This window comes from Leucoraja erinacea, chromosome 11, assembly GCF_028641065.1.
Source record: "Leucoraja erinacea ecotype New England chromosome 11, Leri_hhj_1, whole genome shotgun sequence".
NCBI lineage: Eukaryota > Metazoa > Chordata > Chondrichthyes > Rajiformes > Rajidae > Leucoraja > Leucoraja erinaceus.
Window position 1 is genome coordinate 15,736,967 of NC_073387.1, and position 72,089 is coordinate 15,809,055.

At 44.4% G+C, this 72,089-nt stretch overlaps 1 protein-coding gene across 2 annotated transcripts; it reads right to left on the reverse strand.

Moving 5' to 3' along the window:
- Positions 1–4,294: 4,294 nt before the first annotated feature.
- On the reverse strand, positions 4,295–41,173 carry LOC129701493 (uncharacterized). Of its 2 annotated transcripts, XM_055642718.1 has the most exons (11): positions 39,939–41,173; positions 38,551–39,860; positions 37,538–37,810; positions 28,566–28,892; positions 27,467–27,736; positions 17,207–17,314; positions 16,324–16,422; positions 10,880–10,957; positions 9,078–9,134; positions 8,356–8,384; positions 4,295–8,223 (listed from the first exon to the last, which is right to left on the reverse strand). In XM_055642718.1, exons 2-11 carry the CDS (start codon positions 38,846–38,848, stop codon positions 8,155–8,157), a joined length of 1,608 nt encoding a protein of 535 aa, XP_055498693.1. In that variant the 5' UTR covers positions 38,849–39,860; positions 39,939–41,173; the 3' UTR covers positions 4,295–8,154. The 2 variants fall into 2 exon arrangements, with proteins under 2 accessions (XP_055498693.1, XP_055498692.1); XM_055642717.1 differs by having other exon boundaries at positions 38,551–41,173.
- Positions 41,174–72,089: the final 30,916 nt, after the last annotated feature.

Here is a 72,089-nt window from a genome sequence, read left to right on the forward strand (position 1 = left end):
GGCCGATTGGGAAAGGGGGAGATGCAGCGAGACCTGGGCGTCATGATACACCAGTCATTGAAGGTAGGCATGCAGGTGGAGCAGGCAGTAAAGAAAGCGAATGGTATGTTAGCTTTCATTGCAAAAGGATTTGAGTATAGGAGCAGGGAGGTTCTACTGTAGTTGTACAGGGTCTTGGTGAGACCACACCTGGAGTATTGCGTACAGTTTTGGTCTCCAATTCTGAGGAAGGACATTATTGCCATAGAGGGAGTGCAGAGACGGTTCACCAGACTGATTCCTGGGATGTCAGGACTGTCTTATGAAGAAAGACTGGATAGACTTGGTTTATACTCTCTAGAATTTAGGAGATTGAGAGGGGATCTTATAGAAACTTACAAAATTCTTAAGGGGTCGGACAGGCTAGATGCAGGAAGATTGTTCCCGATGTTAGGGAAGTCCAGGACAAGGGGTGACAGCTTAAGGATAAGGGGGCAATCCTTTAAAACCGAGATGAGAAGAACTTTTTTTCACACAGAGAGTGGTGAATCTCTGGAACTCTCTGCCACAGAGGGTAGTTGAGGCCAGTTCATTGGCTATATTTAAGAGGGAGTTAGATGTGGCCCTTGTGGCTAAGGGGATCAGGGGGTATGGAGAGAAGGCAGGTACGGGATACTGAGTTGGATGATCAGCCATGATCATATTGAATGGCGGTGCAGGCTCGATGGGCCGAATGGCCTACTCCTGCATCTAATTTCTATGTTTCTATGTATTGTATGTATTGATACAAGGAGCAGTGAGGACAGTAGACATACTGCTAAGGAAAATGAAACCACAGATATCACTTAAAAAATGCATTGATAGATCATCTTGGATGGTCGATGGAATCAGGAAAGCAGAATGTGGAATTTTGTGAACATTATTCAGGCACACTGCTAGCAAAGATAGCTGCCTAGATGTGAATGTCTTCCGATTAGATACTCAACCTATTGAATGTGACTCTCCTCCATGGAGAGGCAACTTTTTTTCAGGTCGCCTCCCCCGTGGCCTAACATCGAGGATCGGCGCGGCCTTTCCCGGAGACGCGCCCGGAGCTTCAGCGGCGGGCGCAGCGTGGACTCTCGGCATGGAGCGGGTGAGCCCTCGCTGGGGCTCGCCGGAGGGGAGCGCTCGGTTTCCTTGGCCCAGGGTCCGCAGCGGTCTGCAGAACTCCAGCTGGTGCGGTGTCTACAGCCCGGGATCCCTCGTGGGGGACCCGGGGGAAGAAGAAGCTTCCACCGCCAGCCCCTGGCCAACTTCTACCGCGGGCGCGGTATGGACTTACCATCACCCCTGGAGGGGAACTTCGACCGGCGGCCATGCAGTCTGCGGTGCTTCCGGCTGCGGCACGGCAGGTACTTTAAAACTTTGACCGCCGGCCTGCGGCCTACACCAGCCTGAAGCCACGGTCTCTGGTTGGGAAGAGCCGATCCTGGACTCACCTTGACTTTGACTTTGTCCCTTACCATCTGGACACCCGCAGCAATAGCTGTGGAGGGTGGAGTTCCCGACCACGGGGGAAAATGGAGGAGGACTGTGCCTTCCACCACAGTGATGAATGCTATGGTGGATGTTTGTGTAAAATTTGTGTTGTGGTTTTGTGTTCTTTATTACTGTACCGCTGCTGGCAACCCAAATTCCACCGACCTTGGTTGTGTGGCAATTAAATTATATCAAATTATATCAATTCAATATGTAGATAAACTTTTAGCCTCTCCAGCATTATGGAAATACTATCCGTCTATACGTATTTTGTTCAGATACACAGCCAGGATGTTGGGGATTATGTTGATCAGATTTGAACACCTTTGTAAAATATTGGGGAATAGAACTATGAACACGCGTCTGCTTTAATCAGTGCAGTTGTACATGAGTTGCAACCTCGTATAAAACAAATGTCTTTGTAATTTGCATAAGATGGGAAACAACAAACAAATGCAGAGGATATGTTGCTTGATTAATAATATTGTCAGCGCCAGGCTGAACAACAGCAGCAGAGACTCAGCGAGAAGTATCCTGGTAGAAACATCTTACTCTGAAGGTGTTTGGACCCAAAGTGAAGGATGTTTGGAAAGGGAATTGGAAGAGCTGGGTCACTATGCATGGGCAAGCAAAATAAATGTGTTTTTTAATTGTGGCAGGCACGGGTTATTGATAGGGGAAAATTAGCCATGATCGCAATGAATGGCGGTGCTGGCTCAAAGGGCCGAATGGTCTCCTCCTGCACCTATTTTCTATGTTTCAGCGACCTTCAAGCTCGAGGGCACTCGCCTGAAAAACCTTGAGCTGGATGGACCGTCAGCGATGAAACCGCGAACTGGATCGGACACACACACACACACACACACACACACACACACACACACACACACACACACACACACACACACACACACACACACACACACACACACACACACACACACACACACACACACACACACACACACACACACACACACACACACACACACACACACACAGCAAAGGCGAGGGCCAGGGAGCACTGTCTGAAATTCACACCCACGATGAACAGGAATGTAAACGGCGGCTGCACGGTATACGGTAAGTCCTTTAGAGAGAGCGCGGGGGGGGGGGGGGGGGGGGGGGGGGGGGGGTAGAAAACAGAGGGGGAAAGAAGGGGGGAGAAGGAGTTGAGACTTTTCTCCCCCAATGTTTACTCGCGGAAACATTTTCAACATGCTGAAAAATCTTCCTCGACCAAACTGAGGCCGTGAGTATGCGAGAACTTCCCTCGAGCATGAAGGAGAGTTTCAGTGACCTCATAAGACCGCCTAGGATCACGTGTCAACCATGCTGCGAGTTTGAATCAAGAGCAAACTCTTCTAAACTCACAGATTATGTTGTCGCAGTGGGACAGCCCCTTGAGGTTGCAGCCCCTGTCCATCATCTAAAGGAGCTGTTCCTTGCCTTCTGGCTGCACTTCACACACACCGTACTCATCATTGGATAATCTGTGCATAGGGGAGAGTGGAGGGATGAAGATGTCCAGGTTGGGTTGCTCCTGGGCCTGGCCAAGCTGGCCATCCGCGGGTCACGGTGCCCGGTGCAAGAGGGTTCTGGGGTTACGTCTATGCCTGGGTGGTAGTAGAGAGGGGCTACGCGCTGTCCACAGGCACCCTGGGGGATTTCCGGGACTGTTTGGCACCACATAGGATGGAAGTCATCCTCAATAAGGATTGTAATATAGTCGTGTAGGTTGTTTAACTTGTATTATGGTGGTGGGTTTTGTTTACTGTAAATATTACTGTTAATAAATTTAAAAAAATCACTGAGGGCATGTTAAGTACTATTGTGTGTGGGTTAGAGGCAAGTTTATTAGGGCAGGGGGTTTGAGTTATCTCACACATTGTATCCCTGAGCAGCCAATACAAAGCTATAATAATTCATTGGAACAATGGAAGGTGTAAAGCTGTGCTGCCTGGGCTTGCACAGGCAGATTACACAGCGGCACAGTGATGAAGTTGAGAGAGCTGCTGCCTCACAACGCCCGAGAACCGGCTCCGATCCTGACCTTGAGTGCTGTCTATGTGGGGGTTGCACATTCTCCCTGTGTCTATATGGGTTTCCTACATCTGCTCCAGCTCTGCAACTGGTGTGAACGAGTGATCGACGTTTCCATGCTGAATCTTTCAATCAATTAATCGGGCTGCGATCCCCAACGCTTTCCTTTGCATCAAATTCACTGGAGGAGATAAATCAATTATAGGTACTATCATCAAGTCCATGCAAAGAGCTTTCAGTCTCCATTGAAATTCTCTGTTGGATATTGACTCTTCTGACAGCACAGTGACTCGCTGCACAGTGTCTGACTGCAGAATAAATTCAGTTGAGTACAATCTTGGAGCTTAACGATTGAGATGTTTATCGATGAAGTTAAACTGTAGAGTTTATAATAATTGGAGATGCTTTAGGTTTTACTCAGAGAGGCATATTATGTCATCTAGGACCAATGCCCAATATCAGATCGTTCACTTTACTGGGACATCTGCAGCCTTCGACTATAACCAAATCCCAAACTCTGTGTGACCCCATGCTCTGTGCATGGCCTGCAATCACCCCTCCCCAACCCCCTAACCCAGCTGGAAGGCTCAGGGCACGAATGATGCGGAAAATAGAAGCTGATTGAGGGAAAAGCAGGAAACAATGGTACCTAGTGCATGGGGTCTTAAATCTGCCGAGCAGAACCTGTTGTCATTGGGTGTGACAAAGAGACTTAACATGGGGAGGGCAGTAGATGTTGGCTACATGGTCAAGGGGGTCAATTCCCCCCTATATTTCACCAATCAGCAACAAACTAGTGGCAATCTGCAATGATCATTGAACCCATTGACCTGTATGTCTTTGGGATGTGGGGGTGTGCATAAACTCCACACTGACAGTGTCTGGGGGTCAGGATTGAGCCTGAGTCACTGATGCTGTGCGGCAGTGATACTACCAGCTGCGGCACTGTGCTGTTCAATTCTCTTCTTCTCAGGAACTCCCTTATGATTAAGCGAGACTTGCGTCCATTCCAGTTATGCGAATTCTGAGGTAGCCGCTTACGCCAATGTTGGAACCATAGACCTTTCCATGGATGGGGCAGGAAGTGCCCGACAAGGCGGGCAGGTCAATGGGTAGATTGTGAGGTGGTGTTCTCCTCCCACTGCTTAAGCAGAATGTTGTCTGTTTCCAATGTGTGGATTAGAGTGCCCCAATACAATGCCAAATGCTTGTTCTTTTTTTGAAGCAGTCATGGACCAGAGATTCCCAGGGGTCAGTGAGGAGGTTATATTACCTCAAGCAGGATTAAGCACACCTGTGATGGTTTTCCTTTTGATTAAAGGGGCATTGGAGTGTCAGGAGGAAGAGTTACAGATCATATAAATCCGGCTTCTCAATGCTTTGAATAACCTCGGCATTCACAAGTATTTATTACAATGAAATAAACAATTCAAAATAAAATGATTAAGAATTTTAAAGAAAACAACATGCATAAAATCAGAGAATCTTTGAAGTAATTAAAACGCTGAGCAAAAGCAAATTGTTAAACTACAAAAAACTGGAGTAACTGGAGTGGGTCAGGGAGCATGTCTGAAGAAAAAAGAATAGGTGACGTTTTGGGTCCAGACTGTTCTTCAGAAACTTTACCTTGTTCTAACCTTTGTTCCTCACCTGAAGATTCCCTGATCAAGGGAATGGAACTGTGTAGCTGCTCCAAGCAGGGCTGGCCTTATGCCGATTTGACCGATTGCTCACAATTGGGCCCCACGCCTAAGCGGGGCCCCGCACTAATGTTCCGTATTTCGTATGGAAATACGAATTCTCTTTGTTAAATAAAGAATTTTTTTAATTCGCCATCCGGATTCTTTTTAAACGAACATGTATAACAACCGCTGCACGGCCATCAGACACAAACGATTTGTTAACTGGTACTGTTAGCACTTCTTAACAGCAAGTAGTTAACACCTTGTTATGCAATGTCATCAATTTGCATCCATCCGCATTCCTCAGTAAATGTTATTGTGTTTTGAACAAGTATTAATGACGCCATGTGCCTTTGAATAAAATTCACGCGGCGTCATTAATACTTGTTTAAAACACAATGACATTTACTGAGGAATGTAGATCGATGACACGTTGAGAATTTCATTAAGCTCACCATCATGAGTGAGGGCCCTGGACCGCAAGAAGAGGCTTCTTCCTGGTGTGCAGGTTAGTCATTCTCCTACCGACTCACACTGTGTCTCTCTGTGTTTTGCTCCCTCCCTCTCTCTCTCCCCCACTCCCCATCTTGTGTCCATGAGCTGGTTTGAAAGAGCAGGAACATTGCAATATGACACTCACATTGCATTATTGAGCTACCACCAGGAAACTGGTGAAGACCGTAGGATGTGATTGGTGTAATCCGAGTTCAGATGAAATATCAAGTGCTTAATTGTCACATGCACCAAATGCATAACAATTAACTTCTTACTTGCTGGTCTTCAGTAAATGAATGCAACAACACAATAAATCAATATACAGCATATAACAAGGCAATGGGTTTAAAACAGGAGCTCAAGGCAATACAGCTTCTGCTTTTGCTGGAGCCACAATTGGTGGAACTGAATCTAAATCACAGACCGTTATTCTTTCAGTATTAACTGTGACAGATGATGCAGACCACAAATGATTCACCTGTTCTAAGATCAGTCATGGAGTCTCTGTGGCCTCCGACACAAAGCTCCGACAGGCAGCAGAAATCCTGGATATGGCACCCATCAGCAGATTTACTTGATATTCTGTGAATCAATTCGCTCCCTTGGCTTTTATGTTCCTGGGAATTGAATACGAGTTGGTATGATCACTCCTCATAATTTTACTATGGTCCCAATAATATACTGATGAATCTGGTCATCATTGGTCATAAACAATACAGATGCTTTCTGGTTATAGAACACAAAGTGCTGAAGTATCTCAGTGGGTCAGGCTGCATCACTGTAGGTTATGGAGAGGCAATGTTTCATGTCATGACTTTGCATTTTGGATCCCAAAATGTTGCCTATCCATGTCCTCCAGAGAGTTTGCCTAATCCACTGAGTCCCAGCACTTTTTGTTCTACGCAAGATTTCTGCATCTGTAGTTCCTTGTGCCCCTTGGCAGGTTGTGTTGCCCAGAATGGCACATCATCTTACAACTGGGGTCTAACCAGGACTTGTCCACATTTTCTGGCATTTCACTTACCTGGGGTAATAACCATCTGCTACAGTTTTGGCATCTCCCTCTAATGACTCTCACAACTACATGTTGCCATTGTTACTATTCATTACCCCTTCAATCTTTTAAAAAGAAATGTCAGCACTTCTTAACTTTCTGATTTCAAATTATGTTTTCAATATTACACAAATAGAACTGCCCAGAATTCCCTTCAATGTATTCTGATAGCAGAAGTTTTATTTTAAGTTATCAGAGCAAACATAAAACAGTGGAGGCTACTAATCAAGCATCTGCACAAAACAGGAAGGATCAGTTGGTGTGAGCCAATTTTCACTTCTGCTGCAAAATGTTGTTTGTGACAAGCATACAGAAGTTCACTATACAAGAAAGAGGAGACACAGGGCATGATCCAAGTCATAAGATATTAAGAGTAATGGCCCACTGCAGTTGTGAGGAGTATTATCTTGCACAAGAAAATGCTTTTTTACATCTGAAATTGACACCTAAATGTGGGAACTGGTATATTCTCCCGTTGATTTTTAAGTTAAACATAATCACTTTCTAAGCTTTCAAATTAGTTATGGATCCTGTTCCTCATTAAGATCCATTCTGGTCCATGCTCCATCTTATAGAACCCACTCCTTTTATCTTCTGCCTGTAAATTCTTATTATTCCCCAAATAGTGTGTTTGGTAATACATCATGGGCTCCATCTTCAAAATGCATTGTATTTACTCAGTAGAGCCACTGTGGCAGCATCTTCCAAACTTACAGCATCAAACAACAAGGGTTTTAGCCACACTGGGTGATATCTTCACCAACTGCAGGACCCCCTCCAAGTCGTACAGCATCCTAATGAGCAATGATGATGACTGAGATTGCAGAGAGTTATGAACGCAGCCCATTCCACCACACAAAACAGCCTCACCCCCATTGACTCTATCTATACTTCATACTGGCTTGGCAAAGCTGGCAACATAATCAAGGACCACCTATACCTCTGTTATTCTCTTATCGCCACGCTGCTCTTATGCTCAAGATACAAAAGCTTGAAAGTCCATACACCAGATTCAAGAATAGCATCTTCCCCACTGTTATCAGACACTTGGATCAACCTCATGCATGCCAGTGATTAATGCCCAACCTTCCAATCTGCCTTCTTGCAATCCTTGTACATTGTTTATCTGATCTTGCTCTGTCCAGTTTTACAGAACATCTGCAGAAGCAAAAAAGAAAAGCTGAAATTGTATTCAAAGAAGTGATTCTTCTTTGTAAGTTACTATTTAGAAGTTATGATGAATGTGATGATTTTGTTAACTCTGGGGAAGTACATTCGTGAAAGTATGTAGAAATTATTAAGTAAAAAAATCGATTCCAAAAATTGCAACTTTGCACTTGTCAAAGTCCAAGTCATAAATTTCCACTCTCTTCAGAGTATTCATGTTTTTGTGTTTGTTATTTGAGCATAGATGACAGATGCCTCATCTTCCTTTGAAGCAACAAGGTTCTGAAAGAGAAAGAAATACCAATTGTATTTAAGACATTTGCTGTTGTCGCTGTTTAGATCAGTAAACAGATTCCAAATTTAATATATACGTGTACGATCTGGGATTTCATCAACAAGAATCAATATACTTACAGTGTCTGATGCTTGATTATCGCTGCTGCCTGTAATAAATGCAAACATCACAATTAAAATATGACACTGGTGGATTATGTTGACAAAGAAAACGACAAATGGAATATAAAAGTCTAAAGTTTACTATATTTTGCTCTTCCTGACAATAGATCAATAAGCCATTGAATTCCAGAAAACTCATCTGTATCTGTATGCTCATACCTCTGCATTTACAGTGAGCTGCAGGAATGGTCAGCATGAACAAGACATCTTTGTAATTCGAGGAGGATTGTGCTTATCACTTCTAGCTCAGCCAGGAGTTGTGCAGAAGAGTGTTCTTCAGAATGCATAAATGGTGTCTCGGTTTCACTTCTGATCACCAACGACAATGCATAATAGTGCTGTAACAGCAGCCTGGATGTCACTGGTTGGATCTCTGGAGTGGCTATTGTACCTATTCAGAGTAGGCTAGGGGACCAGAACCAACTTAGAGTAGGTTAGCGGACCAGAACACATTTGGAGAAGGCTGGGGAGGCTGAACCCACCCAGAGAAGATTAGGCTCCTAACTGAGCCTCAGCTGACTGTCCCGCTTCATGTCGATGGGCAGAGTGAGGGGTTTTATCCCAGGAATGCCCGACGCTGTTGTAAGGTGGCCAAAGACAGCAGGGTATCAGACTACTCAGTGCCAATAGTCCTCACTGTGACAAAAGATTAAAAAAATATTTAAATAAAGCTATTTTACCACCAGATGCTTTTGGCTGGAAGGAGATGGATCCATAATGAATATCTTCCTCTGCATCTGTGGAAATAAGTTGGAAACAAATAATTTATTTGTATTTGAAAAAGGATGAAGTCAATGCAGGGTCATGATACGAAACGCTGACCATCGCTTTCCCTCCATAGATGCTGCTCGACCCATAGAGTACTTCCAGCAGTTTGAAAAAAACCCTCCATGAAAAGTCACATCTCTTAACCTCCTTGTTTTGATCTTCCTGGGATGGTGGAAATTATGAAGAGAATTTGTGTTAATTTGGATTGTGAAGTTTAGAAGAATGACAACGGTTCTCATGGAAACATAGAAAATTCCAACAGGTAGACAAGTCTTGATGGAGGAAAGATGTTCCCTGTTGGGGGAGACCATGGCCAGGGGTAAAGGTTTAAGACATGAGACAATAAGGATTAAGATGATGAGAAAAAATAAACTGTGAAATTCTCTACCATAGATTTGGCTGGAGCCAAATCATTCAGTATATTTTAGGAGTTAGTCAAATTAAGTCGTTAAATTTATTGACAGATACACAACAATGGCGAGGCAAAGGAACAATGATAATTTTGCCTGCAGCAGCATCAGAGGCACAACACCTAAATGAAGCATAAATTACAAAGACCACTGGTTAGTGGAAAAAAAGACTGCAAAACACAAATTAGAGAGCAATTAAATGCTGCCGCACCCGCTGAGTTTCTCCAGCACTTTTGTCTGTTTCGGTTTTCAATTGGCTGTTCCTTCTTGAATACTTAGAGACCAGTCATATGTGGACTAAGTTCAAGGAATTTGGGGAGATATGATCAGCTGAGGTTCAGTTTAGTTTATTGTCATGTGTGCCGAGGTTCAGTGAAAAGCTTTTGTTGCACCAGCAGAAAGACAATATATGAATACAACCAATCCCTTTGCAGTGGAATACAATTGGTCCATACTGTGGAACAAGGTAACCAATTTATATTTTTCTCATTAAAACATGAGCAATGGCTGATTTATTGAAAGGTTCCTTCAGATTTTTCAAGAAAGATTACTCTGTTGTTCACCTGATTCATCAGAAATGTGGTCTAAATTCTGGCAAAAACAATACTGTCTAACATAGAAACAAAGAACTGCAGATGCTGGTTAATACACAAAGGGACACAAAGTGCTAGAGTACATCTGCAGGTCAGGCAGCATCTCTGGAGGACATGTATAGGTGATGTTTCGGGTCGTGACCCTTCTTCAGACTCAAAAGAAGGGTCTCGATCCGAAACATCACCTATCCACCATCTATTAATGATGCTCAAACCAAGCTGAAATGTTGATGTTATTTTCACTTTTGAACAAAGTCTGAACTACTGGCAAAGTGAATTGGAGGCATTTAATGCCAGATGATATTTTGTGAAAGGGATGGTGAATTTTGAAAGGGTAAGTGTTGTCCATTCTTTACAGAGCTGCTAACCAAGCTGTTAATCAAATAAAATAATAAAATCAGGATCAACAGTAAATTAGGAGTGTGAATATGTTGTTCATGGTGATGTCTCAACATTCATGGGTTTACCATGATAGTCCAGTGAAAATTAGTCAATTAACCAATGCAGAGTAAGACCTGCAGTTGGATGAGGAAGTTTGGGGCTAAGGGGTGAATTGACACAAGAGAGACTGTTGCATTGATCAATTAGTTTGTGTGCTTGCGATTTCCTTCCTCACATTCTTGTTAGAAAACTGTGAAATGTGAAATAGGTTGCTTCATCAAATACAAGACCTCTACAACTAGAGATTCATTGACTGAGTCATCTATTTACCTTCTTGCTTTGTCTTCCTACTCACAGACATATATTCAGCAACACGGCTCATCTCAGGTACTGGGGTCTCATTAATTTCTGGAAAATAAGTATTATTTTCTGATTAAGACTTTAATCCAGCTTGATTTTAAAGAAGCTGCAATCCAGTGTTTAAACAGTAACCCATTAATAATCAGATACACCAGAATGACCAGGAACATGGTTTCAGATGTGTCAGAGACATTTAATGGTGGGATAAGACCATGTGTATAAAATCAGAGTTCATAGAAACAGTGTTTCCTAAATTACGACCATATTAGGATGGTACACAAGGCAAAGTTTTCACTTTATCTTAAGTGCAGGAGACAATAATAAACCAATGAATGTCAACTTCATTGTGAAAGTGCCGGCACATTTCCCAGTCTAGAATTCCAATAGCTCAGAATGAATGAACTTCAACAGGTTTTATCTGGGCAAATGTGACACGTCCTAACCATAGTAGGCTTAGTCCTGGCTATTGTTCATTGAAGATCTTCAGTAAAATGTTTGTGATCCTGTGGGTACTATTATCTGGCATTTCAGAGAGAGGGCCTGAGGGGCAGCACTGACAGGAAGGCTGGCTGAGTGTAGTGGTAGGACCCAGTTGCAGACGGGTAGTTGGAGCATCAGCATTGAGCATGGCCAGGCCAATATACAGATATTGTGGGCCAAAGGGCCTGTTCCTATGTTGTACTGTTCCATATTCCACATCTCTCTGTTGTCTTGAAAATCTCCGGCGAGGATAGAGCTCAGAGTAAAGTATCTGTGTTGGGACTTTAACGTCAGCCAATGTGCCCATCCCCTAAAGATTCCAAGCCCTCTTCATAAATGTTATTGTCAGAAGGTTGTGTTGTACAAGGAGGACCTTGGACTTCCATTCCTCATGGGAAGGCTAATTCTTGAATTTGTATCTGAAATTAGATCATTTTAGGGCTCTTGGGCGAGGATGGGGAAGTGACATTTAATTGCTCTTAAACAGAGCTGGTTATGACTCAATTAGCCAGATTGCCTCATTCTTTACTGTAAGCATTCTGTGATTCTGGGATTTGCTGATGTCTCAGCGAAAGAGAATCATGTAAAAACTTGCTCCCATGCACCACAGCTATACAACTGAGGTTGCATTGACTGCAGCTCCTCTGGAGAGGTGCTGACGGTTAAAGAGGAGCATTGCTCCTGTAGATGAACAGACAAGCCTGTTGGAGGCGAGGTGTAACGTTGCACTGAGAAATAATGAGAATAGGGTTAGAGTGGACACAACATTACTTGATCTCAATCTGCACTCTGATAGAGTCTGTAGTGGACCCATTGCTTGGATTTTACTTTGGAGTCACGTGAGTGACTACATGAAGAAGCCCGCTAGGACGCATGCATGTCATTGCGCCACATGCATTCCGAAATGTCAGACGCGGTGGAAGGACGTTCCCCCGCGGCGGCAATTTAAAAAGCCGCTATTGCAGGTAAGGTTTTTACTCTGCGGTCTTTTGCCTTTTTGCCCACTACAGACAGAGAATGGAGAAAGGGAAAAAGACAACGAGGGCTGTGACGAAGCTGGTCAGGGAGGACCGCGGAGCAGCGGACAGCCGGCAAAAGCAGCCGTCGGCACTAAGATCACCCGTAGTGGGATCAGCTGTGCCCTATGTAGCCGCCGCGCCGGCCAAATCAACACGGCTGAGCGGCAAGGCAAAACACAAAACAAACAGAGTCGTGGACTCGGAGGAGTCCGACTCTGATACACCACGGGAGGCCAACGACTGAGAATGCTGGACCCCTATGGAACGGTGTTTGGAGCATCTGCTCCAGCGTGACCGGCTCCGGGATTTGGAGTCAGGCCACTGTGGGCCCTATATCAAACCCACAGCAGTACCTTTCCAAGGGCTGCATAGTGTCTCCACCTTATCGGAGGGGAGCACTTCAAGTCAGTTCTGGGCTGACTTGGAAGAGGGGTCCGCGGAAAAACATACAAGTGTGCATGGCGTGCAAGAAAAAGAAAACTTGCTGGATATGGTGGCAAATTTCATACAGCCAGAACAAACTGGGGCAAATCTGGAGCCAAAGCTTGCTGCCAGCATTGACTATATGTCACTGAACCAGCTATAAGAACAGGCTGTAGTGGATACGACAGGAAGACATATGGCACCAGGCAACTGCATTTCCCTAAACGTCCCAATTATTAACAGCTGCATCTGGAAACATATCGGACCAGGGGTCAGAAGTATGGACGTGAAACTTCAAAAAGTCCTAAAATTGCTGACTGCAGGAATAACGGCAATTGCCCGCACTGTGGACGACAGGGTTATGTCCCAAGATCAACAGGACGCGCTGGCACTGTTCTGCAATACGCAGCATGAATTAAACAGCATCAGAAAAAGTGCCATACAGCCGACACTTAATCCTAAATTCGCGGGACTGTGTAAACCTGGAGCCACCAAACCATCCATTCTCCTGTTCGGAGGCAACTTGTTGAAGCAGGTAAAGGAGCTAGACGAAGAAGCAAAAACTTTGGGGTTAATAAAAGGAACAACCCACCCTGCAAAAACCCACCACAGCCTATGACTGCACCCCTACGCACCCACCAGCGGAACTGGTGAGAGCTCGAGGGCACGGCACTCCAAACATGAGTCTTTTTTAGGCCATGGCCCAGGCTGGCCTTCCTGGAAAATGCGGGGAACCCCAACAACACCAGCAACCAACCCGAAAAACCAAGCACCAGCACAACAGCAACGGAAGAACTTTAGGAAGAAATAGTCCTGCCACTGGTAGCAATGGAGGTAGGTGGGTCTGGTTCCCCAAATAATATGGGAAGCATGGAGGTTGGGGGAAGACTATACTGGTTTTTGAATGCATGGAGCATGCTAACCACCAATACTTACATCTTAAGCAGTATCCAGGGATATACCATAGAGTTTATACAGCCCTCCAGTTCAACATAAACCAAGCCAAAAGTTTGTGCTCTCTGATAAGGAAAAAACAGAAGCATAAGCTGAACTGGAGCGGCTTTACATAAAAGGTGTAATTGAGCTAATGCGACATGAACCATTAGAATTCGTGTCCAATATATTTACCAAAACCAAAAAAGATGGTGGTTGTCGCATCATCATAGGTCTAACAAAAGACCTTTGTACAATATATTCACTTTAAAATGGAAACCTTTGTTACTGCTAAACAACTAATTTCAAAGGGTACTTCATGGCTAGCATCGATTTAAAAGATGCTTACTATTCAGTACCCATACGAGGTGACCACAGATGTTACTTAAAATTCAACAGGATGGGACAATCTGACAATATAAAGCACTGCCAAATGGGCTAACATCAGCCCCCAGGCTGTTCACAAAAATCTTGAAACCAGCCCTAGCGTTTCTACGGAAACGCCAACACATGATTATGGCATATTTAGATGACATACTCATTGTGGGCATAACTTTGGAATTGGCCATACCAACTGTAACAGCCACAAAACAGTTGTTTGAACAACTGGGATTTATCATCCAGCCAGTTAAATCTAAACTAACACTGTCCACTACTATGGACTACTTGGGACTATGTGACCATTGATTCAGTTCACATGACAGTGACACTACCTAAGGAAAAGGCCAGAGAAATAATAGAGGTATGCAGTAACCTCATTGACATCAGAAACCCATCCATCAGATTGGTAGCTAAAGTAATTGGTAAAATGGTGGCTGCTTTCCCAGCCATACAATTTGGACCCCTACATTACCAAAACTTACAGAGAGCCAAAATTCAAGCTCTAAAAATTAATGCAGGTCACTTTGACAGACCCATGGGACTACCAATCCAAGCCAAAACGGAACTAAAATGGTGGGGGTTTGTGTTTTCCCTACACAGACTAACGTTAAAAACAGTCATGTTAATGGCATTGGTCATGGCACAGAGGGTTCAGTCACTGCACAAACTCAGACTGGACAACATGACCTCCTCACCTGACGATATTACGTTCCATATTTACGAACTAGTAAAACAGAACAGACAGGGATCAGCAGGCCTCAATATCCAATTTAGGTCATTCCCTGCAGATGACCGCCTCTATATAGTTAAACATCTATCACTATACATGGAGAAAACAAAAATCCTAAGAGGCAATGAGAAGGGACTGCTGATCAGCCATAAAAAAACGCACAAAAAAGTGACGGTCCAGACGATCTCGAGATGGCTGAAACAGGTACTGACGCAGGCTGGGGTGGATACTAACGTGGTCAAATCTCATTCCACCAGGGCTGCAGCTACATCAGCAGCAGTACAACTGGATGTGCCCATGGACCAAGTCCTCGAAGCAGCAGGATGGACAGGGGAAAGAACTTTCCAGTTATTTTATAATAAGCCAGTGAGGAAAACTGGAACATTTGCAGAAAAAATTTTAAATTCTGTAAATTAATTAAAAACCCATAAATGGGGTTATAATTTGTGTTAATAAATTTTATGATTTCAATAACGAATCATGTGCAATTATGTTAACACTATTCCTCCCACAGTCAAGGCAGACGTGTGCATGGACTCGTTTCCACGGCATGAAATCACAGAGCTTTGAAATCTTCACGTAGTCACTCACGTGACTCCGAAGTAAAATAGTAAGATTAAACAAGAACTTACCAGTTTGAAGTTTGATCTGTATTTTATTCAATTTATTAGGAGTTACGATGAGGGATTACGTGCCCTCCGCTCCCACCCTGATCATATACTTAACTGGTACCTCTTCTCTAATCTTACTATGTTTAGTCATTACAGTTATCTGTGAATTCACACCGCTGCTTTGAAGAATGACACGCATGCGTCCTAGCGGGCTTCTTCACGTAATCCCTCATCATAACTCCTCATAAAATACAGATCAAACTTCAAACTGGTAAGTTCTCGTTTAATCTTACTATTTATGACGTCTGCTTTTATGCTGCAGATGGAAAATTGAGACAAATTTTGTAAAGCTGCTAAATTTGAGATGGGTTCCCTACAATTGCCTTCATTTGGCAGAATCAATGGTGAGAAAAGCCACACACATTGGCTAATGTTTCTCCCTGCATTTTGCTGCACTGTTCTCAGGAGCCACCTCAATTAAAGCTCAACCAGCTTCACATGACATATAATGTCATCTGGATGTCGGATACCAACCTCTGGGACAGGCACGTTACCCCGAGTTCTGTCTTGGTGGGTAAGCGTTTGATGGCACAATTGTGATCTTAGGGTCGTGCGTGATCAGACCATCGCATGCTCTCAGTTTAGGAATGTTCCTCATTTATAAGACCAACAATTGTAAAGAAGGACTATGCAGGAGATTTGTTTGTAACAAAATAAAATCACAATTCTTCTACATTTTAAATGTACTTTTAAATTACTAATGGCAGAAAGAATAGGAATGAGAAAATGGACACAAATATTATGAATTTTCTCTTATGCTTCTTGTTTTCACATTACCTGCCATCTGCTGAATTTCATCAGGGTTGCCATAAAGGTGAGATTCGCCTTCTGTTTTTCTTTTTGATCGTGGAGCTTTCTGACTTTGATTGCCTAAAGCTGTTCAGAAAGAGGACACCATTTAAATTGTTTTCACCTTTTATAAAGTCAAAGAGTCATAGAACCGGGTCCTTTAGCTCAACTAGTCTATACAATCCAAGCTGCCCCATCCAAGCTAGTCCCGGTTGCCTGCAATTGCCTGCTAGTCCCGGTTGCCTGCAAGTTAATATAAACATCCACTTCAGCTGATTCTCCACATTCTTCACTGTGATGGGAGGCAATAAGTCTAATCTTCTTTACTCTTTATTCTCCCGCGGTCGGGGCAGTCGAACCATTCGCAGTCAGGGCGATAGAAGCTCCTGCAGCCGACGATTGAAGCCTCCAGGTCAGGGTGGTCGAAGCTCCTGCAGCTTGGAGCTCCCGAAGTCAATCCCTAACCAAGGGACCGTGAGCTCCACGATGTTATATCCGCAGGCTCCATGGTTGGAGCTCCCAAAGTCAATCCCGCACAGGGACCACCAGCACCTCGATGTTAGGCCACAGTGCAGATGGAGATACGATACAGAAAAAAAAAAAAAGCATCTTCATCGCGGTAACTGCATCAGATAACTGCAGAAAAGCACCTAATGTCATTAAGCATTCTCCGCATGGCAACACAGGTAGACAGGACAATCCACATTGCATAAATAATGTTTTAAAGACCACAAAAGGTCTGAAATCAATTTCTCAATAACATAGGTACAAACCCAAATATATTGTTCTTTTCTCCTTGTAACAAAGGTAACATTGTCATTGATAATTTGGGGGATCTGTGCTGCATTCAGGATGTCTTCATGTACTTTACCTGTAGGCTTGCGTTTTCTTTGACAGAACACCACTGCCAGTATAATGATGAGGAGAACAGCCAGACTCCCGATAATTACAACAATGGTGAATATAATGGTGTAATTCTCTGTCAAAATAATAAACACAGAGTTCACATTTGTAGAATAAATGGACATCATTCAATAGCTCCTCCAATGACCAGGCATTAACCACACTGACTAATTTTGATCAGAAGTCTTGAGTTTAACTTGTGTAAGTTATTGGGGCAAATCCTCCAAAATTATGGAAGAACTCGGATAAGGACATGGATATTTTAAAAAGACAGATTTGCTGGCTGCAACGGAAAAAACCCCAATCTACAGAAAGATTCAAACCTGACTGGCCTGTGGATTTGGGCATCACACAACTATGCGAATGATGTGGACAGGAAGGGCTGAGACAGAGATAATGAGATCATCTTGGATAAACAAAGGAAGGAACCAGCCTCAGCAGACGGTGGTAAACAGGCCAGCCCAAGCTCAATCACCATCTTGGACGACCCATCCATCGAGACAATAGGAGCCCATCCAGGCGATGGGATAATGATCAGGCTAAGGGATCATGACATCAGCAAACCCCTTATCATCGGAAGCCTATTGTTCATGCCAGATCGAAACTGGGAATCATCAAAAGAACCCTTTTATCCAGAGGACCACCTGGGGGTTTCAAAGGAAGCTCAGGTATAAAACAGGAGTCAAGCCAGAACTCTTTCTCTCTTTCTGCTCTGCTGGTCGGCTCGTGAGCCCAACTATAAGTCTCTCTTTCTGCTCTGCTGGACGGCTCATGAGCCCAACTGTAAGTACCCCAGTGACCTGGTGAAATTCCCGAAATAGGATAGATGTTGAGAAGATAAAGGGAAAGGGGGGTAAAATTGTGTAAAGTAAGTTTTACGACGTGCCCGATAGTTTTCCGTCCATAGTCTTAGTTTAAAGCATAAGTTTAGCCACATATTATGTAGTGTTGGTGAGATTCGATTTCTTATTGTTTAATAAAGCCCGTAAATTTTAGACTTGCTTTGAGTCCATCTTGGTTTCTGTTTTCCCTCATCAGCACACTGGTCAATTCAACCTTTTATCATATCCCACCATAATTCCGAGGTCTAGAACTAGGGGAATCCCTTTTGTTGTATTCTCTCTCTTGGAAACCGCTCGAGTGGAGTGGTTGCCGTTTGACCCTCCGACAAGGGAGAGAATAACTCGAGCAGTTGGGCCCGAAGTGAAATAAAAGGAAACGCAAAACCCCTACACTTGTGATCCAGATTAACTGAGACACAAAGAACTGAAGATGCTAGTTTAGCAATAAAAGTGTTGGAGAAACTCGGCTGGTTAGGCAGGTGACATTTCGGGTCACAGGCCTTTAGTCTGATGGAGGGTAGTGCGTTCGGCCAAACGCACTATGGGAACTTCACTCGCCCCCCTGCAGGAACTATACATCAGGAGGTGCAACTCCAGAGCCAACAATATCATGAGAGACCCCTTCCACCCCTGCAACAGACTGTTCCAGCTGCTACGGTCAGGCAAATGCCTCCGTTGCCATGCGGTGAGAACGGAGAGGTTGAGAAGGAGTTTATTCCCAGAGGCCATTCAGACTGTAAACGCCTATCTTACCAGGGACTAACTCTACTGAACGTTTTTCCTTCCATTATTTATTATGTAAAAGAATATGTGTGTTATGATTGTGTTTATAGCTTGTTTGGTTGTTTGTCTTTTTGCACAAAAGTCCATGAGCATTGCCACTTTCATTTCACTGCACATCTCGTATGTGTATGTGACAAATAAACTTGACTTGACTTGACTTGGGGTGCGGACCCAAAACCTCACCTATCCATGTTCTCCAGAGATTCCACCTGACCCGTTGAGTTACTCCAGCACATTACGTCTTTTTTTTCCAGATTAATTGACCTGACTCAGAAAGATCAGAGAGCCACAACTTGCCTCAGTACCCATCAGTTAGAGACTATAAACATTCACACAAGTTTCTATTTCTTGGTTACAATCAGCTGACTTCCTCATGCAGGAGATGGGAGCTGATGGTTGGCTGATAAAGTTGCTGATTCAGCTGTGATACTTCCCACTGTACAATGGACAAATGTCTACCATAGTCTGAGCCAGCAACAATGGTTGAATGAGCAATGCTGAAAACAGAGAGGATATTGACCGTGAACTTCAATCCTCTCTAACCAGGAGCACAAATACTATAAACGTTAGAAATACTCAACCATTTGAGCAGTACCCATGGAAAGGGAAATAAGTGAGTTCATGTTTTATGATGAAAAAAAGTTGTCAGATTCAAAGAACGGACGTTTGGCTTGCTCCTCTTTGCACAGTTCCTATCTGTCCTGCTGATTATTATGATAATTCAGATTTTCAACTCCTAAAATTATTTTTGGTCTTCAAGTACTAAAACTGTACTGTGCATGTAACCATTGCCTACTGATGTCAATGAGGTTGAACGCACTATTATTGCAATCCTAATGAACACATCATCATGTGTTTTTAGTGCAAAATTGGAGATGGTTGATCCATGCATTAATTCCACACACCAACAAATCTATTCACACACTGATTATTATCTCTGGCCCTCTAAGGACAGCTCAACACACAGTCTGCAAGTAGACCAAATGATGGAGAGTTGCTGCCTTACAGTGAATGCAGTGCTGGAGACCCTGGTTCGATCTAAACTACTGGGTTCTGTCTGTACTTTCTCCCCGGGACCTGCGTGAGTTTTCTCCAAGATCTTCGGATTCCTCCCACACTACAAAGACGTACAGGTTTGTAGGTTAATTGGCTTGGTAAATGTAAAAATTGTCCCCAGTGGGTGCAGGATAGTGTTAATATGTGGGGATTGCTGGTTAGTGCAAACCCGGTGGGCCGAAGGGCCTGTTTCCACGCTGTATCTCTAAACTAAACTGTAAACATGGCTGGTAATCATTGATATTCTTTTTATGGCTGTTCTCTGTCCAGTTATTACAATGGCACACTGAAGAGAGAGTTTAAGGACAAGAGTCAATAATGTTCTTTCATCACAACAATGCATCATTTATTCAGTCTGAACAGAATGGATTGTGGATGGATGCTCCCTTCAGTGGAAAGGCTGAGGACAAAAAGTTATAGGTTTAAAATAAGGGGAAACATTTTAGAATGACTTTAGGAAAATCTTTTTAGGGAACAGGTAGTTGGAGTCTGAAGTGTACTATCTGTATCAGTTGGGGAGCTGGGTTCTATTGTGGCTTTCCAAAGAGAATTGAATAAATATATAGTGCTGAAAAAGCTACAATCTAATGGCAAAAGGAGAGGGGGTAGAATTAGCGAGTTGCTCTGGATGAGAGTTAGTGTAGATATGATGGGTAAAATTGCCACCTTATGTGCTACAACCATTTCACAATTCTATGATTGCACGATGTCATTATCTGGGAGGAATTAAAGTGTTCCTGTTGGGACATTGATATATTCCACTGTGCTTCACTGACTCTTCATTGATCGATGTGTGGTGGAGATTGTTTCTTTGTGCCTGGGTGTTTCCAGTAGGGATCAGTGCTTTGCCTTCTGTCAGCATTATACAAAATGTCTTTCACCGAGGCTTGGGGGCCACATGATGGGCAAAGATTAATGGATGGGTGGGAATGGGAGAAAAGGGTGTGTTTATTTTAGTTTAGAGATATAGTGCGGAAACAGGCCCTTCGGGTCGCCGAGTCCACACCGACCAGCGATTCCCGTGCACTAACACTATCCCACACACACCAGGGACAACATACAATTAAACCAAGCCTATTAACCTACAAACTTCAGTATCAGTATCAGTATATCTTTATTGTCATTTCCTGAGTACTCACATACCAGAGGAAACAAAATAATGTTGCTCAACCAGTGTCCATTCAGTGTGCAGTACAAATAACAACAAGTAAATAGAAATAAAAATACATATATCATGAACAAATTAAATTAAACACTCTACTCTCTACTAAACATCAACAGGCGTTCCGATCGACAGCTGCTGCAGTGTGTCCAGGTTGATTGTTGGTGCGCGATACTTTGGCAGGGGGCTAAGTCCATTTATCAGTCTTATAGCCTGCGGGAAGAAGCTGAGGAGCATCCTGCTAGTTTTGTACGTGTTTGGAATTTGGGAGAAAACCAGAAATCCTGGAGAAAACCCATGTAGGTGATGGGATGAACGTACAAACTCCATACAGACAGCATCTGTAGTCAGGATTGAACCTGGGTCCCTGGCGCTGTAAGGCAGCAACCCTACTACTGCGCCACCATGGTCAGACAAGGTGAAGACATCAGTATTCCCTCCCTCACGTCTTCTGTTCTCGCATGGCAGCCTTTGGTGAAGTTATTGTGGATGCTACAAGCACTGTAATGTTTTACGGCACAAAACAGGTGAAAGAAACTTGTACAACTATTTTTAAGGTGATTTTCACTACTTTTGAGACCTTTAAGGTCCACAGTTTCGGTGTCGTGGCAAAGATCTTCCACCAAGCTGCCCCATGGCCGTCCGAAGGAGGGGTGCGTTGGGTGTGACCGCACCCCCCTTTTTTACCCACAGAGTAAGAAAATCCCAAGCAAGCAGGAAAGAAAAAAAAAAAAAAAAAAAAAAAAAAAATCGGAAAAATTTCTGGCTCTGGATAAGGGAGAGACCGCCCTCCCCTCGCTGGGTGGGAGTGGCTGAATCTGAACCCAGTGGCTGTAACCCTAACACCAGCGCTGCAGTGGCGGGGCCCGCTCCCCTTGGGCTGTAACCCCAACACCCCGCCACCCCCGCTGGGCCCAAGCCACCCCCACTGGGCCCAAGCCACCCTTGCAGGGCCCACACCACCCCTGCTGGGCCCAGGCCACCCCTTCTGGGTCCAAGCCACCCCCCCTGCTGGGCCCATACCACCCCCGTTGGGCCCACGCCACCCCCACACTCACCCCCCAATGGGTCCATGCCACCCCTGCTTACCCCCGCAGGGCCCACGCCACCCCAGCTGGGCCCAAGCCACCCTTGCTGGGCCCAAGCCACCCCTCGCTGGGCCCAAGCCATCTCCGTTGGGGCCCAAGCCACCCCGCTGGGCCCACACCACTCCCCGCTGGGCCCCAGCCACCCCCACTGGGCCCAAGCCACCCCTGCTGGGCCCATACCACCCTCGTTGGGCCCACGCCACCCCCACTGACCCCCAATGGGTCCATGCCACCCCCTGCTGACCCCCTGCTGGGTCCAAGCCACCCCCTGCTGGGCCCAAGCCATCCCCTGCTGGGCCCAAGCCATCCCCTGCTGGGCCCAAGCGACCCCCACTGGGCCCAAGCGACCCCCACTGGGCCCATGCCCCCCACTGGGCCCAAGCCACCCCCGCTGGGCCCACACCACCCCCGCTGACCCCCACTGGACCCACGCCACCCCAGCTGACCCCCACTGGGCCAACGTGAATCCCGTTGGGCCCACGCCACCTTCATCTTCGTCGCCCCTGCCAGAAAGAGGGGGGGATGTGGGAGGGGGAGAGAGAGAGGGGGAAGGGAGGGGAGAGAGAGATGGGGAGGGAAAGGGGATTATCTTTAGTGAGATTGCAAAATTAAGGTAGGTTTTAGAACTATTATATTTTCTCCTCCATATGAATAATTTTAAACAATATCAAATAATATCAAAAAGAGTTAAAAGATAGCTTAATCGATGAAGAGCTGAGAAGAGGAATCGGAGCTGCCAAGGAAAGGTACTCTGAGAAGTTGAGGAGCAAGTTCTCAGCTAGTGACTCTTCTTCAGTTTGGATGGGCAAGCAAGAAATCACCAGCTATTAGAGGAAAGCCCCCCGCTCTTTGGACAATCATCAGCTGACAAACTACCTGAATTAGTTTTACTGCAGGTTTGAAAATCAGAAACGTAACCCTGGTACCCCCTAGCCACCAAATACAGCCTGCAAAGAATGGACCCTGTACCCTCTCCTTTCCATTCACCACCTCACACCTGGCAAGACTCCAGTAATGAAAAGGGTGGACCCTTTTCCATCCCCACCAACACTTCACACCCAATTACTAACTTTTAATAAGTACCTGCAAAGATGCACTGACCCTGCCTGCTTCAAATTCTCCACTATTGTCCCTGTACCCAAAAGGTAAGGATTACTGGTCTTAATGACTACAGGCTTGTCGCACTGACCTCTGTAGTCATGGGGACCGTTGAAAGGCTTGTGCTGGCCATGCTGAAAAACATCACAATCCCTCTGCTGGACCCTCTGCATTTTGCATATTGGGCCAATAGATCTGTGGATGATGCAGTCAATCTGGGCCTACGCTTCATCCTCCAGCACCTAGACTGCCAGGGGACCTATTTCCGAGGATTTTGTTTGTTTATTTTAGCTCTGCATTCAACACCATTGTGCCAGAGCTACTACGCTCCAAACTTTCTGAGTTGATTGTGCTTGAACCCCTCTGTCGGTGGATCACCAGCTTTCTGACTGACAGGATACAGCATGTGAGACGGGAAAGCACATCTCGGACCCACAAACGCTCAGCAAAGGAGCAGCGCAAGATGCGTACTCTCCCCTCTCCTCACCAATGACTGCACCTCCACAGACACCTGTCAAGCTTCTCAAGTTTGCAGATGACACAACCCTGATTGGACTGATCCAGGATGGGGATCTCTGTACTCTTTTCAATTTGACATCTTTCCTATAACATGATGCCCAGAACTGAACACAATATTCTAAATGTGGTCTCACCAACGTCTTATACAACTGCAACATGACCTCACAACTTCTATACTCAATACTCTGACTGACGAAGGCCAAAGTGCCAAAGTACGCTTTGACCACTTGATATACCTGCGACACAACCTTCAAGGAACCATGCAACCATCAACCATTCCTCTGCCCACCATCTAATTGATCCAGTTCCTGCTGCAATCTTTCACAACCATTTTCACTATATGCAAAACCACTCATATCTGTATCATCAGCTAACTTGCTAATCTTGCCCTGTTCTCTGATGTTTCACCGAGTGCTGGAGTAACACAGCGGATCAGGCTGAGTATAGAGGTTGGGAGGTCATGTTGCAGTTGCATAAGAAGGTAGTGAGGCCACATTCAGAGTATTGTATTCAGTTCTGGGCACCATGTTATAGGAAAGATATCATCAAACTGGAAAGGGTACAGTGAAGATGTACGAGGATGTTTCCAGGACTAGAGGGCCAGAGCTATAGGGAGAGGTTGAGTAGGCTGGGACTCTATTTCATGGAGCACACAAGAGGATGAGGAATGATCTAATAGAGATGTAAACACTGTATAAAATCATGATTTGAATAGATATTGTTGTCTTTTGCCCAGAGTAGTTACATCGAGGCGCAGAGGACGTAAGTTTAAGGTGAACGGTAAAAGATTTAATAGGAATCTGTGGGGTATGTTTTTCACAAAAGGGGTGGTAGGTGTTTGGAACAAGCTGCCAGAGGAGATAGTTGAGGTGGGAACTATCGCAACATTTAAGAAACAGTTAGACTGGTAGGACAGGTTTGGAGAGATATGGATCAAACGTGGGCAGGTGGGACTGGTGTAGATGGGACATGCTGGGCCGAAGGGCCTATTTCCACACTGTCTCACACTATGGCTCTATCTATCCTTCCCTCTCAAACACATTTTCCTGCCTTCTCCCCATTACCTCTGACACCCGTATCAATCAAGAATCTAGCAATCTCCTCCTGAAAAATGTCCATTGACTTGACCTCCACAGCTGTCTGTGGCAATGAATTCCACAGTTCACCACCCTTTGACTTAAGAAATTCCTGCTCATCTCCTTCCTAAAGGAATGTCTTTTAATTCCGAGGCTGTGGCTACTGATCCTAGACGCTCCCACTAGTGGAAACATCCTCTCCACATCCACTCCATCCAGGTTTTTACCGGGCTGGGACAGACTGCAACAGCTTCACACCGCGTCCCAAAGCTTGTGCCTGTCTTGCATCACCCAAGGCAGCAGAGACATTATAGGAGAGGGCAAGCACCGTAACAAAGTAGCTCACGATGGTTTGGGTAACATTCAGGAATGTCTATTCATGCCACATCATGAATATTACTGAAGAACGGTCTTGACCCGAAATATAATCTCCATGTATGCTGCATGACACACTGAGTTACTCCAGCACTCTGCGACATGTCATCTATCCATGTTCTCCAGAGATGCTGCCTAACCCGCTGAGTTACTTCAGCACTCTGTGAAATGTTGCCTATTCATATTCTACGCAGATGCTGCCTGACCCACTGAGTTACCCCAGCATTTTGTGTCTATTTTCCCTTCACCCATCTGCCCAAGCCCACTCTCCCCCCTCCTTTCTTATATTCCTTTCCACCCATAAACCTCTCTCTGCCTTTACATTTCACTCCTCTATCAAATCTACTCTAGTTATCTACATGCATTTTTCATCTTAACTTTTTAGTCATAGAATGATGCAGTGTGGAAACAGGCCCTTCAGCCCAACTTGCCCACACAGACCAACATGTCCCATCTAAACTAGTCCCACTCACACGCGTTTGGCCCATATCTATATTACTAAAGGTCTGATCTTGACTGCTTTTGTCTCGCTGTACTGTGATTTCCGCGAGAACGCCACGACCTACAGCCGTCATGTTTGGCCACCTCGCTCAGAGCCCCTCTCCGCCTTCCTGGACCAGAGGATTTTTCCCATCGATGAAAAATCTGAGAGATATGAATTTTTTTTTTTTAATCGCCATTCTCTCTGCTGCCCCTGCGGGAGGGAGGGGGAGGGACTATAAAACCAGGAAGTGGTGTGCCTCACTCATTCTGCAAGATGGAGGAAGCCAGAGGGTCACGTCTCTCCGAGCTCTGAATAACACTGAACACATGTCTACTGAACTGTGAGTGCCCTTAATATGGTTTGAAATTGAAAATATTGTTGGTTTGAAGTGCAAATTGTTGTTTGGGGGGTTTGGGGTTTGAAGTAAAAAGGCACTGCAAATGGTTGTTTGGGGGGGTTTGGGTTGAAGTAAAAAGGCACTGCAAATTGTTGTTTGGCTAATCTTGACAACTTCCTGTTTGCACTATATAGATTTTAGATACAATGCTACCACTTACGGCTGTGATTTTTGGCCATCTTAATCAGCCTCCCTCTGCTCATCAGGTGCAGAGGATTCTTCCCATCAATGAAAACTAAAAGTGTTATTAGTGTTTAAAAAATGTTGAGAATCTCTCTCCTGTCAATCACGCCATGAAGGCCACATCTTTTCCGGTGGGAGGGGGAGGGATTATAAAACCCGGAAGTGTGGGTGTTGCTCAGTCTCTGCATGATGGGGGAGGGAGAGGTCACAACTCTGTCTGAGCTGTGAATCAACTGAACATACTGAATGTCTATTGAACTGTGAGTATGGTGTTTTGTGTGGCTTTATGGTGGTTTTAAGATGGTTTCATCTTCACCCCCCCCCCCCCCCCCCCCCCCCACCACTGGCCACCAATATTGGAATTGGTGGAGAGGTGAAATTTTGCGTTGGGGGACCAGCCCTCCCATGTGTACATGGGACCCAACGGGTTCCACTTAGTCTCTTAAACTTTAGGATAGTCCCAGCCTTAACTACCTCCTCTGGCAGCTTGTTACATGCACCCAGCACCCTTTGTGTGACAAAGCTACCTCTCAGATTCCTGTTAATTTCTGAAATATTGGTCAAAGATTTGGTGCAAAAATGGTCCAAAATAAGGCTCAGAATGCATCAGAGAGCATCTAAAACTACAGAGCTTCCAGGGCCCTTAAGCGAGCCCTGGGCCCTGGCATCCAGGGACTTCATGCTTCGCGCTCATGATTTGCGCAGTGCACACACTATTTCACATTAAATTTTTTGTAATCCTGTCATGCCATCCCCCAGTTTGGAAAGCTTCGTACTATACTATATTGACCTTTGACAAAAAGGTTCACAGTGACACACTGGTTTCCATACTACTGGACTAGTTTTCATACCTTTGGAGACACTTATCAACAAGGACAGACATTGATGATGAAATTCACGATCACCTTCAATGAGATCGCCAACACAGGTCTTGGTCAGTGGTCTGCCAGCAGTAGTGATCCATGTGTTCCCATGTGCTTCAGGGACTGGACTACTTATAATAGAAGTGACCTTATAGGCATGGACAAAAGGTTTGAAGGAAATGTCTATGATTGAGCTCTACTTGCAGTAAGACATGGAATGTTAAAAGTTATCCGAAAAGAATAGCAACAAGTGACAAGACCTCTGTGTCACAATCACGAAGAGCAGGAACTAAGACACTTACTTTTAAACTGCAGATAATATGGAATGAAAACCTTGGGTGTGCTTTGATGAAACAAAACACATGTCCAGTTCCTTCTTACTCCATCAACTTTTGCAATAATCAGCTGCAAAAAATTGTCCTCCTGCTTTGTTTGCATGAGATTTTTCTCCTCTACAACTTTGCCTTCATCGTTGATCCAAACCAGTCTAATTGGCTCAGTGACATGAGACACAGAGCAGGTCAGTGCAATGTTTCTTCCCTCAGTTACTGCACCAGATGGTTCAGTTGTGACTGTGGAAAGAAGAAAATTGTAAAACAATGAATTTTGTCTGGATTGTGTTGTGTTATTCCCAGTACATTGACACCAGTATCTGACGATCTAAGTGTGTAAAATTATATTGCACGACAAGAGTTAGAGTCATAGAGTCATACAGCATGAAAACAATTCGGTCCATTCAGCCCAACTCGTCCAAGATGCTCCATCTAAAATATTTTCCCACATTTGGCCCATATCCCTCTGCACCTTTTCCCATCCATGTACCTCTCCAAGTGTATTTTTCATGATCATTCACAACAGTTTTGAACTCATGATACTAAGAGCAACCACTGCCCATAACATAGTCTCTGGCAACAGAGCTGGCCAGAACATTGCCACTGGCCACGTTGCTGGCCATAACACTCATCCAGGTGAAAATTAATTGATCAATTCCACAAAATACATTCAGCCTCCAGTGAGCCTTCAAAAATTAGGATGGGTCATTTGGGGTCAAAGAAACTTGGGGAACGTGTTAAGAGAAGTTGAAGAATTTTTAAAATATTTTCGATAGAAGCTCATTTGCACCTACGCGAATCACATTTCATCATATTCCCTCTCTTATGTATAAAACAGAATGCGTTTTCAGCAAAATAAATGAAAATAACATTTTGATGTGCTTCCCAATAACGTTGGTTTAAGGCAGCTTTTGAGTTCAGCAAAATACAAATAAGTTGAATAGGAAGCTCTGGATATAAAATAATTATTCAAACTAGGGAATTTCTGCTGACATTGCAGTCTGTACTCAGATTAGAAACTCTACACCAGTAACTTGATTATTGAAAGTAGTGACATCCAGTCTCCTACCTGTAACTGTGATTAGTTCAATGGTCACATATTTATTTGATCCCGTGGAACATGTGTAAACTCCAGCATCTTCGAACTGCATGGGGACAATCCTCACATGGAGATTCTTGTCATTCACATTTCCCTCTGTGGTTTCCAGACGATTCCCAAAGTAGCTCCTGTTGACATGGATCAGCTCAGACCTGAGAGTAGACTTCTCTTTATTCTGGAAACGTGATCTCCAAGTCCATTTGGTTTCACTGAGCTGAGGAGAAGCTTCACAAATCAGGACGAGTTCGCTGTGACCCGTGACTGAGCGATAAACTGTGTACGTCTTGTTGTGTAAATCTGCAAGAGAGGTTCAGGGAACAATAATTAGATTTCCACAGATGCTGAGATACAGATGTTCTGTGTTTGCACAGGAACAAACCCCCGGCTCTGGGATATCAGCTGGGAAGCTGGTTCTGGACTCCCCGAACATGGGGGAACATTTTTCCTGCATCTAGCCTGTCCAATCCCTTCACAACTTATATGTTTCCCCTCTCTCCTTCTAAATTTCTAATATTATAAGATACCCTCTCTCCTTCTAAATTTCAGTGAACATATGCCCAGTCGATCCATTCTTTCATCATACCTCAGTCCCGCCATCTAAGGAATTAATCTGGTGAACTTACTCTGCACACTCTCGATAAGAAGAATGTCCTTTCTCAAACTAGGAGACCAAACTGCACACAATACTTCAGGTGCGGTCTCACCAGGGCCCTGTCCAACTGCAGTAGGATCTCTATTCTCCTCTATTCAAATCATCTTGCTATGAAGGCCAAAATACCATTTGCTTTCTTCACTGTCTACTGTACCTTCATGCTTACTTTGTAATTATGCTGCTAAATCTCACCCCGTTAGTCAACGCAACGTTAGTCAATTATGCTCCTAAATCTCACCCCTGGATCAACTAAACTTCTTTATTCTCAATCACAAACAAAATTCCTATACAATACCTAACCAACACTGTGGGTCCGATCCTTGTCTCTACGCATCCAAGCACTTCAGCCTCATACAAATTGACACCTCCAGATGGTCAGCACAGTCTCAAGTGTTACCCGAGAAGATTGGCCCCGATCCATGTGGTGTCCCCTCTTATATACAAAATATGTATACACAATGTAATGGCTGCTGGAAGCCCAGCTGTTCACAGAACTCTTTAATATTCTGCCGAATAAAATGTGGACTGTTGTCTGACCTAAGTCGAATAGGGATACCAAATCTAGGGACAATTTCTCTCATTAACACCTTGACAACAGTAGCCGCTACTTTATCAAGTGTTGGATAGGCCTCGATCCACCGGCTGAATACATCGACTATTATGAGTACATATCTGTATCCCTGGCATTTCTCCAACTCTATATAATCCATTTGTAAAGTTTCAAAAGGACCCATGGGCAAAGGTGTCTTTCCACCTCCACACCCTACTCCTTTTCCAGGATTGTACTTCTGGCAAATCAGGCAATTGCTACACACTTTGTGGACCAATATTTGTAATTTCGGATGCCATCAAGTAGCTCAGAGCATGTCTCCAATGGCTGTTGTGCCGCAGTGAGTTGCAAAATGTATGACTCTTCAACCCAAACAGTAAGGGGGTCTGTCATGCACGTCTGCCCTGCCGGAGCAGTTCATATTCCCTGTTCCAATGACCCAGCTGGTTACAATTAAAGCAAGCACCTGATGCTACTATTTTATCAACTTTAAAATATCTCTTCGGGGAAATATGGGGCTGTCTATTATCTTTCCTTGATGTGGGAGTATCCTTCATTAACTTCTTCCTTGCTCAATTTCTAATAATTAATGTGATGGCATGTTTAATTTCTTTATCGTGATACATTATTTTGATTGGTCCAGGGATAAGGGTCAGGCAATCTTGTCCATTGACTTTCGACAGACTGGCTAATCAGGACTGTGAAAATGGATTGGTCTGAGAAAAAGGTGTCTGTCTTCTCTGTACCTGATTTCCTGGCCAGCTCACTCTTTGCTCTCTCTGATCACTTTGGTCTCTGAAATCTCTGATCCCTCTGCTCGAAAATTTCTCTAATCTCAAAAGTCTCCACTGAGCCCTTCCTTCACTTTATCACACAGTCGGACATGCCCAACTCCAGTCTCCTGTCCCACTTCAAGTATAGCATTGGTCTGGTTCTAGTATGTTATTTCTTCTCCAATTATGTCTCGGGAAAATTGGTTCTAAAGCAGGCATCATATCATCTCATATCTATCTATCCTATCTATATACTTTTAAAACTTTGTGTGTATGTGTGTGTGCACGTGTGGGTGTGTGTGTGTGTGTCATTTTGCGTTTGAAACGTATCACCTCGAAAACCAGAAGCAAAAATGCGGAGATGTTTACATATTTCGATACGGATTTAACATGATTTCAGAAATCCACTCCTCTCTAACTTTGGTCAATTATTTCCCCAGATTTTGAATAAAATTGTTCATAAAACTCACGTTTTAAAAAATAATCTCTCTCACTCTTTGAGAGGCTGGTCAAGTGTGCCTGGGTTCTGGACTTTCTCACGGCCAGGCCACAGGTAGTCAAGATGGGTGGAAATACATCGAAGTCCCTCACCCAGAGAACAGGATCCCTCCAGGGTTGCGTCCTCAGCCCCCTACTATACTCCCTGTACACCAGGACTGTGTGGCCAGGTTCAGCTCCAACTCGATAATCAAGTTTGCTGATGACACTGTGGTGGTGGGCCTGATCTCGGATAACGATGAGAAGGCCTACCGGGAAGAGGTGGCTGAACTGGCACTCTGGTGTCAGGACAACAGCCTCCTCTTGAATATCAAAAAACTAAGGAGCCGATCGTGGACTTTAGGAGGGCACATTATCCGAGGACGTACACACCATTGAAGATAAATAGGGAAAACTGTGGATAGAGTGAGCTGTTTTAAATACCTGGGAGTCCACATCTCTGAGGATATGACATGGACATCACATGCTGCAGCACTCGTGAGTAAGGCAAGGCAGAGCCTTTACCATCTCAGGCAATTGAGGAAATTCAGAGTGTTTCTGAGGATCCTCCAGTGCTTCTACTCAGCGGCCGTGGAAAGCATCTTGTCCGGAAATATCACAATTTGGTTTGGGAATTGCTCTGCCCAGGATAAGAAAGCTCTGCAGAGAGTAGTGCGTTCGGCCGAACGCACTATGGGAACTTCACTCGCCCCCCTGCAGGAACAATACATCAGAAGGTGTAACTCCAGAGCCAACAAGATCATGGGAGATCCCTTCCACCCCAGCAACGGACTGTTCCAACTGCTACATTCAGGCAAATGCCTCCGTTGCCAAGCTGTGCGAACGGAGAGGATGAGAAGGAGTTTCTTCCTGGAGGCCATTAGGACTGTAAACTCCTATATCTCCAGGGAATAGCTTTACTGTACCATTCTACTGTTGTGTGGTGTCTTTTTTAAATTGCTGTTTTTCTCCTTTTTCTTCCCTCCCTCCCTCAAATATGTGACATGTGAATATGTGATTCTGTTTGTTGTTTGTTTGTTTTTTGCACAATTCGCAATCATTGCCACTTTTCATTTCACTGCACATCTCATATGTGTATGTGACGAATAAACTTGACTTGACAAGTTTGTTCCCAAACAATGGGCAAAATCTTTACAGTGCGCCTGTAAGTCACTTACACAATCAGCCCACAATCAATCCTTCCAATCTGGGTACCCCAAAAGGGCCTGACCCACTTACGTGTCTATGGCACGCAAATTACGTGGTCCTCGTGGTCGCGTTGAGCTGAGACGGTCGAGCGAAGGTCAGGCGAGATTACATGCGCCCGCTCAACAGTCTGGAGCGTGTGACGTCATTTGAAGATGGACACAAAATGCAGGAGTGACTCAGCGGGACCAGCAACATCTCTGGAGAGAAGCAATGGGTGATGTTTCGTGTCGAGACTCTTCTTCAGTCTGAAAAGAAGGGTCTTGACCCGAAACGTCACCCATTGCTTCTTTCCAGTGATGTTGCCGGTCCCGCTGAGTTCCTCCTGCATTTTGTGTCTATCTTCAATTTTCTTTGCCCCGCTCTGGGAGTAGAAGTGGGGGCGGATCCGGACCACAACGGCCGTGAGCCCCAGGCCGAGCTCGTTTGCCTGCTTCTGCTGCTGTTGGAGGTGAGACATTGCGTCGCGCCAGGGTCTTGGGCCTGTCCCACTTTGGCCGTCAGTTCCACGACAGGCCGGTGGCGCACAAAGATTTTGTTCACTTCAAGAATTTCAGAGCCCTGCGCGATGTCAGCACCAGCCCTGCAAAACTCCATACCCATCTGCGCTTCTAAGTGGGACCGGCCTTGCGCAGCCATAGGATGCCCGTACGCCTCAAGCGACCACGAGCCAAGGACGCCTAAGTGGGACAGGCCCTTTACACACAATCTCACACACAAAAATTCACACAAGCTTCCAATCCTGTAAACAATTTTAAAGTCTGTAAACAATCCTAAATCGTAAACAATCTAAGGTGCTTTAATCTAAGGTGCAAAGAAGCAATCAAACACACTTCAGCAGCAAATCTCCTACACGTAGCACTTCAATCTAGACAAAGGCAAATTAGCTCATAACACGCAAGGAAAATCGTACTCAAACAAGAGATTTTACTACATATCACTATCAAGCAAAAACACACCCCAATATAGAACACAAGTATTCGTTGAATATCACATTCGCTAACTGTACAAAACAAATCACAGTCCTTCAATATGAAGCCCTGAATTTGGTCGAATTTGAATCGAAGAAATTTAGTCCTTTAACCCCATGTAATTATCCATTCCCAGTATTTTAACTCCTTTCCCACTAATCCGAATAATATCATTGACGCGTTTCCCCAATTTCAATTAATCCTCAGTGTTGCCTCAGAGAATTTTCAGCCAATTATAGCCAATCAGCCTAACCTAGACCAGTTAGTCTAACATCGGTAGTGGGGAAACTGCTAGAGTCAGTTATTAAAGATGGGATAGCAGCACATTTGGAAAGTAGTGAAATCATTGGACAAAGTCAGCATGGATTTACGAAAGGTAAATCATGTCTGACGAATCTTATAAAATTTTTCGAGGATGTAACTAGTAGCGTGGATAGGGGAGAACCAGTGGATGTGGTGTATCTGGACTTCCAGAAGGCTTTCGACAAGGTCTCACATAAGAGGTTAGTATACAAACTTAAAGCACAAGGCATTGGGGGTTCAGTATTGATGTGGATAGAGAACTGGCTGGCAAACAGGAAGCAAAGAGTAGGAGTAAACGGGTCCTTTTCACAATGGCAGGCAGTGACTAGTGGGGTACCGCAAGGCTCAGTGCTGGGACCACAGCTATTTACAATATATATTAATGATCTGGACGAGGGAATTGAAGGCAATATCTCCAAGTTTGCGGATGACACTAAGCTGGGGGGCAGTGTTAGCTGTGAGGAGGATGCTAGGAGACTGCAAGGTGACTTGGATAGGCTGGGTGAGTGGGCAAATGTTTGGCAGATGCAGTATAATGTGGATAAATGTGAGGTTATCCATTTTGGTGGCAAAAACGGGAAAGCAGACTATTATCTAAATGGTGGCCGATTGGGAAAGGGGGAGATGCAGCGAGACCTGGGTGTCATGGTACACCAGTCATTGAAGGTAGGCATGCAGGTGCAGCAGGCAGTAAAGAAAGCGAATGGTATGTTAGCTTTTATTGCAAAGTATAGGAGCGGGTAGGTTCTACTGCAGTTGTACAGGGTCTTGGTGAGACCACACCTGGAGTATTGCGTACAGTTTTGGTCTCCAAATCTGAGGAAGGACATTATTGCCATAGAGGGAGTGCAGAGACGGTTCACCAGACTGATTCCTGGGATGTCAGGACTGTCTTATGAAGAAAGACTGGATAGACTTGGTTTATACTCTCTAGAATTTAGGAGATTGAGAGAGGGATCTTATAGAAACTTACAAAATTCTTAAGGGGTTGGACAGGCTAGATGCAGGAAGATTGTTCCCGATGTTAGGGAAGTCCAGGACAAGGGGTCACAGCTTAAGGATAAGGGGGAAACGTACGACATACGCTCATTCACTTTAAAACATTACATAGATTATACTATTCAAAAACTAAATTAAATAAAATCTTCCCTAATGTTTCACCAATCTGTGATAAATGCCTGTGTCAAGAAGCTACCATAGCGCACTCTTTTGTTTTTTGTATAAAAATCAAAAAATTCTGGTATGAAATATTTGATATTTTTTCAAAATTGATCAAAATAAAACTGGTACCAAAACCAGAATGGATTATCTTCGGAATATAGGAAGGTAACCCTGAATTAAACGTGTTTCAGAAGAATTTATTTAATTACGGGCTAATAATGGGAAAAAAGCTTATACTTAAATTCTGGAAAAATGCGCCGACACCAACAATAAAAATGTGGATATCAAATATGTTTGAAACATTACATCTGGAAGAGATGAGATTCCTCCTAGCCGGTAAAGCAGACCAATTCCAAAAGACGTGGTCTATGTTTCTGGACCTATTACAAGTATGAGGTGCAATAGTCAGGACCTGGTAACGGGAGGTAAAACAACAAAAACAGACTTGGTTGGTAGTCCCCTTTCTGCGGAGTTTAATGTTATAATAGAGCGATTGTTTCTATTTTCTCTTTCTTTCTTTTCTAGGGTCTATTTTCTCACTTTACTTCCTTCTCTAACTTCTTTCCTAAGGGGCTTTCTTTTCCCAACACTCTTGCACTTCACGACTCTCTTGCACTTTCTTTACTTTCCTTACTTCTACCTTTTTCTTAAAGCTCAAAAAAAAATGAAGCGGTACAAAAAATGTATTAAGATATATGTGTTATGTAGGATTGTAATTTACCGTACTTCTAATAAAAATAAAATTAAAAAAAAAAAAGGATAAGGGGGAAATCCTTAAAAACCGAGATGAGAAGAACTTTTTTTCACACAGAGATTGGTGAATCTCTGGAACTCTCTGCCACAGAGGGTAGTTGAGGCCAGTTCATTGGCTATATATAAGAGGGAGTTAGATGTGGCCCTTGTGGCTAAGGGGATCAGGAGGTATGGAGAGAAGGCATGTACGGGATACTGAGTTGGATGATCAGCCATGATCATAATGAATGGCGGTGCTGACTCGAAGGGCCGAATGGCTTACTCCTGCACCTAATTTCTATGTTTCTATAGTCCAACACTGGTTTCCCAGTACTGTAACGGAGTACTCGAACTTATCTGAAGTTTTAATACTACTCACACAGGCGGGGCCTTCAAACCCCTGGGCTACTTTCCTTCCAACCTGTTAGGTACTGCACGTGTCCGCTTCGCGTTGGCTTTCGATGCCGATCCTTAAAAGTGTCTTTCCAAACGCACTCTCAGCACCGATACAGTACTTCTCCGCTTTCTTCTGTTACCTACTCTGTCCTGTCTCTTAAGATACCCCAGCCAATTCAGATATCCCTATCTGAGTGGGATCTTCAACCCCTGAAATCTTCTTTGGTGTCAGGCCACCTCAATGGTACCCGACCACAACAGCTGTTGACTAACTAAGGTGTGGGGACTTTAACCCGCTAGAGAAAAGCCATGTGAGGCTAACCCCCACAACACCCTTAGGCAAGAACTCTCTCTCTCCAAGCCATCAGTGCTTGCCAAACTACTATTCTCTGATCTCATCGGGAACCCCAATGCAAGCACGCAAATGATCGATTTGTCCCGATCAGCGAAGCGGGGAAAACCGATGTAAAAACCACACTGTGGTGCCAATTTCTCCTCTCGCAATCGCAAACTACTCAACTCCCTGACTGCAAACTGTGTCTGGGGCTCCGTTGAGATCCCGGATGAGCCCCCAAAGTAATTATGCTCACCCCATTAGTCTGGTCCAGTAAAACACTGAGTCAAGGACTGGATCAACTAAACTTCTTTATTCTCAATCACGCACAAACTTCCTATACGATACCTAACCACACCATGGGTCCGATCCTTGCCTATACTCATTCAAGCCCTTCAGCCTTGTGCGACTGGACACCTCGAGATGGTCATCATGGTCCCAAGTGCTACCGCAGAAGATCGACCCCAACCCATGTGGAGTCCGCTCTTATATATAGTATCGGACCCGTGGCGTGAAATTAATGGGGGGGGGGGGGGGGGGGGGGGGGACTCCTACAAACCAATCCTAAATAAAGATCATACAACACATTAATTGACAGTTCCCTAACCCAATCACAAAATACCCCATTACATTGTTTCTACATAAAGTTTCTAATGGAAGACAGTTCCCTTAAGTAAAGAAACATTTATCCAGGTAACATAAACAATTCGAGCAAGGCTCCATGCCTTGACCAATCACAAGATAACAGTGCAAAGACCCTGCAACATAGTTAACAGTTGTATTATAACCTACCTGTCCCCAACCAATCCCATTTATGCATTTGCAGCATGGTCAGCTCTTTCTGCAAAATCTTCATATATAGTGACAAAAGAGAGGACATTGGGCCATCACCCTGTGCTTAGCTTCCTCCAGGACCCAGACATTCTGGAGCCATGAGCCTCATGGCTTTGCAGTTTTCCCAGAATGATGCCAAGCAGGTTCTGCAAAGGCAGAAAGCCTCCATTTTGTCACATACTAAATTGGCCAATATTATCCACTTCAGCACGATGTCCAAGTCACCCTAATCATAACAGCTGGCATCCTTAGTGACATCACAACAACCTGGAGCTCATTGCTCTTAGGACAGTCGAATTGGTCGTAGACTTTAGGAGACAACAAGTTGATTTGATTCATGCAGGTGAACTGAAATGAATCCCTTGATTCTCCTGTGTGGCTCCATCAATCTTAGTGCCACCATTTTATATTTACACCATATCCCAGGGTAAAGGCTATGTCCACGTCTTGCAGTAAAAGCCCACGGGTGATGTCAGTGCTCACTGTACAATATGTGGAACAGTTTGATATCAGGAACTATTTAATACCTGCTGCAAAGCAGCTTTGGACTCACCCTGATCCACTTCAACATTGGTGTCTCCAGTTAGAACAATGGAGCCATTTTCCTGCACTTCCCACGTGTACAGATTGGGACTTCCTGCTCCGACGTGTTGGACCATCAGATAGACGGTGTTATTCAGATGGATCTGATCAGTGTTGTTCCTCCTGTTTGCCTGAAATAAGCCTCTTGGTTTCCAGTGAAGACTGACGGTATCTGGGTGTCTGGAGATGGTACAGCTGAGGATGATGTCGCTGCCTATTACTGGCCTCGGTGAGTCTGCCTCAACTGTGGAAACAAACACATGGTTCAGTTCCCCACCAGCTTTCTGAACTGCTGCGGGCAGAATTGTCTTTTTCCTGCAAACAGACAGTCGGCCGAATGTTGAGCTGCCACGCTGAGTGATGTCATCAACACTTCCAGGTAGTGACCACCTGTCCCCCTCGTCACCCACATCAAGAATTCCAGGTAGGGATTTTTTTAGTACAGGAGAAACACAGAACTGCAGATGCTGGTTAATATATAAATGGACATAAAATGCAGGAGTAATTCAGCGGATCAAGCAGCAACTACAGAGGACATAGATAGGTGACGTTTCAGGTCGAGACCCTTCTTCAGACTGATTATTTTTCTTCGATGTCTTTTACTAAGGGGTGATCATATTGGGGTGAATCATGAGAGGCATATCTATAGTAAATGCACATGGCCTTTTTTCCAGGGTTGCTGAATCAAATACTAGATATGTTTTTGGTGAAGGGGACAGATGTGATATACCCCATAATATGAGGGGCAAGTTTTGACAAAGAGGGTGGTACATGAACATACTTTTTGGAAAGATCGAGCAGAGGAAGTGATTGATGCAGGTACAGCAAAATTTAAAATACATTTAAACAGATATATGGAAAAAAAGGTTTAACGGATAAGGCCCAAAGAGGGCAAATTGGACGTTTAAATGGGTAGTTTGTCAGTGTGGATGAATTGGGCCAAAGGGCCTGTTTCAGTGCTGTTGGACCCTATGACTCTATTACCTTTGATCCCAAATAGTTCCCACTGTCTCAGGGTTTTCCCAGCGGGCTCTGTTTGAGTCCAGGTGAATAGTCCTGCAAGTTCAAAGGTGGGCTTCCTGATCCTCAGATTAAGGGTACCCCAGTCCACACGCATGCTCTGGGAAATGCCTGGTATTTGATTGTACTCATCACTCCATTGTACAGCCCACCGCTGATCTTCTCTGTGAAAAGTGGCCAATTGCTTTGTGGTTTGTTGCCCTGAGTGTGGCCTCCATTCCAAGTCAATGGGGCCATTTCCAGGACTGTCTGGTCCTTTCATTACAAAGTTGCCTTCCTGGTGGAAAAAGTAAATAGAATCTCCACATCCTGTTGGAAAAGAAAAGAATCTTTATTAAATAGTACATTATAATTCATAACCTGGAACAGCATAGAAACAGGTACTCTGTAGTAATCTGTCAACGCAGACCAGTGGGTATCCTTCCACGCAGACACAAGAAAATGCAGATTATGGAATGTTGATCAAATGCTGGAGTGCTGGAGAAAATCAGTCAGGCAGAATCTGTGGAGGGAATGGATCGATGATATTTCGTGTCACGCCCCTTTTTCAGACATGGAATGGGAGAGTGAAAGCTGGGGAAGGGAAGTAGGCATGAGGCAAAGCATGATGAGTGATAGGTGGATACAGGTGGGAAATGGTGATGAGTAGATGGATGGAGATAATGACAAACGCGAGGGGTGAAATGGAAACCGAAGGTTGTCAGATCCATAAAAGAGGGAAGGATATTGGTGGAAGTGGAGCAAGAACATGAAAGCAAAATTGTGCAATTGGAAGGGGGATGTGGAAAGAGGAAGGGGGAGGGAATAGGGTAGTTTGGTGGTGAGATAAATGTGTGCACAATGAAGTGGGGGGAGAAATGGGGTTCGGGATGTTTTATTTGAAATTTGAGAATTAATTGGTCATTATAGAGTTAGACCACTCACAAACCAGAAGACCATATTCCACTTTCAAATTTCAGGGCATCAAAACTCAATCATGATGAAGTATGAAGAGCAAACCCTGAGTCACTTACCACGTGGCTCCTGATAATACGGGACAAAAATCCGGGGCAGGTCTTGATGAAACAAACCACATATCCAGTTCCCTCTGCCTCTCTCAACTTTCTGAATAACCAAACTATATGATTTTTCTTTCCCAGTCAGCGTATTTTCTCCAACACTTTTGCCATCGCCATTGATCCAAACCAGTCTTATTGATTCATTGATGTGAGACACAGAGCAGGTCAGTGTAACGTTGTCTCCCTCAGTCATTGCATCAGACGGTTCAGCTGTGACTGTGGAAACAAGCAGGTTGTTTAGATTTTAAACATTGAGTTCATCAGTAAAAACACTGCCAACATTATGTCTCCTACCTTTTACTGTGATTAGATCAATGGTTGGAAGTTGAAGTGCTTCCATTGAACATGTGTAAAGTCCGGCATCTTGAAAAAAAATCGGAACAATCCTTACATTGAAATCCATGCCATTGAAGTGTTTCACTGAGGTCATCAATCGATTCCGGAAGTAGGTCCGGTTGACATTGATGGGCTGAGAGAGTCCGGCAGATGCTATTACTTTCTGCTGTTGTTGAAGGCGACGAGATGTCCAGGTCCACCGAGCAGTGGAATAGTGATACGGCCAATAACAAACGAGGTGAAGTTCATTGTGATCTGTGCTGGAGCGGTAAAGCGTGTACCTCCCATTATATAAATCTGTATCAGTGAGTTAGAAGATAACTCCTTTCAGTATTAGTTATTCTCATCCGCGTTTCAAATGTAACATATTCCATAAATGCCGCACCAAAACTCATGAGATCTTTATAAAATAAAATGTCGTGTACAGCAGTAAATTGCAGTGAAGTTTGGATATTCGACTCTACATTTCAACATTAGGTTCGCCCCCACACCCGACTGTCCGGGGATCTCCCGGGATGGAATGAAACCTCCCGGAGACTCCCGAGAGCGGCCCGGGAAGTGAATCTCTCTGTCAGTCTGCAGGAGGTGGTGCAGGTTCAGGCTGCGGAGAGAAGCAGCGCAGTGGACGTCTGCGCGGGGCCCGATCCGGACAGGTTGGCAGGTCAAGTAGGTCGGGTCTTCCCGTCCCATCAGTCCCACCATCCCTCTCCCATTCACACCCATTGATTCCCTGTTCTTCCCTGTCCCGGGTCCTGCTCCCAGCTCAATGCTGATCTGAAGCCCGAGTCTGCTGCAGCTGGAATCGCTTCAAACAGCAGCAGGACTCGGAGAGAAGGGTCAGTGAGGGGAGAGGGGACGGATTGTTGTTCAGTGCTGATGTGTGCACCGGGATCCCCAGTGTGAGTGTGAGCAGCAAGTGCTGGTGGTTGTCATGGTGACTACACTTTCTATCTGACACTTTGACGTGAGTCCTGTATCAATATCTCAGTCTCAGATACTGGAGCATTGATGGCAAGTTAAAGTGACAAAATACTTTACTGAACAATAGTTACAGAAATACATCCCCCTCCTGTGCTGTGTGTCTGTCACACAGAGACAAGCAGGCAGCTGCCCCACAGAGAGACTTTCTGGAAACTTCTCCCTGATCATTGCAGCATTTTATACACGAGAGCAGTTGGTCACTATCCACAGTTCTTCACTTGTTCCCGATGTTGGAGAAGTCCAGAACAAGGGGTCACAGTTTAAGGATAAAGGGGAAATCTTTTAGGACCGAGATGAGGAAAACTTTTTTCACACAGAGAGTGGTGAATCTCTGGAATTCTCTGCCGCAGAAGGTAGTGGAGGCCAGTTCATTAGCTATATTTAAGAGGGAGTTAGATGTGGCCCTTGTGGCTAAAGGGATCAGGGGGTATGGAGAGAAGGCAGGAACAGGATACTGAGTTGGATGATCAGCCATGATCATATTGAATGGCGGTGCAGGCTCGAAGGGCCGAATGGCCTACTCCTGCACCTATTTTCTATGTTTCTATATTTCTATGTTTCACAGGGCGCACGCACAATATTACAAGAAGCACCGTGATACAAGTGTTTACTTGATATGTAATGGGAGATGTTTACACTTACACTTGTTTACAGTAAAATCTCCACTACTGGTGTGAACGATGTTTCCGTTTTCCTGCACATCACACACATACAACTTCCCATCCTCCACTGTAACATGTCGGATCATCAGATAGACCGTGTTCTTCAGGCGGATCTGATCAGTGTTGCTCCTGTTCTTCTGGGATGAGTCCATTGGTCTCCATTGAAGACTGACTGTATCTGAGAGTCTGGAGATGGTGCAGCTGAGTGTGATGTCACTGCCCAGCAGAGGGCGCTGTGGACTTGCCTCAACTGTGAAAAACAGATGAATGAGATTCAGAGTGAGTAGTGGTGTGTGCAGTCCAATGACTGGGCTCAAGGCTGACAGCCTGGCTGAAAGTCAGGACAACTTCTCCCCCAGTGCTCTCAGACCCCTGACATGCGTGGCTGAACATATTGACGCAGCGAGATGCCGACAGTTCACCGTGGGACTGCTGGTGGAACCGGCAACATTCAGGCTTTGTTTTATTTTAAAATGCATCTATTTCCACTCCTAAATTGATCTGATTGCTCTCAAGAGGTGAAGTCTATGGCTGAGCCCAAGTTCCACAGACGATGAACTTCCATCGACAAGGTAACATTAAGCAGCAATGTCACCCCGGAGCCACGGCACGGAGACATTGGTTTCATACCACCTTGCCGCGATCACCTTACCGTGTGCCGGCGAGAAGACCATGGTATTCGCTGCGGGGTGGATTCATTGATTTGCTGTTCCCAGTGAAGTCATCAAACTATTTTCACTCCTGCTGATCATTTCAGTATCAATGAACATAAACACTTCCCCAGTTGTTTTACTGGGAGATTCTCTTTTCACCGTGTGGAAGAAGTCTCACATTTCCCGCCATCTCTCATCATTATAGGCGACAATACAGAGATAAATTAAGCATTATTGATCCTTATCGCACCCACTCACCTTTGGTCCCAAATATTTCATATTGTTTCAGGATTTGCTTTCTCGGTTCTGTTTGAGCCAAAGTGAAAAATCCCGCCCATTTAAATATGGGTTTATAAATTGTCAGATCAAGTGTATGGTAATTGACAAACGTCTCCGGGTACAAGTCCACATTCTCGCCAGCGGACTTCTCTTTGATCCAATTGTCCCTCGTTCTTCTAAAAGTCGTCAATTTTCCGATATCCTTCTCTGAGTGTGGTTTCCATTCCCAGACAACAACAGAGTCTTTCTCAGGATTGTCCGGTCCGTTTAAAACAATCTTGACTCCGTTATCCAAGAAATACGTTTGACTTCTATTTCCTGTTACAAATACGAACAATGAAGAATTAACATTTATAACACATTTTCCCCACCCCATATCTGTAATCATTAATTTTGAACAATGCAATTCCAGACAGTTGTGATCATCCTTGGAAACCCCAGCGAGCAAGATACGGTTTGTGAAGAGATGTCTGTCTGGAATAACCTGGCCTGATCCAGGGATATTTCATCACATGAGAGGAGCGAGTGGGAGGGGGTCGGAGGTGGGGATAGGGGTTTGTGGTGGGGCAGTGGATGAGCTCCACCCGGTTTTGAAGGAACTTTGCAGGAGCGCGAAGTGAAGACATTGCGTGTGGTTCTCGGTCTGCGACTGGATCGATAAGTTGAGGGCAGTTCCACCAGCCTACACTGTGGTGGGAAGGTGTTGGGGAGGATGGTGTTGACAACAGTGTTAAAGGCTACAGAGGCTGAGTGGGATGGGGAGGGAGAGTTTAACTCTGCAACAAGCTCACAGGAGGCAATTTCTGACTTTGATAAGGACCGTGTCGGTGCAGGAGGAGAGTGAGTTGATGGGAGGGGCTTAAAAATAGACTTCCAGCAAGGGATGGCATGGATTTGTGAGGCAGCAGCACATTCAGGATGTGGAGAGGAAAGCGAGATTGACAATGGGGTGTGGCTTTACACGGATAATGATAACATAATGCATGGTGATTGTGACCGGTGAAGAGAAAGCACTTACTCTGAGTTGAAACAGGTCGCAGCAGGAAAACAAAGTAACCGAACATCAAACCAATTGGCAAACTGCCGCAGAGAAACCTCGGCCTCATTTTGTGCATTCTCTGTTTGGAAATAACGTGCAGTTTTAGACTTTGATCAGTAAATTGGTAGTTGGCAAATGTTGTATTGAGTACAGCCAGTTTGAAACTCCTGACCCAGGAGCACTTTAGAATTGGCCGCACACAATGACACGGGGAAAATACACTCGCTTGCTGGACACTGCTGCTGGAATATTGTCACTTCTGTAATCTGGGATTTCACGACCATATTAAACCGCTATCTGTTGGCCTTGTCCGAAATCACTCATCTGAACTCCGCCTTTTTAAATTTTTGACCCAATTACTTCCGACTACTCGGTAAAATAGTTTCAACTAAATCGGACATTGCTATTGAGTCAATGAACAGAGAAGGCAACAGAATGGCAAGGGACATTAAATATTCTCAGACGGTCCCAGGAAGTTGACGGTGAAACGGGAAAAATATTTAATTTAGATTGACTAGGAAACCAGTAGGTAAATGGCATATGCTGGTCATTTAGCTGTGAGAAACACCCTCCATTCAGTTACTGGGGAATAAAGGAGTCAAAACGAACTTAATAAAGTTCTTGTAAATCCAAAGTGGAACAAATTGATTGAACAAGTGATAAATCAGTTTACAGGACATCCAACGTTGTTCAGTTTCTGGATACCTTTTAAACCACTCTTTTACATGAAATGAGACTGAAGTGAGGTCGCCCACTTTGTGAGAAGAGAATGAAGGTGAATGACTACAGAGATTGCGGCAAAGCTCCAAGCACGGCGACACACTGAGATTCACAGTCTCACTTGATGATTTACACAGTTTCTTTGGAAAGGCAAACACCCTTCCACTTTCTTTCCAGCTCAGGATTCTGACACCATTTGTGTTGATAATGTTTGCGTCAGATTAAAAATCATCTTGTAAAGGATGGAGTTGAAGTGCTGAGCCACCGGGAGGTCAGGTTGGTTATTGTGGACCGAGCGGAGGTGTTCGGCGAAATGATCGCCCAACCTCCGCTTGCGCTGAACACCTCCGCTCGGTCCGCAATAACAAACCTGACCTCCCGGTGGCTCAGCACTTCAACTCCCCCTCCCACTCCATATCCGACCTCTCTGTCCTGGGTCTCCTCCATGGCCAGAGCGGGCAAAACCAGAAATTGGAGGAACAGCACCTCATATTCCACTTGGGGAGTTTGCATCCTGGGGGCATGAACATCGAATTCTCCCAATTGTGTTAGTCCTTGCTGTCTCCTCCCCTTCCTCAGTCCTCCTGCTGTCTCCTCCCATCCCCCAACCTTCGGGCTCCTCCTCCTTTTTCCTTTCCTCTCCCCGCCACCCCCGATCAGGCTGAAGAAGTGTTTCGGCCTGAAACGTTGTGTGGTGCGTGGGTCTCAAAAGGAGGCACGAAGTCCAGTGTTTTGAGAAGCACCTTTATTGTATTCCTCCCGGTTGAAGGGAAGACGAAACCAGAGGAAGATGGCACCCAAACCCTGCCTTTTAAACCCTCCGGCTGAGGGCCGCCTCCGGACTGCAACACTCCTGTGCCGAGGGGTTCGGCAGTATAATGGCATGACCCGTTGGAGCCGCCACAGTTGCCTATTTCCTTCACTCCATAAATGTTGCTGCACCCGCTGAGTTTCTCCAGATTTCTTTGTGTACCTTCAGCTATTTATCGTCGGGTTACTCCCAAGTAAACCAAATCATACTTAAAAATGATTGTTCATCGTGTGATCTTGAACGGAACAGGGGCACTAAAAATTTGCAAAGGAAAAGCTGCAGTAAGTTGCTAATTGGCAAGTGTTGTATTGAGCACAGCCACTTTGAAAATTCTGGGCCCGGACGATTTGAGAATTAACCGCACACAATTACACGTGGAAGGACAGTTCCTCTGTGGAATCTGCCACTGGAATATTATCACTGCTGTAATCTGGGATTTCCACAACCACATTCAGTCGGTTTGCCTTGACTGAAACGACTCATCTGCACGCCGACCTTTTAATTCTTGACCCACTTCCTTCCTGCTTCTCGGTAGAGTGGTTTTTAACTAATTTGTTCCTCACTAGTCAGTCAATTAATTGAGCAGGTAATAGAACGGCGAGGACGTTGAACATCCTCAAACAGTCTCAGAGGATTGCCGGAGAAATGGGAAAAATAAAATCCACATTGGCATGGAAACATTAGATTGACCAGGCAACAAATAGGAATGCCCAAATGGGTAAAATGGCAGATGCTGCTAATGTAGCTTCATTAAGTTTCTACTGGAAATAATGGAGACAAAAATACATTGATAAGGTATCGTGTTGGAAGGAACTTCAAATGCTGCTTTATACCGAATATAGACACAAAAGTAACTCAGCGGGACAGGCAGCATCTCTTGGAAGAAGGAATGGGTGACGTTGCGGGTCGACGAAGTCTGGGTCTGAAGAAGGGTCTCGACCCGAAACGTCATCCATTCTTTCTCTCCAGAGTTGCTGCCTGTCCCGCTGAGTTACTCCAGCATTTTGTATCTTTCATTATTAATTAAGTTTCTATGTCCTTGTAAAATCTAAAGCAGAACACACTGTAACAGTCTAATAAATGGTTACAGGAGTGACATATCACACGTTGGAAATTAATTAACACTAAGATCCGTTTCTAGATGCAATTTAAACCATACCTTTACCTGAAGTGAACCTGTAGTAAGGTCACCTACCTTGTGGGAAGAGACTGGTGAACAAGTCCAGAGACTGGGCAGCAAAGCTCCAAGCACTGAGTTCCCCAGTCTCGCTTTGCACAATAACTAACGCTGTGTCTTATGAAACCACAGGACCTTCCTCTTCCTCTCCTGCTCAGGGTTCAGACATCACTTCTGTTTAAAATGTTTGCGTCAGTGTAAAATCCGCCGGGACCCAAGCCATCTTCCCCTCACATCCCCGCTGGGCTCACGCCACCCCCGCTGGGTTCACGCCACCCCTGCTGGGCCCACGCCAACCCCAATGGGCCCATGCCACCCTCGCTGGGCCTACGCCACCCCTGCTGACCCCCGCTGGGTCCACACACCACTCTCTGACCCCAGCTGGGCCCACGCCACCCCCTGCTGGGTCCACGCCATCCCTGCTGTCCCCCGCTGGGTCTTCGCCAACCCTGCTGGGCCCACACCACCCCTGCTGGGTCCATGCCAACCTCGCTGACCACCACTGGGCCCACACCACCCCCGCTGGGCCCACGCCACATTCATCCCCCCGCCCGCTTTGCCCGCACCACCATCATCTTCGCACCCCCCCCCCCTCCATATGAATAATATTAAACAATATCAAATAATATCAAACAATTGGAACTGCTTTCTTTTGTATTGTTATCAAGGAAAAGAAAACTGCTTTCTTTTCCTTGATAACAATACAAAAATGAATGTGAGAGGGGGTGGGGGGGAGTGTTACATATGCTACATATTCATTGTAGCAGTCCCAACCTCCTGCACTACTTTGTATCAGGCACACTCACCACACACACACACACACTGTGATTAGGTATGTAAGCACTTTAGTATTACTACGCCACACAGACAAAGGAGCTGAATAAAGGAGTACAATAAGGCAACTGAAACAACCTGAATTGTGTCGTTTATTATCAGGATATCAAACACGAAGACACAACATGGTGGCAGCGGTGACTTTCGAGTAAAAAACCGCGCTATTGTGAATCGCTATTGGGAATTAGGAACAGCGGCTGCAGAGAAATTGATTTTTTTTTTGTGCACCCGCCTAACAACACAAGATGGCGGCCTCCACAGCGGCTGTTGCCGCAGCAATGAACCTCCACCCTACGATGAACTGGGACGCCGATGACGTGGTGGAGGCGTTCAAGAAATTCAAACAAAAGAGCCAGCTGGCATTCAAAAGCTTCCTGAAAGGAACTACAGATGAAGAGAAGGTCAGTTATATTTTACTATGGCTCGGGGAGAAGGGTCTAGACATTTTTAACAGTTGGAGCTTAACAGAGCCCGACTGCAATAATCCGGGAATAGTCCTTGAAAGGTTTGCGAACCATATGGAGCCCAAATCAAACCACAGAATCCATCGGTATGAGTTCCAAGGGCTAAGACAAGACCCACAAGAAACAACCGACACTTTCCTGTCGAGACTAAGGAACGTGGCCAAGAAATGCAGATTTGGTGATGAAGATGACAGAATTGTCGACCAGCTAATATGGGGGTGCGCCCACCAAGAGGTCCAAAAGTCCCTAATAGGGAAAGACACCCTCAACCTAAAAGACGCCGTAGATGCTGCCAGAGCTTTCGAAGCCACAAGGAAACAAATGTCCTCCCTCTCCCTTCAAGTTGGCTCATCTCAGAGCAGCACCAAAGTGAATATAGACGCTCTCTCAAAACGTGACCCTGGCTCCACCTTAAAGGCTCCAAAGCAGACATTTTCTAGGCATGCAAACAAACAAGCAAGCCAAAGAAGCTGCTGGAACTGCGGTACAGAGCATGCATTTGATGATCGCAGGGAGTGCCCAGCATACGGGACTACCTGCAACTCCTGTGGGAGGCCTAACCACTGGAAGAAAATGTGTAGGTCAACAAAATCATACAGCACCAAGCCAAAGCAGCAATGGTCAAAGAACGATAGAAATACGAGAAGGAAACAAATACACGCACACGTCCAACAGGAAGAGGAGATAACCTCAGATACCTCTGAGGAAGAATTCCTTTCCGTTGGGACCATTGACGTCCATGAAATGGGAAACAACAAACCACATAGCAACAGAGATGAAGCATATACTATAATACAACTACAGAAAAAAGTGGGAAAGAAAAGAACAACGATTAATCTAAGACTCAAAATTGATACTGGAGCCCAGAGCAATATCTTACCAGTCAATCTTTACGGAAAGATATTCCCTGAACACATGACAAAAGATGGCAGCGTCAGGAAAGGAATCCTTGGAAGTAGCGATGTAGTCCTAGCTGCATACGGAGGTTCCATAATCCCACAGCTAGGCAAAACAATCATAGCAGGAACATACAAAGGGAAAGAAGTGAAATGCCCCTTCTACATCACTAAATCGAAAGGACCTGCTATTCTCGGCCTGAACACGTGCCAAAGACTGAAGATTGTGTCAATCAACCATGAAATCAAGACAAATTCCTGCAGAATTGACAGAAACATATCCATCAAAAACCGGCCGCCCATCAGGAACAAAGAAGAATTGATTGACATGTACCCAGAGTGTTTTGACGATACCGTTGGTTGTTTTGAGGAATACGAATACCATATCACAGTAGACCCCAGTGTGAAACCAGTGATCCACCCACCCCGCCGTGTTCCCCTTGAACTGAAAGAGAGGCTAAGGGAACAACTAAACGAAATGGAAAAAAAGGGCATCATCACAGCAATAACTAAACCAACTGATTGGGTAAATTCAATTGTTGTCAAAGAAAAGCCAAACGGAAAACTAAGGGTATGCCTTGATCCCAGGGATCTGAACAATGCATTGAAGCGCGACCATTATCCAACTCCAACCCTTGAAGAGATCACACCAGCACTGGCTGGTTCCAAGGTGTTCAGCAAGCTGGATGCTAGCAATGGATATTGGAACATCAAAATAGACCGAGAGTCATCAATGCTCACCACTTTCAACACGCCATTTGGCAGATTCAGATTCAACAGGCTCCCATTCGGGCTGAAGGTGAGTCAAGATGTCTTCCAGCGGAAAATAGATGAAACATACAAAGGCTGTAAAGGGGCAATCGGGATAGCAGATGATATCCAAGTATACGGCAGAGATGAAAACACGCATGATTACAACCTCCATGAGGCTATGGAAAAAACTTGAAGAGCCGGCATAAAGCTCAATGCAGACAAATGCATAATCAAAGAAAGGGAGTGCAAATTCTTTGGACTGATTTACTCTGCAGAAGGAGTGAAACCGGACCCTACAAAAGTGGATGCTATCAACCACATGGAGGAACCCAAAGACAAGAAACAGCTAAGAAGTTTCCTAGGGCTCATACAATACATGGGAGTCTTCATACCTAAGCTTGCTAATCACACAGCAAATCTCCATGAATTGATGAAAGACGACGCTGAATTTGATTGGTGTGCTTCACATAGCCAAGATTTTGGAAAAATAAAACAACTCATCAGCAAAGAAACGATCCTGCAGTACTATGACAGGCAGAAACCTGTAACACTCCAAGTTGATGCCTCCATGAGAGGAGTTGGAGCAGTACTGATACAAAATGGCCGACCTATTGCGTATGCATCCAAAGCACTCACTCCTACAGAATCAAGGTACGCAAACATAGAGAGAGAACTCTTAGCAGTAGTCTATGGCTGCGAGAAATTTCACACTTACCTATATGGAAGGTATTTCGACATTGAAACAGACCACTGCCCTCTAGAACAAATCGAAAAAAAAAACCTCACCAAAGCACCAGCCAGACTACAGAGACTATTACTGAGGCTACAGCACTACGACTACAACATCAGATACAAGCCAGGAAAAGACCTGCTGCTAGCTGACGCCCTATCCAGACTATCAACACATGACAAACAAGAGATGGAAGGGCTGAGCATAAAGATCCACCACATTGTGAGTGTGACAAGCGTGAAGCTGGAACAGATCAAAGAGGAAACAGCCAGAGATGAAGAACTCCAGCTCCTCACCCAAATGGTAATACAGGGGTGGCCAGAAAAGAGACAACAAGTTCAGCCTCTCCTCCGCGAATACTGGACCATCCGTGATGATATTTCGGTAGAGAATGGAGTCCTGATGGCCGGATCACGAATCATCATACCCAAGTCCATGCAAAAAGAAATCCTCGAAAAGATCCACCAGGGACACTTAGGAATGGAAAAGTGCAGACTCCGTGCTAAATCCGCTGTGTACTGGATAGGCATGTACAAGGACATAGAAAAGCTGGTATCTACATGCCACATATGCCAAAAATACAGGAATTCACAACAGAAGGAGGAAATGACACCCAGTGATATCCCAAGCCGGCCATGGCAAACCATCGGAGCAGACCTGTTCACAGAGAACCAGCAATGGTATTTGATTATGGCCTGCTACTACTCCAAATTCCCATTTGTGAGAAACGTAAAGGATTTGAAAGCTAAAACAATTGTGTCAATTGTTAGAGGGTTGTTTGCAGAGCAAGGAATACCTGAGCAGATCGTATGTGACAATGGAACCCAATTCACATCTCGGGAATTCAGAGAGCTAGCCACCGAATACGGGTTCAAAATCACAACATCTTCACCACATTACCCAAAGGGCCATGGGTTTATTGAAAGGCAAGTACAGACAGCCAAGAAAACACTAATAAAATGCCGAGAGGCAAAGGAGGATCCAAACCTGGCACTTTTATCCTTAAGGGCAACTCCACTAAAGGCTGACATGAAGTCTCCTGCAGAAATGCTAAATGGCAGAAAATACAAAACCACCCTGCCAAGCAAAATCCAACCCCCTATCGACCAAGAAGAAACAAGGGCAAAATTGGCAGCTGCTCAGGAGGAGGGGCTGAAACAATACAACAAAAATGCACAGTACTTGCCTGAACTATTTCAAGGCCAAAACGTACATGCTCAGGATCCAACAACAAAGAAATGGACCCCAGCACAAATCACCAGCAGGGCTGGAACCCCAAAATCATATATCATAGAGACAGAACCGGGCAGGCAGTTGAGACGAAACAGAATTCACATCCGCCCGACACCTGAAATGTCAACACCTGCAACTTCAAAGACAACACCAGCAACTCCTAGGACACCACCCACAGCAGCAGCAACACCTACCATTGATGACAACACATTCTCACAAACTGCTACCAGTGAGTCATATAGTCAACCAGCACCAACCAATGGCCAGGAAACAACTCAACAAGTTACCAATACATCGAGTGCAACACTGCAGGCAACAACCAGATCTACTAGATCCAGGAGCAACATCTTACCCCCAGCGCGTTATCGCTAGCACTGGAAGGGACAAGTCACGCCAAGACATGACTCTTGACTGGCTACACACTACCTGAAAGAAAACAAGCTGCCATTATATATTTTGTTGTGTAGTATATTAGAAAGCAGAATGCCAGAATGTGGGCAGAATAATCCCACGGTATCTGCTACAGGATTGCCACCCTCGCTCTGGCAATCCTCTAGTGTCACTAATTTTTGTTCCTTTCTTTTGAGAAGGGGGGATGTTACATATGCTACATATTCATTGTAGCAGTCCCAACCTCCTGCACTACTTTGTATCAGGCACACTCACCACACACACACACACTGTGATTAGGTATGTAAGCACTTTTAGTATTACTACGCCACACAGACAAATGAGCTGAATAAAGGAGTACAATAAGGCAACTGAAACAACCTGAATTGTGTCGTTTATTATCAGGATATCAAACACGAAGACACAACAGGGAGAGAGAGGGGGAAGGGAGGGGAGAGAGAGATGGGGAGGGGAGAGAGAGATGGGGAGGGGAGAGGGAAAGGGGGATTATCTTTAGTGAGATTGCAAAATTAAGGTAGGTTTTAGAGCTATAATATTTTCTCCTCCATATGAATAATATTAAAAAATATCAAATAATATCAAACAATTGGAATTGCTTTATTTTCCTTGGTAACAATACAAAATGAATTCCATAGTTTGTGACATAAATACACATTTTAATGGGATCATTATATACAGATGTAACATTTCTTTTTCGAGATCGGGGGGTGGGGGGGGGGTGTTGGGGGCAAATAAGCGTCAAGCCGATAGCCTAATCGTTAAAGAGTTAAAAGCTAGCCTAATCGATAAAGAGCTGAGAAGAGGAATCAGAGCTGCCAAATAAAGGTACTCTGAGAAGTTGAGGAGCAAGTTCTCAGCTAATGACTCATCTTCAGTTTGAAAGGGCATGCAAGAAATCACCAGCTGTAAGAGGCAAGCCCCCGCTCTTTGTGCAATCATCAGCTGACGAATGACCTGAATGAGTTTTACTGCAGGTTTGAAAATCAGAAACGTAACCCTGGTACCCCTTCCCCAACAAATACAGCCAGACCCCAGTTTGCAAAGAATGGACCCTGCACCCTCTCCTTCCCATTCACCACTTCACACCTACTTAAGGCAAGACTCTAGTATGGTAAGAGTGGACCATTTCCCACCCCAACCAACACTTCACACACACCCACAGCCTGACCTCAGTCTGCAAAGACTGGGCCCTTCTACACTCACCCCACTCCAATCACCACTTCACACCCAATTACTAATTTTTAACCTGCAAATATACACTGTCCCTGCCTGCTTTAAAGTTTCCACTATTGTCTCTGTACCCAAAAGGTAAGGATTACTGGTCTTAATGACTACAGGCTTGTCGCACTGACCTCTGTAGTCATGAAGACCGTTGAAAGGCTTGTGCTGGCCAAGCTGAAAAATATCACAATCCCTCTGCTGGGCCATCTACATTTTGCATATTGGGCCATTAGACCTGTGGATGACGCAGTCAATCTGGGCGTGCACTTCATCCTCCAGCACCTAGACTGCCAGGGGACCTATGTGAGGATTTTGTTTTATTGATTTTAGCTCTGCATTCAATACCATTGTGCCAGAGCTACTACGCTCCAAACTTTCTGAGTTGACTGTGCCTGAACCCCTCTGTCGGTGGATCACCAGCTTTCTGACAGACAGGAAGCAGCATGTGAGGCGGGAAAGCATATCTCGGACATGCAAATGCTCAGCATAGGAGCACCGCAAGATGCGTACTCTCCCCTCTCCTCTACTCTACTCTCGCCACACCAATTACTGCACCTCCACAGACACCTCTGTCAAGCTTCTCAAGTTTGCGGATGACACAACCCTGATTGGACTGATCCAGGATGGGGATATCTGTACTCTTTTCAGTTTGATATCTTTCCTATAACATGGTGCCCAGAACTGAACACAATATTCTAAATGCGGTCCCACCAACGTCTTATACAACTGCAACATGACCTCACAACTTCTATACTCAATACTCTGACTGATGAAGGCCAAAGTGCCAAAATACTTTTTGACCACCTGATATACCTGCGACACGACCTTCAAGGAACCATGCAACCATCAACCATTCCTCTGTCCACCTGGCTAATTGATCCAGTTCCAGCTGCAATCTTTCACAACCATCTTCACTATCTGCAAAACCACTCACTTCTGTATCATCAGCATATTTGCTAATCTTGCCCTGTTCTGTGATGTTTCACAGAGTGCTGGAGTAACTCAGTGGGTCAGGCTGAGTATAGAAGTTGGGAGGTCATGTTGCAGTTGCATAAGAAGTTGGTGAGGCCGCATTCAGAGTATTGTGTTCAGTTCTGGGCACCATGTTATAGGAAATATGTCATCAAACTGGAAAGGGTACAGTGAAGATTTATGAGGATGTTGCCTGGATTAGAGGGCCAGAGCTATAGGGAGAGGTTGAGTAGGCTGGGACTCTATTTCATGGAACACAGGAGTTTGAGGGATGATCTAATAGAGGTGTATAGAATCATGATTTTAATAGATATGGTTCAGTCTTTTGCCCAGAGTAAGTGAATTGAGGGGCAGAGGACATAAGTTTAAGGTGAACGGCAAAAGATTTAATAGGAATCTGTGGGGTATGTTTTTCACACAAAGGGTGGTAGGTGTATGGAACAAGCTGCCAGAGGAGGTAGTTGAGGCAGGGACTATAGCAAAATTTAAGAAACAGTTAGACACGTACATGGATAGGACAGGTTCGGAGGGATATGGATCAAACGTGGGCAGGTGGGTCTAGTGCAGATGGAACATGCTGGGCCGAAGGGCCTGTTTCCACACTTTATCACTCTATGACTCTATCTTTCCATCTCAAACCCATTCTCCTGCCTTCTCCCCATTACCTCTGACACCCATATCAATCAAGAATCTATCAATCATCTCCTGAAAATGTCCATTGACTTGACCTCCACAACTGTCTGTGGCAATAAATTCCACAGTTCATCACCCTCTGACAAGAAATTCCTGCTCATCTCCTTCCTAAAGGAATGTCTTATAATTCTGAGGCTGTGGCCACTGGTCCTAGACTCTCCCACTAGTGGAAAGATCCTCTCCAAATCCACTCCATCCAGGTTTTTACCAGGCTGGGACAGACGGCAACAGCTCCACACCATGCCCCAAAGCTTGTGTCCTGTCCTGCATCACACAAGGCAGCAGAGACATTATAGGAGAGGGCAAGCACTGTAACAAATTAGCTCACGATGGTTTGGGTAACATTCAGGAATGTCTATGCATGTCACATCATGAATATTACTGAAGAACGGTCTTGACCTAAAATATAATCTATACCTTTTCTCCAGAGATGCTGCCTGACCCACTGAGTTACTCCAGCACTCTGTGACATGTCTCCTATCCATGTTCTCCACAGATGCTGCCTGACTTGCTGAGTTACTCCAGCACTCTGTGAAACGTCGCCTATTCATATTTTCCGCAGATGCTGCCTGACCCACTGAGTTACTCCAGCACTTTGTGACTATTTTCCCTTCACCCATCTGCCCAAGCCCACTCTCCTCCCCTCCTTTCCTATGTTCCTTTCCACCCATAAACCTCTCTCTGCCTTTACATTTCACTCCTCTTTCAAATCTGCTCAACTTATCTACATGCATTTTTCTTCGTCACTTTTTAGTCATAGAATGATGCAGTGTGGAAACAGGCCCTTCAGCCCAACTTGTCCACACCGACCGACATGTCCAATTAAACTAGTCCCACTAACACGCGTTTGGCCCATATCCATCTAAACCTGTTCTATCCATTTACGTGTCCAAATGCCTCTTAAACATTAGGATAGTCCCAGCCTTAACTACCTCCTCTGGCAGCTCGTTACATAAACCCAGCACCCTTTTGTGTGAAAAAGCTACCTCTCAGATACCTGTTAATTTCTGAACTATTGGTCATAGATTTGGTTCAAAAATGCTCTAAAATAAGGTTCAGAATGGATCAGAGAGCATCTAAAACCCCTGAGCTTCCAGGGCCCTGGACCCTGGCATTGAGGGACCTCACGCTTCGCGCTCGTGATGTGCGCAACACGCACATTGTTTTACATTAAGTTTTTTGTAATCCTGTCATGCCACCCCCCTTATTGAAAAGCTCCATAAGGGCCTGTAGTTGGGTGAATGTTGTATTGAGTACAGCCAATTTGAAACTCCTGACCCTGGGCCACTGTAGAATCGGCCGCCCACAATTACACGGGAAAATTACATTCGCTCGGTGGACTATGTAACTGGAATATTGTCACTTCTGTAATCTGGGATTTCACGACTATATTCAACCGCTATCGGTTTGCCTTGTCCGAAATCACTCATCTGAACTCCGCCTTTAAATTTTTGATCCAATTACTTACGATGACTTGATAAATGGTATCAACTAAATTAAACCTCGCTATTGAGTCACTGAACAGAGGCAACAGAATGGAAGGGACATTAAGTATTCTCAGAAGGTCCCAGGAAGTTGTCGGCGAAACAGGAAAATAAATATTTAATTTAGATTGACTAGGAAACCAGTTGTAAACTGGCATATGCTGGTCATTTAGCTGTGAGAAACACCCTCCATTCAGTTACTGGGGAAATAAAGGAGACAAAACAAAATTAATAAAGTTTGTATACACTTGTAAAATCTAAAATGGAACAAGCTGATTGAACAAGTGATAAATCAGTTTACAGGACATCCAACATTGTTCAGTTTCTGGATACATTTTAAACCACGGTTTGCCTTGACTGAACCGACTCATCTGTACGCCGACATTTAAATTCTTGACCAACTTCCTTCCTGCTTCTCAGCAGAGTGGTTTTAACTCATTTGTACCTCACTAGTCAGTCAATTAATTGAGCAGGTAACAGTCCCGGAGGATTGCCGGAGAAATGGGAAAAATAAAACCACATTGGCATGGAAACATTAGATTGACCAGGCAACAAATTGGAAAGCCCAAAGGGGTAAAATGGTAGATGGTGCTAATTTAGCTTCATTAAGTTTCTAGTGGAAACAACGGAGACACAAATACATTGATAAAGTTTCGTGTTGGAAGGAACTGCAGATGCTGCTTTATACCGAATATGGCACAAAAGTAACCTGGCGGGACCGGCAGCATCTCTTGGAAGAAGGAATGGGTCGACGAAGTCTGGGTCTGAAGAAGGGTCTCGTCCCGAAACATCACCCATTCTTTCTCTCCAGAGATGCTGCCTGTCCTGCTGAGTTACTCCAGCATTTTGTATCTCTCTTCATTATTAATTAAGTTTCTATGTCCTTGCAAAATCTAAATCAAAACACACTGTATCAGTCTAGTAAATGGTTGTAGGAGTGACATATCACACGTTGGAAATTATTTAACACGGAGTTCCGTTTCTAGATCCCATTTAAACCACTCCTTTTCCTGAAGTGAACCTGTAGTAAGGTCGCCTACCTTGTGGGAAGAGACTGGTGAACGAGTCCAGAGACTGGGCAGCAAAGCTCTAAGCACGGCGACACATTGAGTTGCCCAATCTCACTCTGCACAATACCAACGTTGTGTCTTATGAAACTACTGTCAGTCTGCCCTCTCCTCATTCTCATCCACTTCACCTCCCAGTACTTTTCCACCGGTCCTTCCTTCTCCACGCCTGCCACTCCCCTCTCATCAGCCTAACTCTCCTCACCTGTTGCACTCAGTTGCCTCTGATCACCTATTAACCCGGTATATATAGACTCTCCTCACCGTTCACACAGTGCCAGATTGTTCTCAGCATTCATGCAAGACTCTCCAGCGGTTTCCCAACTGTCTACACAGATTTGAACCAGTCTGCCCCTGACCATTCCGTCCTGTCGTCTTCCCGGATAGCACCTCAGCCTTCTGTCCCTGACCACGGCTTTTGTCCCGTATCTCCTGGTTTCTGTCTGCCTCTCTCCTGGGCTGTTTGGTGTATCCCTGCAACGGCTCCTCGACTTCCTGCCTGGCTTCGACTCTCCTTTCATCTGTCCCTCACTGGTTTGTTTGCATCGTGTGTTGGATCTCCTGGTTACCGGACCTTCCGCTACCCCGACTACATCTCCTGCCTGCCCCTCTTTGGAACCCTCGCTCAATCCTGAGCCTCTGTGTGAGTACGGTGTACCCATTCCTGTGTTACTACTCTGTGTTACAGTATCGTAATAAAGTTCATTACCCATTATACCTGCCTGATTCTGTGCTGCTATTGGGTCCAAGCTATACCCGTTACAACTACAGGACCTTCCTCTTCCTCTCCTGCTCAGGGTTCAGACATCACTTCTGTTGAAAGCGTTTGCGTCAGTGTAAAATCCCATCTTGTAAAACCTTATTTCGGCAAAGTAAAATTGGAATTTACTGAGCTCATACATGCATTGGATGCGTTGAGATATGGAACCTCATTTTTCTAAAGGTTATTGGAGGATAACAAATGTCAATGGCAATGGAAAATGAGAGAATCTATTGTTTTGTAATGATGAGTATGTGTCTTTTTTTTTGCATCTTTCGTGAGGTTCTGATTTAGTTTGGTTTTGAGGTACAGTATGGAAACAAGTCCTTCAACCCTCCATCCACGCCGATCACTGATCACCCGTATCACTCTTGTTCTGTGATCTCACTTTCCCATTCACTCCCCACACTCCAGGCACTTTATGGAGGTCAAGTAACCTACAACCCAACTCATTCGTGGGATGTGGTAGGAAACTAATGCACCTGAATGAAATCCACGTGGCCACAGGGAGCGTGCTATCTACACCTACAGAGCACCCGAGGTCAGGATTGAACCCTGGTTTCCGGCACTGTGAGGCAGCAGCTTTGACATTTGTGCCACTATGGTGTGGGTGGTTTGGCAGTTTACAACAATGTGAGTTTTGGATTGAGGAGAACACAAATGAACAGATGTGATAATAAAATGCTGTATTATTCAGTTATTCCAACATTGAGTGTAATTATCTCCTGAGTTTCACACAAGGTAAAACCACCAGTCACCATTCTCATGATCATCTAATTTCTTCTCCAAATCAAACCGTGCAGTTTGCACCAAGACCTTCACGACATCTGGGATTAAATCGTGTCCCTTCCAGTTCGATTCAGTTTAGTTCGGTGTCATGTATCTGAGGTAAAGAGAAAAGCTTTTGCTGAGTGCTAACCAGCCTGGGGAAAGACAAGTATCATTAATGCTATTCACAACTGGTTAGAATTGTTTCTTGTAACACATGTTCAAGCGAATGACTGTGTGATGTTTGAAATGTCTATGATAATTGCATAAACAGAATCTGTTGTTTTGTAATTAAGTGTACGGTCAACATTCTTGCCTGTTCATGCTGTAGCTGGTCCGATAGTTCAAACCGATATTCAATTACATCAGATCATGGTGGAGGTTGGACTTAGGAGGTCACAAATGAGCTGCATATGATAATCAAGCTATTACGATTTTACAAAGTAAGTCCAATACTAAGAGCAATTTTCTCCTGAGTTCTCAATTTCACTCAAGGTCGAACCTGTCATCAAACATTTTCACAATCACAAGTTTTTCCCGATGTCATTTGGTGTTCTCCAAGCCTAACTCATGGTTGCACCAAGATCTTCACAGCCTGGAGATATAGACACGAGAGATACATTGTGTTCCAGGAGTACACTGGCCCTATTCCCGAACTCTATCCCCATTACATTGATGACTGCATCGGTGCTAGAAAATATATCCACTATATGCAAGCACAATCCATACCCAGAATTGCTTGGTCAAGTTAGCGGAGTGGCACAAGTTGACCCAGTTAGTCACCATCATAACTTGGAAATACATTGCTGGTCCTTCATTATTTGTGGGGCCTTTCTCCTATCATTTACATTATTTATTAAACACCTCAGTGGTGAAATAAGGATGTTCACATCCTCATGGGTTAAAATTGGAAGCCTGAGCACTGAGGCCCACACCCAAAAACATTGACATAAGCAAAAATGTTGGAGGGAATCACAAAGTGCCGCTCATCATCAGCTCAGGAGTTAGTGTCATCCTCATCGTGACAATAATCTAATCCGTCTCCTTCCTTAATCCGAGTTAACAGCTCAATTCCCCCATATTGTGTGAATTCTGCAGAGAAATACAATTCATTTTTACTGCTGCTTCACCCTCTGTTTTGATATTTTTCCGCAGCTCCTGAATCTTTTTCTTCGTAATTCATCTCATCTCCCCCTCAATAGACACATGACCCAATGCACACATGCTGACCAACATGTCCAACTGTCCCCATCACAATTGACTGCGCCTGGCCCATGTCTCTCCAAACATGTCTTTGTGCTCTCCTTACCAGAGAAAGGGTTTTTTAGCCACAGAGATAATGCAGCCAAGGCTGACCAGACTGATTCCTGGCATGGCAGGACTAATGTGTAAGGAGAAGAAGAGCTAACTGAGCCAGTAGTCACTGGAGTTTGGAAGACTTAAACACGACCTCTCCAAATTAAACAAAATTCAAAACAGAACTAGACAGACTATTACGTAAGGATATTTCCAGTGACTGTAGGATCTGGAACAAGGGGTTTTGGACTCAAGATAAGGGGTGAGACATTTAGGTGCTGAGAATTTTTTTCATTGTGAATATGGTGAGCCATTGAAATTCACCCCACAGAAAATGGTGGATCGCAGGTCACTGAATCTAGGGAATGGATTTATTTGACATAAAATACTTCAAAATATATCTGGAGAGAATTGGAATATGAGATTGTTTTGAATGATTGAACAGGCTCAAAGTGACAAATAATTCACCCCCAATTCTCTTTTGCATGTTTCAATACGTTTGGGGATGGTTTGATGTTTTATTTGTCCTTCACACTTCTGATATTTATTTACACATTGTGAAATGTAGTTGAGATAAAAAAAGAGGAAGTGAAACAGCCCAGAGGTCAGAATAGATGAATCTATTGTGGTTAAATTGTAAGACCGCTCTTCATGCAGCCTTGACCATTGCTCTGAATTTTGCATCAGGTCCTGAATGTGATATGGGGAAAGGCAGAATCCTTGCACCCTTAAAACCTCACATTTTTTATATTCAAATATAAACTTTATTTCAGAATTAAACATAGATACAAAACTAGTCTGAAGGGTCCCAAATCAAAACTATCCTTGTCCTCCAGGAATGCTGCCTGACACACTGAGTTACTCCAGTATTTTATGTCTTTCCTTAGTAAAACAGCATCTGCAGTTCCATATTTCTATACAAAATTAACACAAACACTCTTTGTGTCCATACATTCAATAGTGTCACACTCAGTTGTGTTTCCACCTATCTTTACACAATACACCCTTGGCTGTAATTTGCCCCCCTCCCCCCTGGGGTGATATTCCTTCCATTGTATGAGGGGTAACCCACTAGACTCAGTCTCAATGTCTGGAGGGGGTCAGGCAGCTCCTTTCCTAGATGGACCTCTCTTTGTCATATTGTTGTTTTATTTCTCAGCACAGTAACAGTGTGTGGGACATGCGGCAATGTTCCTGTCCTCATAATCCAGCCTTTGACACACAATGGACTGCACCAGAACAAAAATAATGCTTTTGAAGATTTGTCTTCAGAAAAAAGTAAATAGAATGATGTCTCTGTATCACCAGTGTCCTCGAGGAGAGACAACCTGCCATCCTTATACAGTCTCTGCTGTACATGACCACGGGGCACAGTTTTTCAACATGTTGAAAGATCTTCACGAGTTACCGCGTTTCCCAAGTACTTGCCGTTAGCGCTAAAAATGGCATGTTGGCCTTTATAACAAGAGGAATGAAATATAGGAGCAAAGAGGTCCTTCTGCAGTTGTACAGAGTTCTAGTGAGACTGCACATGAAGTTTTGTGTGCAGATTTGGTCCCCTAATTTGAGGAAGGACATTCTTGCTATTGAGGGAGTGCAGCGTAGGTATACAAGGTTAATTCCTGGGATGGCGAGACTGTCGTATGCTGAGAGAATGGAGCAGCTGGGCTTGTACACTGGAGTTTAGAAGGATGAGAGGGCATCTTATTGAAACATATAAGATTGTTAAGGGCTTGGACACGCTAGAGGCAGCAAACATGTTCCCGATGTTGGGGGAGTCCAGAACCAGGGGCCACAGTTTAAGAATAAGGAGTAAGCCATTTAGAACGGAGATGAGGAAACACTTTTTCTCAAAGAGTGATGAGTCTGTGGAATGCTCTGCCTCAGAAGGCGGTGGAGGCAGGTTCTCTGGAATAGCGGAGTCAGGGGATATGGGGAGAAGGCAGGATCGGGATACTGATTGTGGATGATCAGCCACGATCACATTGAATGAATGTGATATAAAGTGAAATGGGTGTCAAATTAAACTTATTTTTATGCTTTATCTGATGGGATAAATTGCAGACTTCATTTTTTTAATCTCAAAATTTTGTAACATTGTTAGAAAATGTACCTGCATCTTGGAGGCCTAAGGATAGGTTGGAAGCCAAGAAATATAGACCGTTATCCCTCAATACAGCAACATCAAGAACGAGATTGCTGTACTGAGGTATAGCCAAGTCTATCCCTCATTGCTAGCAGCTGATGGGAAGCAGCTGTAAAGTGGGCAGAAGGGTTGAGAAGGAGGGGGTCGGCCGGGGATCATCCAGCTCAAGAGCAGGTCAGCGTGCGATGGATAATAGGACAGCGGGCACTGGAGCTTACTTCATATGTCAGTGCCTCAATTGATCCCTTGTTCCCACTGACACAGGAGTAAGCTTCACCGCCCACTGTGATGTTATCCATCACCCGCTGACCCGCTCGGCTCTATGATCTTTGCTCTTCAGCTGGTCCCCTCACTGTTCAGACGGAGAGTACTGCCAGAGGTGAGCTGGCCGGCAGAAGGCACTGAGATGGCAGTCGGTTCCGCTGTCCGGAGATGGAGGCCGCTCGTAGCCACACAAGCTGCTTCCCTCCCTGGCCACAATGCGGTGGCGCCCGCAGCACCGCGGCAGCGGTGAGTGAGTATTACTGGCACCAACCCGACCCTCTCCATCTCAACGCTCCTTCCCTTCTTGCAACTTTACCCCTGGCTAGACTCCCCACACGCTGTGAAAGGAACTCTCGCCCGAATTGTCATGTTACTCACGCCACATGGCTCATTTATATTTATTTATTTATATATCTTCTGAAACAATTTCCCAATTGGGCCCCACACCTCTGAAGGCCGGCCCCGGGTAGAGTGGTTTTAACTCGTTTGTACCTCCCTAGTCAGTCAATTAATTGAACGGGCAACAGAACAACGAGGACGTTGAACATCCTCAAACAGTCCCAGAGCCCGAGGATTGCCGGATAAATGGGAAAAATAAAATCCACATTGGCATGGATACATTATATTGACCCGGTAACAAATAACAAGCCCAACTGTGTAAATAGGCAGGTGCTGGTAATTTTGCTTCATTAAGTTTCTATGGGGAAACAATGGAGACAAAAATACATTGATAAAGTTATGTGTTGGAAGGAACTGCAGACGCTGCTTTATACCAATTATAAACACAAAAGTAACTCGGCAGGAGTAACTCGGCGGGACAGGCACCATCTCTGGAAAGAAGGATTGGGTGATGTTTCGTGTCGAAGAGGTCTGGGTCCGAAACGTCACTCATTCTTTCTCTCCAGAGATGCTGCCTGTACTGCTGAGTTTCTCCAGCATTTTGTGTCTTTCCTCATTGTTAATTAAGTTTCTATGTAAAATCTAAAGCAGAACAGACTGCAACAGTCTAATAAATGGTTGTAGCAGTGGAATATCACACGTTAGAAATTATTTAACACGGAGTTCCGTTTCTAGATCCCATTTAAACCATTCCTTTGTAGTGAACCTGTAGTAAGGTCGCCTACCTTGTGGGAAGAGACTGATGAACGAGTCCAGAGACTGGGCAGCAAAGCTCCAAGCACGGCGACACACTGAGTTCCCCAGTTTCACTTTGCACAATAACTAACGCTGTGTCTTATGAAAGTACAGGACCTTCCTCTTCCTCTCCTGTTCATTATTCAGATGTCACTTCTGTAGAAAGCGTTTGCATCAGTGTAAAAACCATCTTGTATAACCTAATTTCGGCAAAGAAAAATGGGAATTTACTGAGCTGAAAATTGTGAGATGGAACCTCATTGAGACATGGAACCTCATTTAAAAAAAAAAAAAAAATAGGTGGATCTGTTGGGGGCGACATGTTGAAGTAGTCGAACTTTTCCACGCTCCTGACCTGTTCACCTCCGACTTTTATTATAGCTCAGCCTACGTTTTATAACTACCCATAAATATTTAAACACCATTGACTGCACCTCTCCACGCCGTAAAGATGCCAGGCAGAGGAAAGAAAGAGGAGCAAAAGACGGAAGACCCGACGACCAGCCTCGGCATGGCCACGCTAGCAGCCATGTTAACAGAGCACAAGGTATCGCTACTGGCAGAATTCAACGCAGCGTTCACCAAACGGGAAACGAAACTGGACAATATCCAGACCACTATTTTAGATCACCAACACCGTCTTTCGTCATTAGAGTCTTTTGCCGATACCACCAGCCAAGACATACAAGCTATAGCGACAATGCTAACTACGGTGACCGAAGAGAACGCCAAGCTAAAGTCTAAGCTTATCGGCCTGGACGGCAGGAGTCGCCGAAATAACAGAAGGATAGTCGGTCTCCCCGATAACATCGAAGGCCCCCAAACAACAGCTTTTTTCTCTCAACTCCTGCTCGAGACTCTTGGCGAACACACACTGGAATCAGCCCCGGAGCTAGACCGAGCCCACCGTACCCTAACAGCCAAGCCAAGCCCTGGTGAGAAACCCAGAGCAGTTGTGATTTGCTTCCATAGATACCAGATCTGCGAGTTGGTGGTGCGTGAGGCTCGGAGGCAGAGGGGTAAGCTGAAGTACGAGGATATCCCGATCCACATTTTCAAAGACCACTGTCCCGAGATAGTTGAACAATGCTCTGCGTACTGAGACGTTATGAAGGAGCTGTACAACCTGGGTCTCAAACCCTCTCTTCATTATCCAGCCAAACTGTTCATCATGGCCGGGGAAGGAAAGAGGCGACGACTAACATCTCCCGAGGACGCTCAGGATTTCATCTCATCTTATCGTCAACGCAGTCCGCGACCCACAGACGACTGACTTCGCTCGGTACATCTATACCCGAGTGGCAAAGGGGTCCGGTTAATCTACGGTTACACTATGGACTAACTTTAGCTTGACTGCTCTTAGCAACTAGCCACTACTAGCACTCGGCCTTGCTGATTATACTAGACTATCTTATACCAACTTTTCCTTATAATGTTTATGTGTAATCATACTTGAAAGATTCTTCACCAGCACATGCTATAAAATTGGGCTTAAGGGATCCACTTTGTGGTTCGTGATCTGGTCTCTGCCTTCTTGTTTTTAGCAGCTGGCTGCTAATGCTGCCAGCATTCGGCTAGTTTGTTTACACTAGTCTTCCTAGCGGACTGTCTGGGACTGATAAGAGCTCATTACAGCCATGGCTGTGTTATACCAATCTGCTCCTACAGCAGTTTTGTTTAACAATACTCAATTGATGTTCTTTTGCCCTGCGCTTTAATCCAAGAGCCCAGTTTGCAACTTGCTAACTTCTCTAACGCTAACTCTTTCTTTATACCTTGTCGATTTTAAGATATACTATGTAATACCAAAGGAAGCTATTCTTGCTCCACTTATACGTTGGCTTGCTTATTTAGTATCACCATTTTGTTAATTTGCTTTGTCTTATTATTACTATCATCATTACTATCATTACCATTAGTGTTAGCAATGACATTGGCAGTGCAACTGCTATGACTATTATTTCAATTTTGTATTTATTTATTTATGTTTACTTTACTTTATTTCTACTTTCTATTTTTCAAATTATTATTATCATTGTTATTATTATTATTATTATTATACATTTCATTTTATGTTACTTTACTGACATTGAGCGATTTTGTTGCTTTGGGAGGTGGAAATATTGGGAGTTAATATCGGATATCTCCATGCGGATGCAAGGACAACGCACCTTGGTGCAATGGGCACTCAAGGTTCAGTTGGGACATGGGGGATCTCAGGTCCGGGGACTCAGGTTTGAAAGATGGCTAAGTGATATGTGTCCCATTTGTTTGTTGTGTGTATACGTGCGTATGTATCTTTTTTTTTTCTTCCTTTTTTTTTTTTTTCTATTTTTTTTATTACTCCCACCCCCCCCCCCCCCACATCCCCACTTTCTGCAGCTGGCTTCGATGTGCTCTTCCGTCTCGACTTGCAGTACTACAGCGCTCTGCCCACTTGCTTGGATATAGCTAAGTATGGCCAACGCAAACGACACTCTTAGATTTGTCTCGTGGAACGTGAGGGGGGTGGGAAGTCCTACCAAGACTGACTGGATCTTGGCCCACTTGCAACAGCTCAAAAGCGATATATTTTTTATTCAAGAGACCCATCTTCGCAACAGATAGGTAACACGGCTTAAGAGAGGTTGGATTAGCCACTTATTTCACTCGAAATTTAATGATAGGGCTAGGGGTACTGCTATCCTGATTTGTAAGAACGTTATGTTCGAACTACAGAAAACTGTGGAGGATCCTGCTGGCCGCTTTGTCATGGTGTCTGGCAAACTGCAAGACACACCTGTCATATTGACCAGCATTTACGGTCTCAACTGGGATGACAGCTCATTTGTAACCAAATGTTTTACATCTCTGCCAAATATTGAAAATCACCACGTCATTGTGAGTGGAGATTTTAATCTGGTCCAAGACCCTATACTGGACAGATCTTCGAACAAAGCCTCTACTTTAACTAAATCAGATAAGACTCTGCATGCTTTTTCCAAACAACTTGGCTCACAGACCCATGGAGATATACATTCCCCACGACTAAATTATTTTCATTTTTTTTCCACATGCACCGTACCTATACCCTTATAGACTTCTTTCTCTTAGATAACAGACTGCTCTCCAAAATCAAATCCAGCGAGTATCAAAGCATTGTCATATTAGATCAGGCTGCAACCTCCCTCGATCTCCACTTTCGTAAACAAACTAACCCCTTTAAACAGTGGAGGTTCAACTCCTCATTTCTAGCAGAGGCTCACTACATGCAATTCTTGCACTCCCAAATCACCTTATATTTTGAGCTGAATGACTCGCCGGACATAGAAAGAGGTGTACTCTGGGAAGCTTCAAAAGCCTATATTAGGGGCCAACTTAACTCTTTTGTCTCCAACCTGAAAAGAACCGAGATGTCCCAAACGGCAGACCTGTTACAAAAAATAAAGGACATTGATGATAAATATGCATCTGACCCAGACCCTACTCTTTATAGAGAACGCCTTAGGTTACAAACAGACTTTGACCTCACATCTACTAATAAAGCCAAGCTACGATTGCTTAAATCTAGGCAACACTTTTTGAATCTTGGGATAAAGCTGGAAAGCTTTTGGCCCATCAGGCCAGAACAGAGATGACTTCACGGCTAATTCCAGCCATTAGATCCAGCTTAGGGGAGATTCATACTGATCCTCTTAGAATTAATGAAGCATGTCCAGAAATTCTGAAACTTTATTATTGTATATTAGCGTTTTCGATGTGTATAAATTCTTGTAAAATTGTGCAAATCTTTTATTGATATCATTAGGTAGTGTTAATAATCCCCTCTATCTGATTTAATCTTTAAAATTGCATGATCCTTTTCCCGTTTTTTCAGTGGGCGTGCCAAAGGTTTATGTGGTTTATCCTCAAATTCGAAATGTTCTTGTTTTGTAACTTGGAATAGTCTTATAACTCTCGCTAACAATAATTTATTTAGCTTAAATTTCAATATTTAAATTTTATTATGTTTATCCATAGTTGGATCTTTAGCATTATCTATATCTAGTTGTCTGATTTGTTCTTCTAATTGTTTTTGTTCATTCTTATTCTTTTTGCTTTGAAAAGCTTGATACAAGATAATGACTCCTCTAATAAATGCTTTGAAGGATTCCCATAATAAAGTGGGTGATATATCTGGTGTATCGTTTGTCTCAAAAAATAGGTCCATCTGTTTTTTAGATATATACTCCCTTGTGGATCTTTCAGAATTTGCGAGTTAAACCTCCAGAACGATTTTTTCGTAGACATTCCTTCTAATTTTAAAAAGAAAGTTAGCGGGGAGTGATCTGAAATCATATTGGTGTGATATTTAGGGTTCATAGTAAACATAGAAACATAGAAATTAGGTGCAGGAGTAGGCCATTCGGCCCTTCGAGCCTGCACCGCCATTCAATATGATCATGGCTGATCATTCAACTCAGTATCCCGTACCTGCCTTCTCTCCATACCCTCTGATCCCCTTGGCCACAAGGGCCACATCTAACTCCCTCTTAAATATAGCAAATATAGTATAAGGGATTAGTTTTGTATCCACTAGGAAATAGTCTATACGTGAGTATGTTTTGTGTACCATTGAATAAAACGAGTATTCCCTTCCAGTCAGATTCGCGATCCTCCAAACGTCTGCTATATTTGTATTTTTTTATATATGTATTTAAGAGTTCACTAGTTTTAGATTTCATATTACCTCTTTGTTTTTGCATCGATTTATCTAAGTACGGATCTAAAACACAGTTGAAGTCTCCCCCAATTATAACATTCTGGTAGTTAAATTGTGCGATTGTATTCAAAATTTTATTGAAAAATTGAGGATTATCAAAATTGGGCGCATATATATATTTACCAAGGTGATTGGCGTAGCATGGATCTCTCCTGTAACTATAAGGTATCTCCCTTCCTTATCTGATATAATGTTCTTTGATTTGAATGGTATTCCTTTGCGAATAATAATTGCGGTGCCTCTGGATTTCGAAGTATGTGAGGAGTGAAATGTTTGGCCTATCCAATTCGCCCTCAATCTCATCTGATCTTGATGTTTAAGATGCATTTCTTGTAGAAAAGTAACGTCCATGTTATATGATTTCAACTGAGCTAGTATTTTGCCCCTTTTAATTGGTTCATTAATACCCCTTATATTCCAGCTACAAAGTGTGATTCCTCCCATTTTCTTTTGTTTATCATCTTGCATTTTCTCTGATTTTAATACCCTTATTTATTACGGTACATCCATACCTCAGGACTGGATATTTGGGGGGCGCTTATATTACTAACTTCCTTGGTAGATCCTTTTGCGATTTTCCTTGAAACAAAAACACATAGTTGTGACGTGTGTATATGTATATGTATATATATATATCTATATCTATATCTATATATATTTCATTCAGACTTATCAGATCTTGTGTTCAGCTACTGTGAAATTTATATATCTAACACTTTCATCTACCGTTATACCTTTGATAATAGTAAGCTGTTAGCTGAAAGGGTTAACCAGAATCAGGCTCCTGGAATTATGCCAGGTGCCTGAGTCTCCTCCCTTCCCCACACAAACTACATAGCACTTAAACTGTCAGTATTATCTACGTTAATTCTAAAATTTGTTATTTATTATTTCTTTATCCCTGCTTAATTGTCTCGCTCTATATACGAGCTAGTCTGTCTTTTTAACACATTATTACATTTTGCCCATTATATAGTTCAGGTTAGTTTCCACTTATATTTCTATATTAGTATTGTTAATTCTCTATATTTTGTAAAGCTATTTTAAGATAGCCATTTTAACCGCCATTTGTCCTTGTGATATTTTTCACATTCGGCTCTGCTGTTCGTCTCTGTGTTGCTTATCAGTCTTTCTTTCATTTTGAACAAAGAATGTCCTTGAGTTGAAATCCAAAGCATCCAAAGGAGATCTTCTTCTTCTTTCCGTGTCTTTGAAGCTGGTTGGTTATATGACAGTTTCCCATTCCTTTAGACAGTCCTTTGCGTTTTTATTGAACACTGCAAGATCCTTTGGGCTGCACTGGTTGGGTAGTAGGGGGCAGACAAGGCAGTGCTGCATTGTATGGTCCTCTTCTCCACATTCACAGGTGATTTGGCCAGTTTCATAGCCCCATCTGGCCATGGCAGCTTTTGATCGCCCTGTTCCTGTTCTCAGGTGGTTGAGCATCTTCCACTGGACCCATGGTGCTTCTGAACCCGGAGGGAGGGCTTCAGAAGGAGGGATACTCATGTCAGTAGGAGGGGGGTCGTCCTCAAGCCTTTTTGTCCATAGTTGGAGTCTGGTTTCTTCCCATGATGCTATTAGAGGCTGGACATGGCTGAGAAAGCTTCTCCTGGACTTCAGCCGTTGGGCTGGGGGTACACGTCCGTAGAGGAGGTGGCGTTCATCGTGGCCTTGGTCATCTCTACTCGGCTGGCGACTTCCCGTCTCATATCGGCTGGGGCAACGCCAGCGAGGAGGTGCAGGTTGTTTATGTTGGTGGGCTTCAAGCAGCCAGTGATTGAGTGGCAGGTGTTATTCAATGCTGGGTCTAGTTTCTTGGCATGGGATGATCTCTCCCAAACAGGATACGCATACTCCGCAGAGGAGTAGCACAGGGCCAGAGCAGTAGATCTTAATGTGTGTGCTGTGGCTCCCCATTTGGAGTTGGTCAGCTTCCGGAGGATGTTATTTCGGGAGTTAACTTTCAGTTTGGTGTTTTGTCCTCCAAAGGAGATAAGGTGTCTAGACCAGCGCATGTGAAAATGCTCTGCCATTTTAAACTTTTAGAGAATGGTGTTTCTTCCCTTATCTTCAGGTGTTCTCTGTGAAATAATAAAAGGAAATAATTTGTCCATGTCGTCCTGCTGCCTTGATTAATCTTCTGTTTCTGCCACAATCTCTTGGGCATATTTATAAGATGCGTCCGAATTAGTGAAAGTTTTCTCTTTTCCCTTGAAAGTAATGCGCATCCTGGCTGGATAAAAAACGTCACATCTGACAACTTTAACTCCATGGAGAATCTGTCTTGTCTGTGAGAGCTTTCTTCTCTTTTCCACGATCTCATAGGGATAACCCTGGAGGAGTTTGATAAAGTCGTTTCCAAATGTCATCTTCACTCCGTATTTGATTTTTTTCATCAGCTCTTCAAGTGCTGAAATGTCCCGAAGTTTGACTATGATCTGTCGTGGGTGGGCTAAATTTGCTAAATTCTACGCTGAACTATACGCTTCCGATTGTCCTCCCACTGCAGGTGACATGCTCAGTAGTATGACATTTCCACGAATTGACGATGAAGCCACGAGAGACTTGGGTGGTCCCATAACTCTTGCTGAGATCCAAGCAGCCATCACATCGCTGAAAAGCGGAAAGTCACCCGGCCCTGACGGCTTCACTGCAGAATATTACAAAGCTTTCTCTGCTCTCCTCGCACCAGTCCTGAGAGATATGTACAATGAGGCGTTTTTGCATCGTCGCTTACCGCCCACCTTGTCGTGGGCTACTATCTCCCTAATTCTTAAAAAGGAGAAAGATTCCCTGCTTTGTAGTAGCTATAGACCAATTTCACTCCTGAATGTGGACCTCAAAATCCTCTCTAAAGCCCTTGCGCTCTGTCTTCAACAAGTGATGCCCTCTATTATCTCGTTAGAGCAAACAGGGTTCATACCAGGCCGATAGTCTTCCCACAATACTAGGCGTCTCCTTAACATCATCCATTCACCGAGTAGTGAGACCCCGGAGATAGTGGTCTCCCTCGACATCGAAGGACAGGTTTGGCCTCGGTAACAGTTTTATTCTTTGGGTCAGTCTATTATACTCGTCCCCAGTTGCCTCAGTACAAACAAACGACACACTGTCGCCCCACTTCCCCCTTCAAAGAGGTACCAGACAGGGTTGCCCGTTATCACCACTCCTGTTTGCTGTCACGATAGAACCCTTGGCGGTCTGGTTACGCTCAGAGAAGGGCTTTAAAGGTATTACATGGTTCGACACAACTCATAAAGTCTCATTGTATGCGGATGACCTGCTCCTGTACATCTCAAACCCAGTCAGCTCTCTCCCTGTGATTACGAATATTTTAGAATGGTTTGGTGCGTATTCTGGTAATAAACTTAACTACCAAAAGAGTGAGCTATTACTGATTAACTCATTGGCTAAGCAGCTCCATCGCTCTTTAACCTCATTCAAATGGGCAGAGGACGGGTTTCGCAACCTTTGCGTCTTTATCACAACACCCTTATCTGATATGTTCCGCACAATCTTTCTGCCTCTGGTTGAGAAAGCTGAAAGAGGTTTTGACCGCTGGTCAGTTTTACCGCTATCCCTCATGGGCCGGATAAATCTGGTCAAGATGGTCGTCTTACCCAAATTCCTGTATCTTTTCCAGCACGTCCATATACTTATCACTAAATCTTTTTTTGATAAATTAGAAAGGACAATATCTAAATTTTTATGGGGTAGCAAACCAGCTAAAATTCGAAAGGCGATACTGCAGCCTCCTAAGAGTGACGGTGGATTGGCACTTCCTGACTTTAGGCGATACTACTGGGCAGCTAACTTGCAAAAACTCCTGTATTGGATGAATGATGATTGCGACCACCTACCGACCTGGGTACACATGGGAAAGGCGAGTTCACATCTCCCGTTGCAGTCTGTCCTAT

Coding starts and splice junctions, on each gene's coding strand:
- LOC129701493 (XM_055642718.1), bottom strand. CDS start 38,848: ATGAAAGGACCAGACAGTCCTGGAAATGGCCCCATTGACTTGGAATGG. Junction 17,315..27,466: donor ATATTATCTGCAGTTTAAAA/GTAAGTGTCTTA, acceptor TTATTTTGACAG/AGAATTACACCATTATATTC. Junction 8,224..8,355: donor ATAATCAAGCATCAGACACT/GTAAGTATATTG, acceptor TTTCTCTTTCAG/AACCTTGTTGCTTCAAAGGA.